This window comes from Pelmatolapia mariae, linkage group LG3_W (genome assembly GCF_036321145.2).
Source record: "Pelmatolapia mariae isolate MD_Pm_ZW linkage group LG3_W, Pm_UMD_F_2, whole genome shotgun sequence".
Classification (NCBI taxonomy): Eukaryota; Metazoa; Chordata; class Actinopteri; order Cichliformes; family Cichlidae; genus Pelmatolapia; species Pelmatolapia mariae.
In genome coordinates, this window is record NC_086229.1 from 65,393,195 (window position 1) to 65,454,142 (window position 60,948).

The 60,948-nt window shown below is 39.0% G+C and overlaps 1 protein-coding gene and 1 long non-coding RNA gene across 2 annotated transcripts in view; both read left to right on the plus strand.

Moving 5' to 3' along the window:
- LOC134617952 (uncharacterized) overlaps positions 1 to 916 on the plus strand; it is a 2,812-nt gene extending 1,896 nt beyond the window's left edge. Inside the window, exon 3 of the long non-coding RNA XR_010091779.1 lies at positions 829 to 916. This is a non-coding gene — a long non-coding RNA (uncharacterized LOC134617952). The remainder of the gene's footprint in view (positions 1 to 828) is intronic.
- A 44,107-nt stretch (positions 917 to 45,023) lies between these two features.
- On the plus strand, positions 45,024 to 48,175 carry LOC134617958 (myelin protein zero-like protein 2). Its single transcript, XM_063463050.1, has 3 exons — positions 45,024 to 45,294; positions 46,188 to 46,538; positions 46,777 to 48,175. The coding sequence occupies exons 1-3, from the start codon at positions 45,225 to 45,227 to the stop codon at positions 46,938 to 46,940; spliced, it is 585 nt and encodes a 194-aa protein (XP_063319120.1). The 5' UTR covers positions 45,024 to 45,224; the 3' UTR covers positions 46,941 to 48,175.
- The last annotated feature ends 12,773 nt before the right edge of the window (positions 48,176 to 60,948 follow it).

The window sequence follows — 60,948 nt, forward strand, 5'->3', positions numbered from 1 at the left end:
GTGACACTCAGAATATTATCAGTGTTGTAATTGAGCGGTAGGACCTTATAGCAGCTCCGATTAGTCTGACATGTATCTGCTGTCTGGTTTTTGGTGCTCATGAATTTATTTTCACTATGAGAAATAAAAGAGGCATGAATGGTCAAGATGTCTTTTTAAAAAGTTCACAATCGTTTATTATTTTGAAGTTCTTCATGTAAAACCATCAGCAGCAACTTCCTGTTGTTGATTACAGTTCATCCATCACAGATGAACTTTCTCACCACAGTTCTTACTGGTTTGTCTAATAACAGTGTTCATGCTGTGAGAATGTGTTTGCTTTGTGCTCTGTGGTGAAGAGTGTCAGTCTGCAGTGGAAGAAGATGGCAGCTTTGTGGTCGTCCACCTGCATCTTTCTCAGAAACACAGTTCTTTGTGGTCACTCAGTGTTTCACAGCAGAGGTGTTAAGACGAGAGAAAAAAAGTGTAAGAAGATGCTTCGGTTTATAAAGCAGAACATCAGTGACATGTAGCTTCTCCTGTTCATGACCCATCACAGTTCTCAGGTTACTGTAACATGTGATGTACAGAAAGAAAGATACACTATGTCCAGTACAGACAATAAATTGCAAGGAAATCTAAAAAGAGTAAACTCCACTGAGAAGTCACAAAAACAGTCGAATAGATTCAAATTAATCTGGTTTTACTAAAACCCGACCTTTGCAATGTCTGGCACAATCATGTAGTTTCATGATGGAAGATTAGAAACAGTAAAATGTTTTGCCATGTTTACCTGCACTGGTGTAGTTGCAGTTTGTTGAAGTTTTTCTTTTTTTTATTTTATTATAGACATTTATTCGACTGTGGTCTACTTAGCAGTGAGAACTGAAGACATCGGTTATGGACAAACAACCATTACAACATGATGACAGAACAGGTACAGCTGCTCTTTATCTTTGCACAGAGACAAGCTAGCTGCTCATGCTGTTTTCATCCATCATGCTAAGCTAAGATGATCAAACCACATCCTGACTGAAGCTCAGAACTCCAGTGTGATGCAGAGAGGTGGAGACTGGAGGTCTTGACTGAACTACAAAGCTTGTAATCATGTGTCCTGTTGTTTGAACTGTGTGTGTTTGTGTTCAGACTTTAAACCAGAGCCAGACGTCGTCTACTCTTCACTGAAGTAGTCCACCAGTCCAACCACTGATGTCCAGCTGCTGGTCTGTAACTGTTCCACCCAGCACCTCAGACTAGAATACAAAATTATAACAAAGATGCAACACTTTTTTTTTTACATAAACCAAATGCCTGAATGACATAAAAGGCTCAAGACTGTCTTTCCAAGCAGGGATCAATGTCTACGCACACTTCTTTAGCAAGGCACACAACTCACATCATGCCTAGACATCCACTGTTGAGCCAGTGTGCAAAGTGGCCTTTGCTGTATGTTAGCTCGACCTCTGTGCTCTGGACCACGTGCTCAATAGTGCAATTGAGCTCTCTCGCCACAAGGGTGCTCTCACACACTGTTAACAACCTTTCCAACAGAAACACATTTTAAATATTTTCACTGTGCTGATGAATAAATATGTTGTTCTTTGGTTTATGTTAGAAGTATTACTGCCCAGTAAAGTAAAGTGAAAATAAAGGAATCTTCATCCACAGTTATATAAAATGCAGCCAATTATAAAACACATCTGATTAATGTGTTCCAGTCAGTAGAGTATGTCTGCACAGCTGTCATTGTCATTGTTCACTTAACCTCATGGTGGCGGTGTTGTTACAATAAAACATGAATATTTAGCTCTCCACAGAACACTTAGCATTTCTTTTAACGTCAGAGTTTGATTGTTTTCACGGTGAAATTATTTAAATCTGATTCAAACCCTGTGCATTAAAGTTAGATATTAGAATCAGATATACATAAATAAAGGAAAAGTTTAATGTTTATTTATTTTTCATTTGTCTTTGAGTTCGAGCGGAGTCTCTACGATCCACTACGGGTGCTTTTCAGCATCTTTCTTCCCACAGCCCTGAATCCAGCACTGTTCCTGTTTTATTTCCAGTGACTAATATCCAGAGTGGTTTCTGACTGCATGATGACCACAGACGGCTTCTTCTCTGGTGGTCAATCACTGTCAGCACAAAGAAAGGAAAAGACTATTTAATGTTGGTCACAGTTTGATCCACATTTCTTCTCTTATGCTTTTTAGTCATGTTTCCTAATGTCTCGTCATATCTCCATCTCTGTCATCATTTCAGTATTTGAATAATAAACATTTACATTCAAGGAAGCTGCAGTTTTCCATTCTGTTTATTTTTTTTTCCTCTTTGACAAGTAAATAAAAAAATGAATAATATATTTTAAATATATTTTCAAATATAATAATAAAATAAATTATATTTAAACTCTGTATATGAGTAGTGTTTGCAAAATATAGTTTTTTAAAGTCAGTAAAATCTAAGTTTGCGTAGATAATAATGTTCCATTCCATGATTTTTTATCGCTGTTAGACAGCCTGAGATGATAACCTTGTTAACATCTAAGCAACTATGTTAGCTCTACGTTTATAAAAAGAATAAAAATGGAGAAGGAAAGAAGCTTTGAGTGTTTTTACTTTTGCTGCACATACCAACAGATCATGTGATATGAAACAAAACAGAGCCCATTTGTATGATCAGCAAACACTCACTGCTGAACCAGTTTGACCAGGATAATGACTCACAAACACACACTCACCTGTTTTATATCAACACAAGACTGTTGAGGACTCGATGAATAATCAGAATATCAAATAATTACTTTGAAGGTGAACCTTTTCAAAGTCTCTCCACAGACACAAAGCTGACTTTACAGATTCCTTCAGATGTTTCAACAGTGAAAACTCACAGTAATCAGTAACTCATCAGCTGTTTTTCCTTTTACTCTAAATTGAAACTGGCTGACCCGCATGGGTCTTCCCCAGTTTCCCCTGTTTTAACCTGCATTTCTTTCTATTCCTCACAGACAATATGATGATAAAGATTTTGTTTTTAGATATTGACAGCTGTAGGTGCAGTAAAATGTATTCATTTAGTTAAAGTGACATGTGTGTTTTAGCCTTGAAGATTTCATATCTTATGAAGTTATGAGGGAACAAAGTGCCAGAGACAGACGACACCAGAATCAAGTTTGGTGGTTTTAAACAGAGTAAGTGTTTTATTTACATTTTGCCTTCATGAACTATTTCTTCATGTTGTTTGAGCGATCAGACCTGCTGGATTTATCATCAATGATTTTTTTAACTTTTCAATTTTAATATATATTTTAAACTTTCATTTTCTCCTATATTCATTGTATTGTGTAAAGGATTAACAAAAAACCTATTTGTTTGTCAAATATCTGTATGTAAAGCAGGAGTGGACAGGAACATGGCTGCTATGGCGTGACAGAGGTGAAGGGCTTGTTGTTTTAAGTGGATCATTTTTCCATCCTGATGATCAGAAGACTGTTTGAGGGTTTCAGAGATCCTTCAGAACAACAGTAAGTGTTAAAAAATGATGTTTTTCAGCCTTTTCTGTAATCTACATCAGTGTCCCGAAGCTTTTTTGTGCCACAGACCGGTTTAATGTCAGATAATATTTTCATGGACCGTCCTTTAAGGTATCCCAGATAAATACAACAAAACAAAATGATACGACCAAGACAAAAACAGTGTTATTTTGTAAATATAATACTAAATCCAAATTCACTGTGTAGTTGTGTAACTTTATTAGCAGCATCCTTCTGAAATGCGCCAACAACACTGAGAGTAACGTCCTCCTCTCTGCCGCTTAATGTTTTTTGCTCGCTATGGTAATGTGTAAATATTTCTTTCAAAAAAAGACACACAACTACAACACAAGAAAAGACCCAGGGAAACGGAGTTAACGAAAAAAAACAACCCTGCAAACCATAGAGTTGCGAGCCTCAACTCTTGCAGCCCGGTACCAAACGACTCACGGACCGTGGCCCGGGGATGGGAACCGCTGATCTACATCATATTAAAATAATTTAATGTGTTTTATCATCTGAAAAACCAAAACCTCTCAGACTTTATCTGACACAATATCAAGAAGAAAATCACCTCAATCACAAAGAGTAAATGTACTCAGTTACTCTCCTGTACTCTGATTACAGTCATGTGATTTCCAGGAAGTGCTGCAGCAGCTGCATGCTCTCTCTCCCTGCAGACTATTTGCTGCTGCTCGTCTTTCCATGTTTTCTCTGTGTGTGTTTCTGCTGCTTCTTTGTCCCTCACTGTAAACAGATGTACTGAGAGACTCCTGCACTGATGTTTCATAGAAACAGCCTCACTGGTTCTCCATAAAGAACAAAGATTTGCTCTCTGTGGCTCCAACACAACTTAAAGACAATCAAAGGTGGACAAAGTTCTCCAGATCAGGCTACAATCATTCACTCATTCACCTCTTTTATTGTGACACATTTATATGTAGTTATAACTTCCTCTTTCTTCAACACTTATGGGAAAGTCAAACAAGCTCAAAGTTACTTATCGTAATCAGTGACTTCATTCAGATCTTGAATTTAATCTTAGTTAGATTTATGAAATTCAGATTCTCAGAGTAGACATACCAACTCCAAACAAAGTAGATTATCACAACCAGATAACAGAGAAATGTCTGCTTTGCTCTGATCAGTGTTGCTTTTTGTCGGTGTGTTTGTGTCTGCACGTGAACTGTTAAAAACCAAACAGTGTTTGTTTCTGTTAAATAGAATCAGCCTGGTTTACAAGTTAATGTTTCTCCAATAAATCACAAATATACATTTTTTGTTTCAAAGGTTTTTCCATCAGAAAGGTGTGGAGGTGCATATGTGATTATAGTCCTTAACATGGACCATAAATTCATACAAAAATGCTTTATTATGAAAGAGTATAAAATGTATACATAATATATACAGGGTATATATTCAATCAATTAGTTGTTTCTTTCATAAATGCCCTGAATTAGAAAACTGTGACATTTTGGGAGCCGCATTGCACATTTATTTATTGCAAATTTATTCATTCAAATACAAAGCAGAGCTCCAAACTCCAAGAAAGTACAAGGAAATATTTTTTTCTCTAAAAAACTTTAAGTCATGCCAAAGAGGATTAAACTCTGTTAGACTGGCACAGCTGACCACAGGTATGTTACTTATGAAGCTTTGAAATGACTTCACATCCAAACAAGACGAGAACAAAACAACAGAAATAAAAATAATGAAGCTCCAAGTTCAAATAGAGCTGATGAATGTGCTGAACACCAAAGAGGAAATCTGATATGAATCACAGAGAGACACATGATTGTACTGCTGAACCAGTCTGACCAGGATACTGAGACACACAATCTTCCATCAATTCCATGAGCACAAAACAAGAAGAGGACAGGAAATAAAAGGTGTTCTTAGAATAAAAGCAGACAGAAACAGTAACAGATGCATCTGATGTTTGTCAGTAAATGTGAGCGACACTCTGACAGGCTGTAACTTGTACTGGACAGTCTCCTGTCCCACATGGTGATACGCTGAATTATCAGAGCACAGATCAAACATCCAGGGCACCTCTGCTTGTTCCTGTTCTCTACATCACAGACATGAACCTGCTGAAGTTTACTCACATTATTATACATCATACTGATCCTCTCACACTGAACAGAAACCACATTCTGTCTTCAGACTGTGACAGGTGGAGTGGGTTTCCAGCCCCCACCCGTGTGCACTTCAAGGACCTGAAAATATTTATTGTATTTCAGGGTTTCATTAAGTTATTTGACAGAAAGATCAGCTGACTGTGAGGGCTCAGAGTCAGCTGTCACTTTGTTTTTGTTTGTCAAATATGTGAACTCACAGCTGATAGGTGGAGGAATGTGGTTGCTAAGGTGATGCTGTGGGTGCTGATGTCACAGATCTGAGGTGTGTCTGTATAAAAACAGCTGACAAGGAAACAGCTCAGTTTGTTCTCTGGATGTTTAGTACAGAGGTCCGTACTTACTTTTATTTATTTAATTTTTTTTGTACCTTTTTTCACTCTTTACATTTTTAAAATATTTATTATTTCTTTTTTTTCATCATGATGATCAGAAAAGACTTTGAGGATTTCAGAGATTCCTTCAGAAGAACAGTAAGTGTTTAAAATTATATTTTAGAGTTTTTAGGACAAAGTTGTCTGTGGTTTTATGGAGGCTACAGCTAAATGCTGCCTCCTCCATAGTACAATATACATTTTTATACAGTGACATCATGTTGAAGTCCTTTGGCTGATGATGGTCTTTAGTATGTAGCTGATGATTGATGATGATGTTATGTTTGTGTTGTTCTGTGGAGATCATTCAAGAACTGAACCTGTTAAACACTCAGCTTTACATTTATGATCGTCCTACAATAATATCTACCAACGTTCACACTAACACAACTTCCTTGAGACACATTGGAAGTGTGGACATGGCACAGAGAGAGATCTTAATTTAATCTTAAATTTAACCCTTTCATACATGAATTGTGACAGCCTCAGACAGATTTTTTTCTATTTTTATTCATCTTTAGGTATGAAAAGATGAATACAAATACTTAAGAAAAAAATCCTGATTGAGGTTGTCATAATTCATGCATGACAGGGTTAAATAACAATAATTACAATGAAGCATACATCATACATCTATAGTAAGATTAAACAATCAGTGTGTGGCAGGGTATGGACACATCAGTGTCCAGTGTAGTGGTTTATGTGCAAGTATACCATCAACACTAACACAAATACAAGAAAACAGCCTTTGAATAGCTGTCCACTGTAGTGACCCTGTATGCGTGAAAGGGTTAATCTCACATAGTCAAGTGTTAAAGTCATGTTCTGTTACTGACTGAAAAAAACCAACAGACTCAGAGATTTAGAACAAAGTAGATCATCACAGGTAGATAACAGACGGATGTCTGATTTACTCTGATCAGTTTTGTGTTTGCAGGAGAGATTTAACTGTTAAAAACCAAACAGTGTTTTTCTCTGTGAAAGAGAACCAAGTTATTATGTCTCAAAGAAATCATTACATTAAATTTCAGGACTTTTCTTATGACGCACTTTATGATCGTCCGACAGTCCAACCTACCTACGTCACTTTAATGCGACCTTCTGAAGACACATCGGAAGTGTGGAATTTGAACGAGTGACTGAAAACCAAAACTTTCAGCACTGTATAAACCTTAAATGTAACCTCGTGTAGTCAAGTGTTAATTTTAACGTCTGGTATTCACTTAAAATACCAACAAATTCAGACATTTAAAACAATCTAAGAGTCAGATCGTCAGAAACAGAAATACGGAAATGTTTCCTGTAACTGCGTCGCTCTGCTCGACTTTGCTGATTGTCGGTGTCTTCGTGTTTGTCTCTGCAGGTGAGGTTTATAAACCAAATGGTGTTTCCCTCTGAGATAAAGAGGAATGCAGGTTACCAAAACTTCCTAAACATTTACTTTCATTTTGATTCAGTTTATCTTTGGGAAGATGTCACGAGGTTGGGTGGAGTCGCTTGGTCAGCGGTGCTGTTTGCAGCACAGAGACAAAGAAGTGTAATGTGTGTGTCAGTGTGATGTGTTGTAGTGTCAGGAGTCAGTATACAGCTACAAAACTTTTTGTTCAGTGTATACAAACAGCCGTAGCTCCATAAAGGCAGCATGCAGAGACTCACAGTGTCTTATAATGAGAGGCTGCTTTCTCTCACACATTATGTTCACTTATTATCAGCACATGTTTTATTGTATAAATGTTTATATAACACTGCTACTGTCATCCACAGTAATCTCCTCATTTACTGTAGATACTTTTAGAGGCAGCATCCCTTCAACCCTCTGAGTTTTCAACTTAAAATTAAATTTACTTTGACCCTGTATTGTCAAAATATAAGATTTGGGAGCTTTAACAAAAAAAGCACAACTCAAGTTCTAGACAGTGAAAATCAGGTTAATAAAAAAATAACAGAACAATTTATTGTATGAAGACATCTTGTTAATATAGAGTGATAATGGTTCTAACTGACTTCTGTGTCAATAATAGATTAAGGTCAGATCTCTTTAGTGGGGTGCAGTGGTACTGTTTGATATTAACAGCATTTACTGTCATAATGATCACGTGTGTACCTTAGCATCAGTAAATTGATTCTTTTTTTATGGATAACATGCAGAGTTGTACTATAATTTAATATATGTGCATATATTCCTCACTCCATCTGGCTGCTGAAGAAATGATCAGTTGCACTTTGACCTTTAACCTCTCTGCTCTGTGTTGTTTCCTCTTTCAGACCAAAGCATCACAGCTGAGTCTGGACAGAACGTCACTCTGCCATGTCGAACTCCAAACAACAACTTCATAGTTGTAGAGTGGAGCAGAGCTGACCTGGGAGATGAATATGTCCTTTTGTACAGAGATGGCCAGTTTGTTCCAGACAACCAGCATCCATCTTTTAAGAACCGGGTGGATCTGCAGGACAGACAGATGAAGGATGGAGACGTGTCTTTGATTCTGAAGGATGTGACGATTAATGATGCTGGAACCTACAGGTGTGGTGTCGTCCTGATAGGAACAGAGCATTTGAAGCTCATCAACACCGCCAACCTTCATGTTGATCCTCCAGGTGAGTGAGTAGAGTTGAGTGTGTGTGTGATCAGAGGTGAAGCTGCTTCCTGGTTGTTGATGTTTGTTTCTAAAGATGTTGTTGATGAGACTTTGTAGAAAGCAGCTGGTCTGAGTGATGTGATCAGAGTGCAGTAGATAATGTCTGACAGCAGTTTGAAGAGGAAATGGATTCTGTTCTGTTCTTCACTCATCACCTACCTGACAGCTGACACCTCACACCTGTTTCTCACCTGCAGGTCAGACAGGACCATCTGCTGGAGTGAGCGTTGGAGTGATCATCGGTCTGTCGGTTTCTGCTGTTATTCTTGTTGCTGCTGTTGTTGGAATTTTGTACTACAGAAAACATGACTAAACTCAGAGTCAGGATTCATACTAGTCTCTTGAAGTGCAGTAGAACTGAAATGTCTCAGAGCGTTTTACATAAGAACGCTTAAAGATAGGGCTGTGCGATATGACCAAAATCTCATATCCCGATAAAGAATTCTATCGTCCTGATAACGATATAAATCACAAAAATGTAACATTTTCTGTAAATTCTGTGAATCTCGGGCAGCTCGACTTGCGGGAAGTGTTTCCAGCTGCGCGTCATGTAGCTGGAGTCGAGTGTTTTAACAGATACATGAAACGATACATTTTTAGATATAAGTTGTAACGGCCGCCGTTTTCTTTGTGAGTATTTATTACACGGCCTGTTGCCTGTTCTAACGTTTGAGTCTAAAGTTTATTTTTTAGCACCTGGCGGCTCTTTTTTACTTCTCATCCGTAGATAATCTGCTCTTTCACATGATACAGTTTATTTTGAAAAGTTTCAACAGGATCTTGAGCTTTATTGTGAAAGGTTTATGTGGAACATAAACAAGCGGACACTCATGGTGTTACCGTCGTTGTTGCTAACCACAAAACATAAAAACAGGCACTTTGTAGTGTGGTTATATTAAATATAAGAGAAAGAGAGAACTTTAAGAAATTAATATACTTCAAGAAATTAATATAGCCACTACAGTGACCATCAAAACGGTGACAAAATATTGCCGTAAACTGTTTATTTTGCGACACCACGAAACAAACGATAGCATAAAATGAAACGATAGACGTTTTTATATCGTCATCCGATATATATCGTTATATCGAACACCCCTACTTAAAGATGGCAGCATCTTTAAGGCAGAAAAGCAAAAGTGAGCCTGACTGAAGAAAGTAAAACAATAGAGTCCAAAAAGAAAACTAAAAGAGTTGCTTGATTTCAAATAGATTCCACAGCAGAGACAATGGTTAAATAAGGAGCTAACAGTTCCTCAAGTAAAAGGGAAAAAAACAATTAAAACAGACATTCAACTGAAGGATCACAGTGAAGGACCAGGAGCAGCAAATCTATCAACTGAAAATTGGAAACCACAATTTAAAAAAAATAATGTTCTCCTGCATCTGTGTGTAATTCCCAGGAAATTAAATTTACATTTTGTAATCTGCAAGGTGAGAAGTTTAGAGAAGATACTGAATAAAGGAGGGTGTTGAAAAAATGTTATTGCCTATACTGTTAGCATTTCATGTTCTTTACATCTATTATTATGAATTTACTGCTGACACTGAGCAAATATGGCTTCTGAGCTATTGTAATATTGCAAATTATTGTTATTATTATTATTATTATTAGTATTCTGTTTTGATGATGTGTGGTTTTAAGCACACACAGGCTTTCATCATTTGATTGTATGTTTGGTCTCAGGCAGCTAAATTAGATTGTAGAGAAAAATTATATGTCAGATTTGTGTTTGTGAGGTTAGCAGCTCTCATGAGTTTAACATGTTCATATTTTCAAACGAAAGTTAGTAAATCCTTCACATTTGTTCCTTTCACAATTTGTTTGAAGCTAAATTTTATTTCCATGGTAGTCAGTAATTTACTCTGTTCATGGTTTGCTTTCTCATCAGTATTCATGAGTTCAGTGAGAGCTCAGGTGTTTCCCTCCATTGCAAAACTCTCTTTAAATTTATCTTTCAGTAAAGGAGACTCTTCTGGATGGTTGTTACTTCAGTTTAAATGTTTCAAGAGCTGGTTACATATTTTTATTTTATTTATTTCAAGCTTTTCATAAACGTTTGCTAATAAAGTTATACTATAAAAAATAGTACTGTATTGTGGCCTTAATAAAGTCTTTGGTCATCTGTTTCTTCTGGCTGTTGAAGCAGATTTTCTCTGAGCAGAAATCAACAAGAGTAAGACTCAAATAATCCTGAGGCTGTCTCTGTCCTGGAGCAGATTGAGAGATCAGAGTCAGATGAGTTTGTAACAAGGATGTTTCACTCTGAAGTAATGAGTCCAACAGAGCAGGAACATGTCAGAAGTATGTAAAAATTGTTTTTTTTGTTTTTTTTTTTTCGGGGGGGGGGGGGGGGGGGGGGGGCTCAGAGAAAGAACGACTCCAGGCTATACCCGATGGTTTTCAACCAGTCCAGGTAAAACACTTCTGAAGAATCCACCTCAGTGATTATAGCTCCTCCTGCAGCTTCCTTGCTCATTCATTTTTATGTCACAGGCAAAGAAGGCAGAAAGTACTTAAGGCAGAAAACAGCTCAATCCTTTTTAAAAGTGCAAGTGTAAAATGCATTTAAATCACTGCAGGTATAACAAAATAACTGTTGAATCATTACAATATCTCAAGTCCAGTTAAAGGTTTCTTCTATAGAACATTTTAAGAAACTAAATCAACAATAAATATAAACCGAGAAAATAAAACAATAAAAAAGGCTGTGATTACATAATAAAAGTCAGGACAGCAGTATGGATAATCATGTGACCTGTAGGCCGTTTCCTGATGAGCGGTCTTAAAAATAAATTCTTTTTCTTGATTACATGTGTGGTCACATTGTTTTTTTCATAATTTCTTGTTATTTTTGTGCCATCCTAAATTGTGCCACAAGGGGGCACCTCCTACCTATTGACCTCACACTACCTGTCAGTGATTCCACCTCATTTGTTTTTTTGTTGTTGTGATCAAATATAACCCGTTGCCAGCTCTCTTTTCAGGGACCTGTTACATAATAATAATAAGTAGAAAAGTAATTCACTTAATCTCAGTATGTTTGTGTGAGGCACGTTTGTATATAATGGGAACCCGAAGATGCTCTCTCTCTTCCCCTTATTTATTCTCCTCTGCTTTATCATCAAAAAAAAAAAAAACTTTCTCACTTGCATCTTTTTGAAGGGTAAAAGATAAGTCACTTAAAAAAGAAAAAAAAGTGCTCAGAGGAAGAGGGCGGGCTTTACTTGGTGTCAGTGAGAGAAATGAAAAAAAAGCTCAAATGAGTGAGAAGGACGATGAAGGAAACATCTGTGCTGTGTCTGCTCTGTAAGTAGAATCTCTGTGTTTGTTTGAATTCTTGTACTTTGACTGTCTGCTCTCCTGATAACTGATGATGGAGGAGAAGACATGAAAAACAAATCAGGCTGAATTCAAGTTCAAAACACCACGAGGACCAACTGCAGGTCTGAACTGACTCTTTATCTTTGCTCAGGAGTCGAGGAAACACAGCAGGCAGTGAAAAGCTCAAATCATTCACTCATTATATCAACACAGCTGCACAGTGGACACATGACTTTACTGGGTTATCTAAATGTAATGGATATTTTGTATATACTCAAAATGTCATTGCTCATAATTATAATGATCACTTTAAGAGTTGTTTTTTATATTAAAAAACAACAGGATGGGTTTGAAATGTCTGAACTCTACTCAGTCAGTCAGTAACAAACATAAAATAAGTCTTCAAGAAATGTTTGGATGCTGTGAAATGATAATAAAAAGCAAAGGTCAGTAAATTATGTCTAACAGTACAGGTGTCACAGAGATGAGGTGGTCAGTGTCTGTAAGTTTCCTCCAAAGACGTGTTTGGTTAACTGGTGATTCTATACTGGCTGTAGGTGTGAATGTTAGTCTGTGATGGACTGATGATCTGCACTCACCTTATAAGAGCACTACAACACTAAATTAGATACATTATTAGGAAACATGGAGAGATCTTCAGCCAAATTATTTTAAACTTGTTGCTGTCATCATGAATAAAATGAGCAGATATATCAGAGAGAGACGAGTCTTTGTGTCTTTGTGTTTTTGTGTGGAGCTGATCTTTATGTTCACCGCAAATCAACCTGAGTGTCGTTTCTCTTTAGTTCTGATCTCACTGCTGAGCTGCACAACAAACCAAGGTCAGTAACCTTCTTCTGTCACAGTTTAAACCTGAGAAATGCTCACTGATATGACCTGATTGGGTTCATGTTTTAATTTTTATGTCAGATGTAAACCTGATGAAATTAAGAACTAATCACCAATTGTTTGGTCAAAACTTTAACAGATCATTAGTTTTTCATTTTAAACCTCACAGCTCGTCTGACTGTGAGTCCCAGCAGCTCTCAGTTCTTTAAGGAAGACTTTGTGTCTCTGAGCTGTGAGGAGGACGACAGCTCTGCTGGATGGACTCTGAGGAGAAACACAAGCAAACAACAGAGGACTCAGTGTGGAGATGGGTGGGGAACAGGGACCCGTTCTTCATGTAACATTAGTACACTATTCACTTTGGACAGTGGAGTTTACTGGTGTGAGTCCAGAGAGGGTCCCATCAGTAACATGGTTAACCTGACAGTCACTGGTAAGCTGAGTGTGTGGAGTTAGTGTTGATGAAGCTGTGTGTAAATGGATGAAATGCTGTAGTTTGTCTCTGTGTTGAGGTGGATCAGTGATCCTGCAGAGTCCTGTCCTCCCTGTGATGGAGGGAGATGACGTCACTCTGCTCTGTAAAACAAAGACCACTCCCTCCAACCTCCCAGCTGCTTTCTATAAAGATGGCTCCCTCATCAGGAAGCAGCCTACAGGTCACATGACCATCCAGCATGTTTCCAGGTCTGATGAAGGCCTCTACAAGTGTGACATCAGCGGTCATGGAGAGTCTCCATCCAGCTGGATCACTGTCACAGGTGACACACTCACCTGTCTGTGTTTCTGCAGCTTTCAACATTCACAATGTGACGAAAACTTAATGACTGTGTTTGCTTTATTTTAGACAAACACACCACCACACCTCCACCTACATCCACACCTCCAACTACATCCTCCTCTCCTCTTGGTTCCACCTCCATCACTCTTCCTACATCACTCTCTCCTCCTGTTCTCTCTGTGTTGTCATTTGTTGGATCAGTCTGTGTTGTGGTTCTACTGATGTTACTGGTTCTGCTGGTGAGACGATGTGTTCACAGGAAACCTGAAGGTGAGACTCAGAAAATTGCATTTCAGATGTGTGGTTATTATAATCGCACCAATTATATATTTATATTTATATACATTCATATTTATTTTTATATATGTTTTTTCTAAATTTCAATTTATCCGTACTCATATTTTCACAAATTACACATGCATTTTTTCTTCACTTTTATTAGAGCCATCTTCCAGTTAAGCTGAGCGTACACTGTGCGGTTTTTTTTTCAGTCACGTTATTCAGCTTCTGCACAAACTGTACGATTGACTCGCAGGGGTGAGAAGTTCGTAGGTCACGATGCAGGGTCTCACACTATACGGCCTGATGCTCTGACCTGAGTGCTCACACTGTACGTCCATAACAAGACGCTTGTAACACAAAACATGTCTCTCCCTCTCTGTCTTTCACTCACACAGACACACACGCACACCACCGCCATCAACTTTGCTAAATTGTTAATGAGAAACATTGACCAGGCAGCTGTGATTGAGCAGCAATGTCCATCCAACTCTTTTCATGGTTGTTGTGGTCGTGATAATTTTGTGAGGCCACATCAAAAAGGCTCAGATGAGTTTGCCGAAGTTCTATAAGTTGTGCCTCCATCGCTTGTGTCCAGATCACACACTGCACTGCTGTGCTGCTCCGTGTTTTCGCTTTCATTTTTGTTTTCGCGTGCGCAGTGTGAGAGGCTGCGGTGACACACTCACGACGGCTGACAGGATTTCAAACAGGTTTGATTTTCTTGCAACCATATAAATATTGATCGGGAGCTGGTCCTGAGATGTTAATCGCTTCTCATTACCCCATGTTTACTACATAATGTACACGATTGAGGCGGAACCCGGGCCGATCCCCAAAGCGGGCACACGATTGAAAAATCGTCTCAAAATGGGCCAGAAATCGCACAGTCTATGCCCAGCTTTAGACTACTTTAAAACATTTTAAAATTTAGAAAATGACGACATGTATAGAGCTGTAAAATATCAAATCCTCAACAACCAAACAGAGGTTATACCAATGGCTTCAACAGTACAAACACAGTTCAGATATCCAGATCAGGGACTCCAGTTATCTTAGGTCAGGGGTGTCCAAACTTTTTTCGCTGAGGGCCACATACATAAAAATATAGGAGGGGCTGGGCCACTTACTAGAAATTAGTTATATAACCTTAACTTTACTGTATTAAAAATCATTTAAAAGTGGTCAAATGTGTTATATTGTTGAATATAATTAAAGACAAAACTGCCTTCATCACAGTTTTCCATAAATGGATCTTTATTGATTTATTCAGAAAAAGCTTTGGTAGCTCATTCTCAGAACAGCAGCCTCAGATTTCTTCTTAGACAGAAGATTTACAGCACAGAGAAAAAGACAAAGGGGAAAATGGGACGGGTACATTTCAAGTTTGTTATTTAAGTTCTTAGACTTAGCAACACAACTATTAACGTTCGTTTGAAACGATTATCAGCATTAACAGACTGAACTGGACTTAATAACAGGAGTGCATATAATTTTAGTAAATTATTCTGGAGTATCAGCTGCGCTGGGCATGTAAATCGGGCCATCCAGCTGCGGTGCTGATCGTACGCCACTCGTGCCAAAAATCCGGACAAATGTCACTTGATCAAGGAGCAAATCTGCATCAGATGAGATCAGCTGACTTTGCGTGTGCGTGCGCTGTGCACAGCGGTGTGTACTCTGTGTGTTAACAAGAAAAACGCATATAAGAAAGTGGTGCGCAAAAGCAGGGTAGTGAAAGAGTTGATGCGCATTATTGATATTTGAAGCACGTGTACCTCCACATTAACACACGGGTACTGTGGAATATATTTTTACTCACCTAAAGTGTCCACTCCTCGCAAAGAAATTAGCAGCTGTGCGTGTCTGTGGCATGGGTGGTTTCATCGCATGCGATGGATTAAAAATCAAAAGCACAGCTTTATCACACAGTTGCAGTTTAATGTTGGCTGACGAGTCTTCAGTGCGTCGCACAACTGTATTTCTGGACACGCTGACGTTGTTGAAGTCCTGCACTTTTTCCGGGCACGTTATTTCGGTGACTTTAACGAGGCCGTGTTTTATGAGGTCTCCATCTGAAAAAGGCTTGCCATGTCTTGCGATGAGTTGGGCGACCTCATAGCTGCTATTGGAGCCTTTTCCTGGACAATTTGAGCACGAAAAAAATACTGTTGCTGACCCTGCAGGAGAGCTACCCTTTGCTTTAATTTCTGCTCTCGCTCAGCACCAGTGTAGGATGCACAGGCCTGATATTTGGTTTCATAACGACATCGTACATTATACTCTTTCATAACTGCCACAGTTTCAGTGCAAATGAAATAGATACACTTCCCCTTGAATTCTTTGAAGAAATATTCACTCTCCCACCGTGTCTGAAATTTTCTGCATTGACTTTCTATCTTTCGCACTTTAGTTCTGCCATGTTTAGTAACTTGGGGGTAAATTTCTTCTGTGATTGTCCTTTTTGGTGGAGCAACTGCCTTGATCAACAGCAGCTCCCCCTGGTGTTAAAACTAAGAAGTGCAATACACTCAAGCAAAAGCTGAAGTGCGGGCCATATTCTATTCAATTTATAAAATTACTTGCGGGCCAATTAAAACTGGACCGCGGGCCGCAATTGGCCCGCGGGCCGGACTTTGAACATGCCTGTCTTAGGTGAAGCCTAGCAAACAGCTAGCAGCTACAGCTGCCTGTGTCAGCATCCACCCATCAGTCAAAGAGGTTACACTGCTAGTAAAGGAAGTATAAGAGTTAATACAGTTCAAACAGGGACAGTGGGACCATAGTGTTGTATTTCATACACTCGCTTGGCAATTGAAAGGTTTATTCGGGTGCAATTCTGCCAAATCAAGCATGCGCAATATAACTTTCTCACAAATTTTAACAGCTTGTGAGCAGCCAACTGTACCTTGTGCTACAACAATTTAAAGGTATATTAGCTCATCTGTTTATTAGTTGTAACAGGAAAACCATTTTATTAATCTGACACTGGACTTTAACCTTGAAATCAGTTTTTAAAGTTTATATGTATACTCAGTTCATTAAACGATATGTTTTTATTTGATTTATTTCTCCAAACTTTAGTAACTCGATCATTTTTTTTAAATTCTGTAAACTTTCACATTGTGCTTATTGAACACTGTTCTTTGCATGCTGACCTCTGTGTTTGTTGTATGTGGTTAACAGAAGCTAACACCTCTGCAGTCATTTCCTGTTTATGATTTTTTTAAAAATCAAATGCAAGTGTTGCTCAAAGAGTTGTTAGGAATAAATAATGATTAAACAACATATTACGCAAACTTCTACTGATTAGTTTTACTCAGCCCACTTTATACAGATTTTATATTTACATGATACAAACATTTTAAATTCCATTCATGTCAGTGATGTTCTTTGTTTTTTCCCTGCAGTCTGCTCATCAGTGAGAACAGAAGACGTCAGTTATGGACAAATTATCATCAAAGACAAGAAAGCAAGGTCAAGGACGAGAGGTACAGCTGCTCTTGTTTGTCTCATGTCTGCTGCCAGTTTTACCCAGTAAGCAGCCTAGCAGCAGCATTTAAGAAAAAAAAAAAAAAAAAAAAAAAAAACCATGCAGGGGATCCAGGGCAGGCTTACTCAGTGAAGAAAGAAAAGAATTATGGAAGCTGATAAATGATTGAGCTAGCTCCTGTTTAGAAACTCAGTTCAATTTAATTTTATTTATATAGCTCCAAATCACGACAACAGTCGCCTCAAGGCGCTTTATATTGTACAGTGTATCATATAATAATAGATACAGAAAAGCCCAACAATCATATGACCCCCTATGAGCAACCACTTTGGCGACAGTGGGAAGGAAAAACTCCCTTTTAACAGGAAGAAACCTCCGGCAGAACCAGGCTCAGGGAGGGGCGGCCATCTGCTGCGACCGGTTGGGGTGAAAGAAGGAAAACAGGATAAAGACATGCTGTGGAAGAGAGACAGAGGTTAATAACAGATATGATTCAATGCAGAGAGGTCTATTAACACATAGTGAGAAAGGTGACTGTAAAGGAAAAACTCAATGCATCATGGGAATCCCCGGCAGCCTATGTCTATTGCAGCATAACTAAGGGAGGATTCAGGGTCACCTGGTCCAGACCTAACTATATGCTTTATCAAAAAAGGAAAGTTTTAAGCCTAATCTTAAAAGTAGAGAGTGTCTGTCTCCTGAATCCAAACTGGAAGCTGGTTCCACAGAAGAGGGGCCTGAAAACTGAAGGCTCTCCCTCCCATTCTACAAAACAGGAGGAATATACTCTCTTTCTAGTCCCCTGTCAGTACTCACACCCTAATTAATATGGGTCAGTGGCGTTGAAATCCACTACACTGTTCTCACAGGAATGCGATGTTTCCCACCTACAAGGGTGCAAATAACTGTAAATCTCTGCCAACAGCCAGAACTCAAGTGGGACATTTTTGTGTAACCTACCATTCTAACAGAAGTTTAGAGGGACCCACATCAAGCTTCCATAGAAAGAAATTAAAAACACCAACTTGCCCAGCTTGGACCGAGCACTCGCAGCTTCAGGTTTGCTGAGGAATATCTAATTGCCCACACCTGAGCTTATGAAAGGGGCAAAGACCAGCTCAGCCCACCAGGGGCGGTTCCCAGACTCAGGTCTCACCTGTCACAGATAGTTAAAGCTGGGTGTCATCAGCATAGCAGTGAAAATGTGTGCTATGTCTTCTAATAATACTGCCATGTATAATGTAAACAGAATTGGTCCTAACACTGAACCCTGTGGAACTCCATAATTGACCTTAGTGTGTGAAGAGGACTCTCCATTTACATGAACAAATTGGAGTCTATTAGATAGGTATGATATAAACCACTGCATTGCAGTACCTGTAATACCTACAGCATGTTCTAATGGCTCTAATAGGATATTATGGTTGGATACAAATCCAGGACTCAAAATGCACAAAGTAAAACTCCAAATCAGCTTTATTGTTGAAGATTTGCAAACATAAAACCTGACACAGGAAGAAACACCCCAAGAAGAAGTATCAGCAGGGAGAATCACAAGAACGAACACACAGTCATCTAGAGGGACACAAGATAGAGGGAAAACATGATGAAGGACAAGAGAGGACTGAGACAATCAACACACAAATGGGATAATGAGGGAAAATCAACAGGTAGGAACAAAGATGAGACAATTAACAGACTAATTACACAAATTAGTCAAACTAACCAGAATGTATCCACTGTGTCAAAATAAGTTAAGAAATGTCAAATGGAAAACACATGACCTTGACCTAGATAGAAGAGCAAACACAGAGACAGGATATGGGAAGAGAAACTCAGACTTGAGAGGAGGACAGAAAGATAAACAAACACAGAGACAAGACTGAACCAGAAACAGAAACACAGGGAGGAAGGAAATGCCAAATTCTGTAATAAGAAGGTGCAAAATCAATACATAAAATTTAAATGAAACAAAGATAATTAAATACACAAAACCAGAATTGACCCCAAAATGCCAAAACACAGAACCTTGGTTATAACGTCCAGGGACTATGACAGATTAATCTTAAAAGTGGACATCGTGACTGTCTCCTGAATCTAAGCTGGAACCTGATTCTAAAGAACAGGGCTCTGCCTCCTATTCTAGTTTCACATTCTCTAGGAACCACAAATAAGCCAAGTTGGGCAGACAGCAGCGCAGATGTGTGTGCTACCTGAGTTTGACCTATGTATAACTTTTTGGCTGGGTGATTGTGTGACAACTGTAAGACAATGGGTCCTTTTGTCTTTTTATAGGTCTCTATGTAAAACTACAGCAGCTACTTCCTGTTGCTGATTGTAGTCTGAAGCTGATGAGACTTTTCACCACAGAGTTCTGGTTTGCCCAATAACAGTGTTCATGTTGTGAGAACCTTCCTGCTTGGTGCTCTGCGGTGAAGTGTGTCAGACTCTGCTGAGAGAAGGCGGCAACTTTGTGGTTGTGCATGTCCTTCTTCACACAAAGAAGTGGGAAAAAAACTGAAAACCACCATTTAATCGCTGCATAATGACAATTAAAAAAATAAAGTTTTACCACAGCTGTAATGATATAGGATAACAGTACTGATACTGTTACAATTGTTGTAATTTGTGTGTGCTTTTTTCTGCAGAAAGTGATCCAGCTGTAATCTACTCAGCAATAAGGGCTGAAGATGTTAGTTATGGACACATAACCATCACACCAAAGATGAAAAGAGGTACAGCTGTTCTTTATATCTGACTTTGGAAACAGAAAAGTGTTTCTGGTTTCCATGCTGAGATCAGTTAACCACATCTGGACTGAAACTACAGATTTCAAACTTCTTGGTATCATTTTAGAAAGAAAATTATTTTTCATATAAACTTGCACTATTCATTTAAAGTACAAAACAAATCCTAAAGCCAGTAATGAATTAAAATTAATTTAAGGTAATTTGACTTAAATTAACTTAAATGTAACTTGAAACACAGGAAATCATGGTTTCATTCAAATGAGTCAAAAGCTGTTCTCAAAATAAGCAGAAGAGCTCTGGTTTAAATGTGGAAATAGCATATCTTGGCACACAGTGAGCGTGAAGGTTTAAGACATATTACTTGGGTGAAGTTAAATTAAAGCTGTTCCTACACTGAAGCATACACAGCAAAATCTCCAGTGTTAAATTAACACTAGAGAATGTCTATATGGCTCCACTCTTCTGAGTGTTAAATATAACACTGTTGAGTGTTAATTGAACACTTTGACAGTATTGCGGCTCCTCCAACCAACAGCCGCGGTAGGCTAAACATGAGGACACAGATGACGCGCAACAATAAACGCATAAAATACACTTCTGTACCATTTGCTCCTTTTATTCCGCATGCAACTGTCCAACATACAAATCAGCACATGAGATTAACAATTACACCAATGCAAGCGCACAGACTGCACAAACAAATGACTGCAACTCACAATGACTGCACTAACTACTATGCCAAACTACAACTTTTCTATGGCATCAATTAGTTCATGAATATACACAAAACCATCAAGTAACAGTCAAACTATTTCAAGCTGCGCTCAACAGAAAGTTTTGCCCCATGCTCACCCTACCTTTCTGCTCATCAACAGCAGGTGCTGTGAACAGGTGAGTGCAACCACATTTATCCTCTACCACACCCATGAGACACGCCCCACACCCGTGCACCAATAGAGTGAATCTATTTAAACCAACCCACTTAGACAGAAAAAGAGCAACTCATATGGCTCCTACAGACAGTGTTATATTTTTTAACAGTAACCTAGTCAGTTTTGAAGATTAACAATGGCTAACACTGAGCAGAGCTGATTTTCTAACACTGGAATATTTCTAATATTTTGAGTTATTTTCCAGTGTTCCAGAGAGTGAGAGTGTGTCATTAAGTGGGCGTTTATCAATATGCGTACTTGTGCGTACTTGCGTTCTCGTGTACTCGTGATACGTCATCAGTCGGAGACCAAGTACTGTTCCAATTCGAAGTACGCATCACACCGAGAACGCGAAAAAGTCCCGGATGTGTTCTCGATCCGCCCATTTTATCGAGCATGCATCGGTGTAGACTTGTGACAGCTATATATCCCAGAATGCATTTCGTCCAAAACTCAACAGCGGACTCCCGGCACATCGCCCCCCCCCCCCCCTCCCCTCCCCTCCCCGCCCGCTCGCGGTCTTCTCACTACTCAAGTTAAAGAAACCCCAGCAGCTGTCTATAGTATTGAGTGTCCACTAGAATAGAAATAAAAGCGTTCTAACATCTCACCTGCTTGTTTTTATTAAGGTATGTACACGTATGTACATGTACACTATTTTTATTAATAGAGGTTTCACTACTGAGGTTAAAAATGATATATAAGTTACTTAGATCACTTCTAAATGCTAATGTTTGGTTTATTTCAGTCTTTTATTTGTTCCTGACTAAACCGGTTTGGCTGTGATTAAAGTTAAGCTTCATAACATGTTACTCACAGTTAAATTAGGAGGGGACGGCAGTAAAAACTCCGGACCTGTGACATCATCACGTACGCTGGTACAAATCACGAGTCCGTGCTCGCGTACTTGAGAATTGAGAAACGGCCGACGAGTCCGTGCTCGCGTTCTCGGCAGGTACGTACTCACCGAGCACGCGAGTACGTACTCGCGTGCTTGGGCATTGATAAACGGCCAGTGTGTTTAGTTTAAGAGCTAATTGTTTCAGCTGTGTAGGTTTTTTTTCAGTATGTAATTAAAGTGCACGCAGTATGAAAGGTCTGTGATTTATGTGAGCTGGTTTAAAGTATGAACTGAACTGGAACTGAGGTGGAGACTGGAGTGAACCTCCAATCCAGAAAGCTTGTAATCATGTTTCCTGTTGTTTGAACTGTGTGTGTCTGTGTTCAGACTTTAAACCAGAGCCAGACGTCGTCTACTCTTCACTGAAGTAGTCCACCAGTCCAACCACTGACATCTAACTGGCCACCCCAGCACCTCAAGAGTACAACTATTCATTAACATATTTTTTTATGTTTTTTTTTTTGTTTCTTTGTTTTTTTCATTCATGTTGACTCATATGATTAAAAAAATGTTAATATATTCCATAGGTACTGTACGTTAATTGTTATTTATAATCCAAATATGAATTCTCAAACTCTCTGCTCTTGTTCTCACAGCAGTAAGTTGGTTTCTCTGCAATATTAATAAACTTTTGTTCTCATGTTTTTCTCACGTGGTTCTGTGGGTTTCACCAAAATGTCACATGGAAAATTTGACTTCTTATGGTTTGGTTGTAGCTAAACGATGCAGTCACTCTTTTAAAAAAGCATTAAACCACAGCAGTAGAAACCTTTCCAGTTGCTGTAAACTTCACCGAAAAACTTTATTATGGAAAAAGTTACCTTGATCTTCACTGGGAAGCCACCCAGCAGCAGGGTGTTCAATTTACAGGAAAAATAATAATAATAACCTGAACATTATTTGGTAGCAGCTTCTTAAATGTCAATCTCTACCATTGGTACTTCTGCTAAACAAAAACAAAGTAGTTCATATGTGTTAAATTGGCTTTCTCTGTGTGGGACAGTCTCACTTCCTGTTCCTGTTACAACACACAGTGTTGTCTTATGTTGCTTATCTGGCTGCTAATTATATTTAAAGTATTCACTCACTTTGCTGCAGCATAGGTCATTACTGTTCCTAAAGATGTTTTAGTTAATTAGTTGGCTAACTTCCCTTCTTGCTACCTTGATCTTGGCCTCTAGTCTCCTTTTGCATGGAAGGTAGCTCTTGTAGTCAAACATGTTTGTGATCACTGCTGCCATAGTGTAGATCAGCTGGATCATAATGCTGCATTCACATCTTTTAGTAGACCTTCAGAGGGTGCTTCACTTAGTCTTGCTAACCAGCTTACTGCCACAAAATAAATGATCTCCTCTGGCTTGGCTAGGAGCATCTTCAGCGGATGTGGAAAACGTTGAGGGAAAAATGATGTCTGTACTACAGTGATATCACAGGATCCTGAAGGTGCTATAGCGCCCTCTGGTGGATAATAGAAGAAACTAACAAAAAGTAAATCTGGGGAATCAGTCAGGGGCCACATTATACCCCCTTTTTTCTTCACTTGTTAAAACAAAAAAAGCTGACGTAGAAACTAATTTTTTTTTTTTAATTTAAAATTTAAAATTTATTTTAAATATGTTCACTGTACTTTCGAATAAATTTGTTGTTCCTCAGTTCATTTTAGAAATATTACTGCCCGATCAGGAAGTAAAGTCACGTTTACACAGTCTGGATCACTGGTGTTCCAGTCGGTCGAGTGTGTCTCTGTACAGCTGCAATTGTAATTTATCACTTTTTCCTCATGGTGGCAGTGTTGTCACACTAAATCATCAATATGTTTCTCTCCACACAACACAGAACACTTTTAATTGTCAGAGTTTTGTGGTTTTTAGCCTAACAGTGAAACTTGTTAGATTTGTTAGATAGAACTGATTCAAAACTTGTTTATTAAAATTAGATGTTAGAATCACATAGTTTAATTTTTATTTCTTTGTTTTTATTTGTCTTTGAGTTCAAACGTAGTCTTTCTCAGCATCTTTTGCCCCACAGTCTTGACTACAGAACAAATTCATGAATCCAGCACTGTTCTTTATTTTCCGTGACTAATATCCAGAGTGGTTTCTGACTGCATGATGACCACAGAGGGCTTCTTCTTTACATTCAAGGAAGCTGCAGTTTTCTATTCTGTTCATTTTGTTTTTCTCTCTTTAAAAGCTGACTATATATTATATTTAAACTCTGTATCACTAGTGAGGGCGACATATATAGTTTGTAAAGTCACTAAAGTCTAAGTTAGTTAGTTAGTTAGTAAGCGTAGAAAGTAATAATAACGTTCCATTTTAAGATTTCTGAACTATGTGGTTTTGTCTCTCTCAACCATCCAGATTAGGAGGGAACTGAGTTGGATTAAAACCAAGAAGGCAGTGGGTCCAGATGGCATCAGCTCAATCAGATCAACTGTGTGGGGTGATGAAGCACAATTCAACCTGAGATTTAACCTGGGGAGAGTTCCACAGCTCTGTAAAATCTTGTGTGGTATCTGTACCAAAGTCTCCATGACCTAACATTAGATATCAGCCATGCAGCTCCTTAAAAAGGTCCAGCTGATGTTGCGATGATGATGATGCGCCGCAGGTTTGCCTGGGATCCCACCACCACTGTCCTGTCTACCTGGGCCGAAAAAGGAAACAAAAACAAAACATTACACGCCCCAGCTCCCAATACTAATTGCCAAAAATCTATTGTTTCACATCATTTATAAAATCTGTATTGCATTTGGTTATAGGTTTATGTTATGTATTTAGTAAAATCAGTTTATAGTTTTGTGGTACTACTTTCTGCGCAAAGTAGAGAACACCAAGTGCGGTGTATGTGCGCATTGATATGCCTGTGCCTTTCATTAGACTGGTTATTAAAGTGAGTTACTAACGACAAAAGGTGTTGTTACTTTACCAGTTAAGTTATAAGAGAAGATATAACAGACTGGCGACGAGGATTAAAACGGATCCCCGATGTGCATTGGACGACAGAGAGGGGGAAATCCTTGTGAAAGTGGTCAAAAAGACACGAAAAAGGTTAGGGCCAAAACAACTAACCCTCTGTGTGGATGCTAACTCACCTGCCTGGCTAAAGCGCTAAACAGAGGACGTGAGTAACATCAATTCTTTTAAGTGAAGGACGCTTATAAAATACCGAGAAAATGTCAGGAGGCGTTGGACATATGGACGTTTTTGATAATGGCACAGAGGATTGGACAACATATGTAGAGAGAGTTGAACAGTATTGTCTGGCTAACAAAGTAGAGGATGAGAGGAAAGTTGCTGTGTTACTGAGTGTGATGGGAGCGAAAACATACAACTTGTTGCGCAGCCTCATCACACCGGCCAAACCAGCTGACAAAAGTTTTAAGGAGATCACAGAAGTGCTCCAAAAACATTTCCAACCGAAGCCACTGGTTATAGCCGAACGTTTCCGATTTCATAAACGAAATCAACTAAAGAATGAGTCCACATCGGAGTACATCGCGGAACTCCGGCGGCTGTCGGAACACTGTCAGTTCGGGGAGGGGCTGTCAGATGCGCTGAGAGACCGTTTCGTCTGCGGCATGAACAATGAGAGCACACAGAAACGACTTCTCACAGAGGATAACCTCACCTTGCACCGTGCATTAGAGATAGCGATATCGATGGAGACAGCAGCAAAAGATGCAGGCGAGCTCCAGGGAAAATGCACGGAGCCGTGTTCTGTAAATAAAATACATCCGCAGCGCAATGATAAATTACCGATGTGCTTCAGATGCGGCAAAAAGTCACATGACGCTGCTAATTGCTGGTTTAAAGAGAAAGAATGCCTGCAATGTAACAAAAAGGGGCATATACAGAAAATGTGCAAATCAAAGCAGTATGATAAAAAGAAAAACAAAATGTGGAAAAGAGACAGAAAGCTGCATGAAGTAAACGAGACAGAGTCAAATGATTCTGAGGAGGATTTGGCATGCCTGGAGCTGTACACAGTGCAAGAGAAAGATAATGATGCAATATGGCTCACACCTAAAATACAAGGGATTGAGTTACAGATGGAACTGGACACTGGGTCTGCTCTCTCACTGATTTCATATGAAGATTACAGAGACAAATTCCCCAATCTGAAACTGAAACACACCTCAGTGAAACTGAAAACGTACACAGGTGAAAGAATAACTCCTCTGGGAAAACTAAAAGTGAAAGTGGAATATGAGAAAAAGAAATGCAACCTGGAACTTTATGTTCTGAAAAATGGAGGTGTGCCATTATTTGGGCGTGACTGGTTGAAACACATCCACCTCAACTGGAAAGAAATAAAGTCAATGAGACTGGAACGAGGCCTGAGTGCACATTCTGTGGATGAAAGACTGAAACAGATACTTAATAACCATGCACAGGTGTTCAAAGATGGAATCGGCACCCTGAAAAATATTAAAGCACAGATCATACTAGAGGACAATGCAAAACCAAGATTCCACAAGGCACGCCCTGTACCTTATGCTTTACGCCCCAAAGTCGAAGCAGAGCTCCAACGCTTGGAAGAGCAAGGAATACTCACCAAGGTGGACTGGTCAGATTGGGCTACACCAATAGTATCAGTAAGCAAGAAAGCAAGTGACAGTGTGCGGATCTGTGGTGATTTTAAGGTTTCAGTGAACCCAGTTCTCCGCATAGATCAGTACCCACTTCCACGGATAGAAGACATATTCACAGCAGTAGCAGGTGGCAAACACTTTTCAAAAATTGACCTTGCCCAGGCTTATCTCCAGATGGAAGTAGAAGAGACATCCAGGAAATATCTGGTAATAAACACTCACAAAGGCCTATATCAGTACAACAGACTGGTATTTGGTATCGCCAGTGCCCCAGCAGTATGGCAACGTGCCATGGATCAGGTCCTACAAGGCATTCCAGGAACACAGTGTTTTCTGGATGAGATAATCGTCACTGGTGTTGATGAGGAGACTCATCTGGCTAACCTAACAGCAGTCCTGGCCAGGCTAGAAAAATATGGACTGAGAGCAAACAGAAACAAATGTGAGTTCTTTAAGGATGCCATTGAGTATTGTGGACACAAGATCGACAGACATGGGCTCCACAAAACCAAGGACAAAGTTGAAGCAGTCCTGAAGGCACCAGAACCTAAAAATGTGAGTCAGCTACGCTCTTTCTTGGGCTTAGTTAATTATTACCACAAGTTTCTACCAAACCTTTCAACAGTCCTGCACCCGCTGAACTCTCTGCTGCAACAAAATGTCAAATGGAAATGGACAAAAAACTGTGAAGAGGCATTTAATGGCGCTAAGCAGCTCATTACATCAGAGGAGGTTCTGACACACTTTGACTCCAATCTACCACTTCGCCTCGCCTGTGATGCCTCACCATATGGTATTGGTGCCGTCCTATCGCACAAAATGCCTGATGGCTCAGAACGCCCAGTTGCCTTTGCTTCAAGGTCCCTAAATGCAGCCGAGCGCAACTATGCGCAGATAGACAGAGAAGCTCTCAGTCTAGTGTGGGGAGTGAAGAAGTTTAATCAGTATTTATATGGACGACACTTCACCCTGATCACAGACCACCGACCGCTGGTGTCCATCTTTAACCCTCAGAAAGGTATTCCAACCATGGCTGCGGCACGCTTGCAGCGATGGGCTTTGTTCCTGGGTGCGCACACTTACACCATTGAGTTCAAAGGGACAAAGCTACATGGAAATGCAGATGGACTTTCACGTCTTCCACACATGCAACCCACTGAAGAAATGACTGATCCAGCCACTGTGTTTCACGTTACACAAATGGAACCCCTACCTGTCACAAGTGTTCAGGTGAAAAGAGAAACGAGCCGAGACACAATCTTGTCCAAAGTATACGATTTCACTGTGAATGGTTGGCCGTCCTGCACTGACACTCAGTTCTCTGCGTACTCCACCCGCAAAGACCAACTATCCGTTTGCCAAGGATGTGTTATGTGGGGAACTCGTGTCATACTGCCACCCAAACTACGTACAAAGGTACTGGACTCACTGCACAATGGACATTTAGGTGTGGTTAAGATGAAATCTCTTGCTAGAAGCTATGTTTGGTGGCCAGGCCTTGACTGTGAAATAGAGACCATAGCTAAATCCTGCAATGGTTGTCAGCAGACGCTGCGTCAGCCTCAAACAGCACCTGTACATGCGTGGGAGTGGCCATCCGCTCCATGGCAATTCATATAGACTATGCTGGCCCATTCATGGACCAAATGTTCCTGGTTGTGGTTGATGCTCACTCAAAATGGCCAGAAATCTTCCTCGTAAAGCAAGCAACGGCTGCCAGCACAATCAATAGCCTTCGGTCACTGTTTGCACGCACAGGTCTGCCACAACAGCTAGTAAGCGACAATGGTCGTCAGTTTACTGGAGAGGAGTTCCAGTGTTTCCTTCGGAGTAACGGCATACGACATATTACTTCAGCTCCCCATCATCCTGCAACAAATGGACAAGCCGAACGGTTCATCCAGTCCTTCAAGCGGTCAATAAAAGCCAGTCGCACAGAGGGGAAGCCGCTACAACAGAAAATAGACAATTTCTTATTGGCTTACAGGAACGCCACTCATGCAACAACTGGACACACACCTGCAATGCTCTTCATGGGACGGAATCTGAGATCACGTCTAGATTTGCTGAAACCAGACATTCGCAAGGATGTCCAAGATAAACAGTCTTCCATGGTGGAAGCAACAAGAAGCAAAACCAGATTCTTCAATGTTGGACAAAAGGTTCTCACCAGGGACTACAGAGACCCAAGTCAGAAATGGCAGACTGGCACGATTCGGTCACAAACCGGACCGCTGACATACACTGTAAATGTTGGAGCCAACTTAGTCTGGCGGAGACATGTTGATCAGATTCTAGATGCGGAAAGTCACATAGTTCCACAGCAACCTGAGAGCACATCTACACCACAAGATTCAGAAGAGTTTGCCCTTGCTTCACCACCTGAGGTTCAGGATTTAAGTGAAACTACCAGTGCTCAAACACCTGAACTTCCCACACAGAGCACTATGGAGTCTGACCAAACAGGCAGACGTTACCCTGAGAGAAATCGCAGAGCACCTCAGAGACTGAACTTATAGGTTTCAAGTTAATTTTGTAGGAAAGCAGTTCAAATGTTTAAGAGTAAACAACCTACCTCCATGTTGTAATTCACTGAGTAGGTGTCATATTTCAGTTCAAGTTAAATTATTGGTTTACAGCATTTACCTGAAAATATTTTGATTGTTTGATACCTATTGTGTTCATCAAAGCTGGATGGGAGGAACTGTTATGTATTTAGTAAAATCAGTTTATAGTTTTGTGGTACTACTTTCTGTGCAAAGTAGAGAACACCAAGTGCGGTGTATGTGCGCATTGATATGCCTGTGCCTTTCATTAGACTGGTTATTAAAGTGAGTTACTAACGACAAAAGGTGTTGTTACTTTACCAGTTAAGTTATAAGAGAAGATATAACAGTTTAAACCAGGCACTCTGTGACTCGTGCCTCCATAGATCTCAGATTAATTAAATTATTCATGTGCTGCCTTTACATGCTCAAACAACTGAATCTCTTTCTCTAATTTGAGTTGAACATCCTTGGTGTTTCCAGAATTTTTCATGAGCTCCTTAAATAATAATAATAATAATAATAATAATAATAATAATAATAATAATAATAATAATAATAGAGTTTATTTAAAAATGGCACCTTTCAATGCACCCAAGGACACTGTACAGCAAATAAAAACACAGAAACTGGAAATATAGACAAAAATAAGAATAACAGATAAAAGTTAAGCGCATACAGAGGTTTAAATATGAGCAATTTTAAACAGATGAGTTTTGAGGGTGGACTTAAAAAGAGGAAAAGAACTAATATTTCTGAGGTCAGGGGGTAATGAATTCCAGAGTCGAGGGGTAGAGCAACTAAAAGCCCTGCCCCCCATTGTAATCAGACGAGCGGTAGGAACAGAGAGAGAAAGAGAAGATGAAGATCTGAGGCACCGGGATGGGAGGTTCATCTGTACTAAATCAGAGAGGTATGGTGGAGAGACAGAATGAATAGCCTTAACTGTATAAAGAATTATTTTAAAATGGATACAAAATTTAACCGGGAGACAGTGTAGCTGCTTCAGGATTGGGGAGATGTGGTGGGTAGAGGAAGTCCTAGTAAAAATACGGGCAGCAGAGTTCTGGACACGTTGGAGCTTGTTAATGGATTTTTGTGTTTGGCCAAATAATAGTGAATTACAGTAATCAGTTCAAGAGATGACAAGATTATGGACGAGAATGGCAGTGGCATGAGGAGTGAGGAAAGGGCGGAGGCGATTGATGTTACGGAGTTGAAAATGTGCTGCACATGTGACATTATTGATATGTGAATTAAAGGATAATGTGCTATCGAGAATGACACCCAAGCTTTTCACAGAGGGAGAGATAGGGACCAACGAATTATTGATAGCGAGAGAAAAATTGTTAATTCTGGATAGCAATCGTTTAGTGCCGACCAGGAGGAGTTCTGATTTATTGCTATTTACTTTAAGGAAGTCGGAGGAGAACCAGGAATTGAGTTCAGCTAAGCAGAGGGTGAGGGAGGGTGGAGGAAGAGTGGAATCGGGTTTGGTAGAGAGGTAAAGCTGGGTGTCATCGGCATAGCAGTGGAACTAAATGTTATATAGGGATGGGTATTGATAAGATTTTCACAATTCCGATTCCATTTTCGATTCTGTTTAACGATTCGATTCTTTATCGATTGTCTTATCGATTCTTTTAAAAAAAGGAGAACACTAAGGTCGAATAGCTTAGAACTTTGTTTTATATCTTCTCTTTGAACAAGATAGAAATTTAGGAGTAACATGGCCTTACAAACCCAACAGTGAGATCTCAAGAGAACCAGCCTTCAATGGGGTGTCACAGGGTCCCCAGGAAAAAAAAAATGTAAATGTAAAATAATAAAATAAATATTCTTCTGTACTATAACATAAATTATTCTGTAGCAATTACACAAGAATATCCAGTAATGCCCCTGCCTACAATTAAACACCTCCACTTACCGAAAATCGGGGGCATCTGCTGTGACAAATGGGTGCAAGGCTTTGACCACAAACTTAGTCACTGCTCGGTGACATTCGTCTATCCTGGCCCGAAAGGAGACGCTACCGGTAGACTGCAGCGAGAACTGCCAGCATCTGAGCCAGCCAGACTCTGTCTCTCTCATCATGGTCACCTAAATGCACAGTAATGGCAGGTTTTGTAATAAGGCAGATCGTTGATTATTTACCTGCCGCATTAACGGGAGAGGACGTGCAAACGTTACCGCTGGTGCGTTGAGATTCACGAGTCCGGAGCGGAATTAAAAACACGACGTTCATTTAAGGTCATCGCGTGTTTTGTGAGCAAATGCTTTTGCATATTCGTAGTGTTTCCTCCCTTAAATGAAATATCTACTTTGCAAGTATTGCAAGTTCCCTGTTGTCATCCGTTCTCGTAAAGTACAACCAAACTTTTGAGCATTTGAGCAGCTTAGGTACCATGTTTCCTGCCAGGTAAATGACGCTTAATCCAACTCAGTTCCCAATTTGTCTCACATTAACTGTCTGGACACAGAGGACATCGAAATGCAGCTGATTGAACTGAAAAGCTCGACTCTGTGGGGGTCAAAGTTAGCAGAACTACGAATGCAGCTGGAATGCACAGCTGTGCGTGTTCATGGAGCTTGCATTTTCACCTGCTGGACATCACTACCTGACAAGTTTAACTGTCTTCAGAACATTGCAGAGGCCTTCTTGATAGTATTTGGCTCTACATATCTGTGTGAGCAGATTTTCTCTCACACAAAAACTGTCCTCAGGTAGACGTCTGGATGCTGGACACTCAGAGATCTGTGTCTCTGAGTGGGAGACCAGAGATCACATTAACATGTGTATCCCTGTATTAACAAACATGCCGTATTGGCCCAGTTTATTTTTCTAATCATTGTTGTGAGCTGATAACTATAACCAACCAAGGATGATCTGATATCGTTGTGTTGGTGTTGTTCCCACATCATCATGAAAATGCTGATCCACGTTCAACATTGTAACATTGCATGTGACCAATCACATGCTAGGGGCGATCGTGGCTCAAGAGTTGGGAGTTCGCCTTGTAATCGGAAGATTGCCGGTTCGAGCCCCGACTTTGACAGTCTCGGTCATTGTGTCCTTGGGCAAGACACCCGTTGCCTACTGGTGGCGCCAGTGTCCGGCAGCCTCGCCTCTGTCAGTGCGCCCCAGAGTGGCTGTGGCTACAACGTAGCTTGCCATCACCAGTGTGTGAATGTGTGTGTGACTGGATATGTAAAGAGCTTTGGGGTCCTTAGGGACTAGTAAAGCGCTATATAAATACAGGGCATTTACCATTTGTGACGTTATTCTTTTGCGCGCCAAGCCATTCGTGCATTTATGACTTTCCAATGTGGCAAGGACAATATCAATTGTGCTTACCGTTTATTAAAGGGTCAAGTTGATCGTCTCTGTCTGCCGTTGATCGGCAGACAGAGGCGGTTTCTCGCAGCTTAAGTACAGTTTTTTGTTTTACGGTGGTTTTTCCCGAAGTCGCAAAAGTATGACGTCACGACATTCTGATTGGTCACTTGCACTGTTGATCCTGGGACAACATTTAGTATGATGATCTGGGAACAAAACCAACACGACGATAGCAGATCGTGCAAGTAACCAACATCTATGAACATATATAATTCTCCAAAGTTGTTCTATATAGTGTGTAACTGTTAATATGGCGCATTATTAAATTTATGCTAATGCAATCATATGGTACATATGAGGAAATTTGAGGCACTCATCATCAGAAAGGTTGCTGACCCTGGTCTAGACGAAAGTTAATACAAGCGTGAACTGCTCTCTCAAACTTGTGTGACTGGAGGTATGTAGGAAAAGAAGCTTGTCTTAGTAATCTCTTGATCATATTACCATGATGGATAGATTTGTATGCTGGTTCCTTATGTTGGAGTTGTCTTTACTAGTATTATTTTTGTTATTGTTGTTGTTATCATTATTATTGGTGTGGCCAGATTTTTAGTTTTTAATATTGCGCTTTTAATGTGTAACTTTGTTAAAATACTAACGGTTGTTTAGTCTTACCTGTTTTTGTTTTTGTTTTTTTGTTGTTTTTTTTTCAAGAAAAAAAGTTAAAGCTACTGGCAGCTCTCTCTGTGGGCATGTTACATAATAATAATATAAATAATAATATGAACAAGTATTCATTACAGTTAATCTCAGTATGTGTTTGTGTGTCTGGCTCATTCACTGTCCCTCAGAGTGAGGCATGTTGTTATGAATGCAGCCAAATATTTCAGCCTCTCTCTCTTTTATTCTCTGCTGTGAAAAGATGCATTGATTTCAGTACCTTGTGGTTAGAGTTCATGTGGCACGCAAAGATAACTTCTGTAGGTATAAGATCTTTATTTGACATCAGATCATTTTTTCCAACTAATGCTCCTGCAGTACTTTCACAAAACAGGTATTTGTTAAGAAATGAACACTGTCAACCCACAGAAAAATGTTATTTATAAAACCAAGGAACTATCAACTAATGATCTGCTTGTAAAGTCCAACATCTACCTCTAGTGGCCATAAGGGGAAGGGAGACATCCACTATATAAAAGGAAATAGAAATGCTCAGAGGAAGAGGGCGGGCTTTACCTGGTGTCAGTGACAGAAATGAAAAAAAGCTCAAATGAGTGAGAAGGACGATGAAGGAAACATCTGTGCTGTGTCTGCTCTGTAAGTAGAATCTCTGTGTTTGTTTGAATTCTTGTACTTTGACTGTCTGCTCTCCTGATAACTGATGATGGAGGAGAAGACATGAAAAACAAATCAGGCTGAATTCAAGTTCAAAACACCACGAGGACCAACTGCAGGTCTGAACTGACTCTTTATCTTTGCTCAGGAGTCGAGGAAACACAGCAGGCAGTGAAAAGCTCAAATCATTCACTCATTATATCAACACAGCTGCACAGTGGACACATGAATTTACTGTGCTTACTGGGTGTCATTTCTCTTTAGTTCTGATCTCACTCCTGAGCTGCACAACAAACCAAGGTCAGTAACCTTCTTCTGTCACAGTTTAAACCTGATAAATGCTCACTGATATGACCTTATTGGGTTTATGGTTCACAATGGAGCTCATTTGATCAGTTTTATATGTGGACGACTAATTACACAAACATTGGTTTTTCATTTTAACCCTCACAGCTCGTCTGACTGTGAGTCCCAGCAGCTCTCAGTTCTTTAAGGAAGACTTTGTGTCTCTGAGCTGTGAGGAGGACGACAGCTCTGCTGGATGGACTCTGAGGAGAAACACAAGCAAACAACAGAGGACTCAGTGTGGAGATGGATGGGGAAGATGGACCCGTTCTTCATGTAACATTAGTACACTATTCACTTTGGACAGTGGAGTTTACTGGTGTGAGTCCAGAGAGGGTCCCATCAGTAACATGGTTAACCTGACAGTCACTGGTAAGCTGAGTGTGTGGAGTTAGTGTTGATGAAGCTGTGTGTAAATGGATGAAATGCTGTAGTTTGTCTCTGTGTTGAGGTGGATCAGTGATCCTGCAGAGTCCTGTCCTCCCTGTGATGGAGGGAGATGACGTCACTCTGCTCTGTAAAACAAAGACCACTCCCTCCAACCTCCCAGCTGCTTTCTATAAAGATGGCTCCCTCATCAGGAAGCAGCCTACAGGTCACATGACCATCCAGCATGTTTCCAGGTCTGATGAAGGCCTCTACAAGTGTGACATCAGCGGTCATGGAGAGTCTCCATCCAGCTGGATCACTGTCACAGGTGACACACTCACCTGTCTGTGTTTCTGCAGCTTTCAACATTCACAATGTGACGACAACTTAATGACTGTGTTTGCTTTATTTTAGGGAAACACACCACCACACCTCCACCTACATCCACCTCTCCTCCTGGATCCACCTCCATCACTCTTCCTCCATCACTCTCTCCTCCCGTTCTCTCTGTGTTGTCATGTGTTGGATCAGTCTGTGTTGTGGTTCTACTGGTGTTACTGGTTCTCCTGGTGAGACGATGTGTTCACAGTAAACCTGAAGGTGAGACTCAGACTTCCTGATCTTTCATGTCTGAGTTTGTTTAGTAAAATAAAGTTCACATTCACTATGATCACAGTAACAACTTTCTTAAATCTTCATTTTGGATCATTTCAGCAGATCAAGAAGAAACTGGAGAAGATGACATCATCACTCTTGTCATGTACAACATCATCAAAACTTCAAATTGTAAAGTACGGCTAATCAGACAAAGCAAAGGTTGTGCTGTTTATATTGTATATCATAACAAAGATGTTAACTTTGCCTCTAGAGGTACTCTGGTTCAGTTTTAGAGTGTGGGAACATATAAAGGAAAAAAAAAACTGAGGGTATGAGGTCATAGGATCATGAGGACTGTTGCTGACTTTCATGGATTATGAGGACATTACATAGCATGGGGGGGGGGGGATGGGTGTAATAAATGTTTGATGTTCAAAATCTTCAATCACAATATTTAATGTTTATATTTGTAATATTTTATTTTATTTGTGTCGTTGATCTAAAATGTGATCATTTCAATCACATGTAACATGTATGTGTTTAACTCTATGTTCAGTGAGTGTTGTTCACTGTGAGCTGGACTGTGTGTTTGTGGTCTGAGGTTAACTGAAGCTAACAGCTCTGCAGTCGTCCAGCATCCTGTTTCTGATAGAAAGAAAACACTTCAGCTGCAGGTGTTTCAGCACAGGACTGTTCATTTTAAACACAGGAAGGAACATGGAGACATCATCTGGAAAAGCATTTCAGTAAAAATCTAATTTTGTAGTTTCTGTAACATCCTGACATGTTGAACATTCATCCCTTTGATGATGATACAGGTTAACTTTAGTTGTAGCCTGAAGCTAGTGAGACTTCTTACTGCAGTCTTTTCCAAATTGACCAATGGCCGAGTTTCTGTTGTGAGAACTTGTTTGCTCTGTGGTTAAAGGTGTTAGATTGCACTGAAAGACGATGGCAGTTTCGTGGTCGTCCACCTCGTTTTTCACATAAACTCCCCCTCAGTTCTTTGTAGTCAATTGGGTTTTACAGCAGAGGTGTTAAGAAGTCTGTGAAAAGGTGTTGTTGTTTATAATGATCATCACAGATTCCCTTCATAATGGAAGATTACATACAATAATCATGTTTTTATATAGCTGTACTGTTGCTGTTTTACCTTGAGTAACTTTAATGTGTTTTATTCTGCAGACGCTGATCGAGCTGCAGTTTCTCCATCTGTGAGAACTGAAGATATCATGAAACAAACCATCAGACCAAGGAGGCCCAGGTACAGCTGCTCTTTATCTTTAACTGTGGAAAGAGAAAGCTAGCTGCTGATCAGTGGAACAATTTTCCTAAAAGTTGCTACTCTGTGCTACAGTTTGTTTCATACACCTTGAAAGCTGTTTGATGAAAACAGTTACAAGTCCAAACAGCTGTGCTGCTGCTGCTTTGTTCACAGACACACTATGTTGTGTTGATCTTATTGGTTCTTCAGCATTAATCATGCACCCTTTACATAACATAGTCATTGCTCTCATACCTGTTATAGAAATATCACCGTAAACTCTTGAGCTCCTCCAGTGGCCAAAACCTGCAATGATTTGTTCCTATATAAATACAGTCCCTTAAAAAAGTAACTGCCCATACTGTCCAATTGTGTATTACAACCAACAAAAAATGAGATAATGACTTTTAAAATCATGTTTCCTGTTGTTTGAACTGTGTGTGTGTGTTTGTGTTTAGATTTTAAATCAGAGCCAGACTCCATCTACGCTTCATTGAAGTAGTCCACCAGTCCAACCACTGACGTCCAGCTGCTGGTCATTTCCTTCTTCCTCTTGTTCTCACTGAATTAAACCTGTATGACTCACGCTGTATTTTAACTTAAGTTTTAAGGGGTTTCCCCCCCCCCCCCTACATTAATATGATTTATGTCCTCAGTAACTTTGTTGTTATGTATAATTTATTCATGTTTGTTGGCTTTTGTTCTTGTTCTTATTCGATCTGTTTAGTTTCTCTGCAGCAGTATTATTCTCACATGTTTTTGTGTGTTGGCTTGGAAAAGATATACAATTTGACTCACTTGGTTGCAGCTAATTGATGTACCTCATTTCAATCATTCAGTAGCTGAAAACAGAATAGCTTCAGTGCAGGATGTATACGTTTGAGAAAAAACAATTTATATTTTCTATACCACCCAGCACTAGCTGACAGTTTTCATGAATTAAAAGCTAACTTTGAGTTTATCCACCAGATGCAGTTTCTGATACAACCCCAAAGGAGATTTGTGTCTCGTTCTGAGACTGAACTGGGGAATTGTGTGTAAGGTGTAAACTAAAACACTTTAAATTCACTTCAAATCTTTTTTTAATTAAATCTCACCTTCTCAGCAAAGTGTCTGATAAACTACGAACACATGAACATGTCACTCAGGCTGACTCATTTTCCCTGACCCCGTACAGAGTACCACGTCTTGGGTTAAACTACTCTGAAGCCTGAGCTAGCCAATTTGACATCTGCTGCCTCCTATTGTTATATCCAGGTATTACAGTTCCACTGTTTGAAATGCTAACCGTCTAACCTTTTCTTCTACTGCTTTAACGGCTAAAGAAAAGACAAACCGTTTGCATCCAAACTTTATAGAAATAAAACAGGAGCTGGTTTGACTTGTTTGTTCTCAGTTTGACTCTCATGTTGTGTTTCAGTTCAGTTTGATAATTAAAAAGTTTTCTCTGAAAACTGTAGTTTGATCAGACTGACCTGAGATTTCATGGCTGTGCATCAAAGAGGATTTCAACACACAAAATAAACTGTATTATTTGCTTACAATTCTGTGTGTTTTATTCAACAGTTTTACACGCTTAGTGGTCCCGGTCAAAAATGAGTGATCATTAGAAATGAACGAGTAAGTTCAGGTTCATCCCTTTTTGTCAGATGGAGATACTTATGCTTATTGTTGTGTTAAAATCAAGTATTCATTCTTGTCTTTGTGTTTGCCTGTTTGTATTCTGGCTTAATATAAACTTTTAACAGTCCCAATGCATTTCTAAAACATTTCTGCTCATCCTGTAAATGTGTCACATGTTTGGGTTGTACAGAAATTTCTCCTTTACACCTGAATTGGGTTTGTTAAAAGATATAATATTCGTACTTCTTACTCCTCTGCTGTAGTCCTATCCATCCCATAATATGAAGAGTGTTTGATAGTTTTATTTTATTTTTTTACCGTCCTCATGCAGCAGATGTTGTGGAAAAGTCACAAAGGGAAATTTTGTCCCCAGGTCAGCTCGGTTCACGTGTGATTTATTTCATATTTCTGAAACCTAGTTTTCTTCTGATTCCCTGTTGAGTGTTTCAGTTTTTGACCAGCACCACGGACAGCTGCAGCTGATCAGAAATCAGGGGAACAGATGCTTTCATTTAGGTTCATGCTTTAAACTCACACCATCTTCTTCAGCCAGACCACCACAAGCCGAAAAAAAAGCCGGATTTTAAACAAATGATGGGGAGTAAGGTGAAGAAGTGCAAGTGTTATATTTCCCAGCATGCCCATCCAGCATCAACGCTTCTCAGAAATGTATGCAAGTGTAAAAGGACTGAGTAAATGTCTGTAGCCTACGATACATTGCTGTCTTAGTTAGTAGAGGTGTCATCAGGTTGACTGTTGGTGCAGCTGTCTGCTCAGTTTTGCCCTTTTTGATGGAATCAGAGACATCCAAAAATGTGTTTTGCTGTTGCTGTTTGCAACAAATTCTGTGACTATACTTTAGTGAGGGACTAACTAAACATAATAAAGCTATGTTTTAAATAAAAACTATAATTTCAATATAAAAAAGTGCTGAAGGAAATTGGGTCAAACCTTTCATTTGCTTTTGGTTTTTATTGCCTCTGTTGCACATCCTCTACCATCCATCAGGTGGTGCTACAACACCATCACTTCTTTCCACAGTCTTCATCAAAAGTGTTTAAACCCCCTGAATCAACACTTTTCCTGTTTACTGACAGCTTGGTGACCAAAACTGTTTGTGTTCACAGTGAGTGAAAAATACAGAGAAAGAAAGTGACTAATTCATGGTTCTCTTCTGTATGGGATTCTTCAGAGTCATACTTATTTCTCAGTAGAAGGATAATGAACAAGAAAACTGTCAAATTCAAAGAAGCTGGAGATATATTTTGCCTTTAAGAATGACTCACATGAAGATGAAGCTAAGTGAAGGAGATGCATCTGTTGGTCAAGAGAGTCTCACATGCTGTAACTTGTAACAACGGTTTCCTACCTAATGACATCATCGAATTATCAGAAGACGTGCAGCTTACTGAAATTATGATGTGTCCCATCATACCGACACTCACACACTGAAGACATATTCTGTCTCTAAACTGTGACAGGTGGAGTGGGTGACTGTGAGGGGGTCAGACTCAGATGCTACTTTACATTTGTGGTATTTGTCAAATAGGTGTACCCACACCTAAGTGTTGCTGTGGGCGATGATGTCAAAGCCCTGAGGTGTGTCTATATAAAACAAAACAACAACAGCTGATAGAGAAATTCAAGTCAGCCTGTTCTATAGCTGTTTAGTGCACAGATTGCTTTTTTCTTTGTCTTTTCTTTTGTTCTGTATATTTTCTTCTTTTTAAAATATTTATCATGATGATCAGTAGAGTCTTTGAAAATTTCAGATTTCCTTCAGATAAACAGTAAGTATTTTAAAATGTACAAAATATATTTGTCTTTTAATCAAAGGTGGACAAAGTTGTCTGTGGTTTTATGGAGGCTACAGCTAAATGCTGCCTCCTCCATAGTACAATATACATTTTTATACAGTGACGTCATTTTGAAGTCCTTTGGCTGATGATGGTCTTTAGTATGTAGCTGATGATTGATGATGACACTCAGACCTGCTTTAGTTATGACACATTTATTTATGATCGTCCTACAGTCCAGCCTACCAACGTTCATGCAAACACAACTTCCTTAAAAGACATCAGTGTTGAATTGAAACAAATGGCTGGGAATCAATCTCTCAGCTTTAATATAACCTTAAATTTAATAGTTTTTCAAGTTTAATGCAATCAAGTGTTAAACTCAAAGTCTGTTATTAACTGAAAATACCAACAGACTCAAACAATCTAAGAGGCAAATTATCAAAGCAGAGAACACGGAAATGTCTGCTGTAACTGCGTCACTCTTATATTTAAACTCTGTATATGAGTAGTGTTTGCAAAATATAGTTTTTTAAAGTCAGTAAAATCTAAGTTTGCTTAGATAATAATGTTCCGTTTCAAGATTTTTTATCGCTGTTAGACAGCCTGAGATGATCACCTTGTTAACATCTAAGCAACTATGTTAGCTCTACTTTTATAAAAAGAATAAACATGGAGAAGAAAAGAAGCTTTGAGTGTTTTTACTTTTGCTGCACATACCAACAGATCATGTGATATGAAACAAAACAGAGCCCATTTGTATGATCAGCAAACACTCACTGCTGAACCAGTTTGACCAGGATAATGACTCACAAACACACACTCACCTGTTTTATATCAAAACAAGACTGTTGAGGACTTGATGAATAATCAGAATATCAAATCGTTTCTTTGAAGGTGAGGACTTTTTAAAGGCTCTCCACAGACACAAAGCTGACTTTACAGATTCCTTCAGACATTTCAACAGTGAAAACTCACAGTAATCAGTAACTCATCAGCTGTTTTTCCTTTTACTCTAAATTAAAACTGGCTGACCCACATGAGTCTTCCCCAGTTTCCCCTGAATGCACTGTTTTAACCTGCATTTAACCTTTTAACCTTTCTATTCCTCACAGACGATATTATGATAAAGATTTTGTTTTTAGATATTGACAGCTGTAGGTGCAGTAAAATGTATTCATTTAGTTAAAGTGACATGTGTGTTTTTAGCCTTGAAGATTTCATATCTTATGAAGTTATGAGGGAACAAAGTGCCAGAGACAGACGACACCAGAATCAAGTTTGGTGGTTTTAAACAGAGTAAGTGTTTTATTTACATTTTGCCTTCATGAACTATTTCTTCATGTTGTTTGAGCGATCAGACCTGCTGGATTTATCATCAATGTTTTTTTAACTTTTCAATTTTAATATATATTTGGAACTTTTATTTTCTCCTATGTTTTTTGTATTGTGTAAAGGATTAACAAAAAACCTATTTGTTTGTCAAATATCTGTATGTAAAGCAGGAGTGGACAGGAACATGGCTGCTATGGCGTGACAGAGGTGAAGGGCTTGTTGTTTTAAGTGGATCATTTTTCCATCCTGATGATCAGAAGAGTATTTGAGGGTTTCAGAGATCCTTCAGAACAACAGTAAGTGTTAAAAAAGATGTTTTTCAGCCTTTTCTGTAATCTACATCAGTGTCCCGAAGCTTTTTTGTGCCACAGACCGGTTTAATGTCAGATAATATTTTCATGGACCGGCTTTTAAAGTATCCCAGATAAATACAACAAAATAAAATGATACGACCAAGACAAAAACAGTGTTATTTTGTAAATATAATACTAAATCCAAATTCACTGTGTAGTTGTGTAACTTTATTAGCAGCATCCTCCTGAAATGCGCCAACAACACTGAGAGTAACGTCCTCTTCTCTGCCGCTTAATGTTTTTTGCTCGCTATGGTAATGTGTAAATATTTCTTTCAAAAAAAGACACACAACTACAACACAAGAAAAGACCCAGGGAAACGGAGTTAACGAAAAAAAACAACCCTGAAAACCATAGAGTTGCGAGCCTCAACTCTTGCAGCCCGGTACCAAACGACTCACGGACCGTGGCCCGGGGATGGGAACCGCTGATCTACATCATATTAAATTAATTTAATGTGTTTTATCATCTGAAAAACCAAAACCTCTCAGACTTTATCTGACACAATATCAAGAAGAAAATCACCTCAATCACAAAGAGTAAATGTACTCAGTTACACTCCTGTACTCTGATTACAGTCATGTGATTTCCAGGAAGTGCTGCAGCAGCTGCATGCTCTCTCTCCCTGCAGACTATTTGCTGCTGCTCTTCTTTCCATGTTTTCTCTGTGTGTGTTTCTGCTGCTTCTTTGTCCTCACTGTAAACAGATGTACTGAGAGACTCCTGCACTCATGTTTCATAGAAACAGCCTCACTGGTTCTCCATAAAGAACAAAGATTCTCTCTCTGTGGCTCCAACACAACTTAAAGACAATCAAAGGTGGACAAAGTTCTCCAGATCAGGCTACAATCATTCACTCATTCACCTCTTTTATTGTGACACATTTATATGTAGTTATTACTTCCTCTTTCTTCAACACTTATGGGAAAGTCAAACAAGCTCAAAGTTACTTATCGTAATCAGTGACTTCATTCGGATCTTGAATTTAATCTTAGTTAGATTTATGAAATTCAGATTCTCAGAGTAGACATACCAACTCCAAACAAAGTAGATTATCACAACCAGATAACAGAGAAATGTCTGCTTTGCTCTGATCAGTGTTGCTTTTTGTCGGTGTGTTTGTGTTTGTGTCTGCAGGTGAACTGTTAAAAACCAAACAGTGTTTGTTTTTGTTAAAAAGAATCAGCCTGGTTTACAAGTTAATGTTTCTCCAATAAATCACAAATATGCTTTTTTTGTTTCAAAAGTTTTTCCATCAGAAAGTTGTGGAGGTGCATATGTGATTATAGTCCTTAACATGGACCATAAATTCATACAAAAATGCTTTATTATGAAAGAGTATAAAATGTATACATAATATATACAGGGTATATATTCAATCAATTAGTTGTTTCATTCATAAATGTCCTGAATTAGAAAACTGGGACATTTTGGGAGCCGCATTGCACATTTATTAATTCAAATACAAACCAGGAGCTCCAAACTCCAAGAAAGTACAAAGAAATATTTTTTTTCTTTAAAAAACTTTAATTCATGCCAAAGAGGATTAAACTCTTTAGACTCTTTCACTCTGTTAGACTGGCACAGCTGACCACAGGTATGTTACTTATGAAGCTTTGAAATGACTTCACATCCAAACAAGACGAGAACAAAACAACAGAAAGAAAAATAATGGAGCTCCAAGTTCAAATAGAGCAGATGAATGTGCTGAACACCAAAGAGGAAATCTGATATGATTCACAGACAGACACATGATTCCACTGCTGAACCAGTCTGACAAGGATACTGACACACAATCTTCCATCAATTCCATGAGCACAAAACAAGAAGAGGACAGGAAATAAAAGGTGGGTTTAGAGTAAAAGCAGACAGAAACAGTAACAGATGCATCTGATGTTTGTCAGTAAATGTGAGCGACACTCTGACAGGCTGTAACTTGTACTGGACAGTCTCCTGTCCCACATGGTGATACGCTGAATTATCAGAGCACAGATCAAACATCCAGGGCACCTCTGCTTGTTCCTGTTCTCTACATCACAGACATGAACCTGCTGAAGTTTACTCACATTATTATACATCATACTGATCCTCACACACTGAACAGAAACCACATTCTGTCTTCAGACTGTGACAGGTGGAGTGGGTTTCCAGCCCCCACCCGTGTGTACTTCAAGGACCTGAAAATATTTATTGTATTTCAGGGTTTCATTAAGTTATTTGTCAGAAAGATCAGCTGACTGTGAGGGCTCAGAGTCAGCTGTGACTTTGTTTTTGTGGTATTTGTTTGTCAAATATGTGAACTCACAGCTGATAGGTGGAGGAATGTGGTTGCTAAGGTGATGCTGTGGGTGCTGATGTCACAGATCTGAGGTGTGTCTGTATAAAAACAGCTGACAAGGAAACAGCTCAGTTTGTTCTCTGGATGTTTAGTACAGAGGTCCGTACTTACTTTTATTTATTTAATTTTTTTGTACCTTTTTTTGCTCTTTACATTTTTAAAATATTTATTATTTCTTTTTTTTCCATCATGATGATCAGAAAAGACTTTGAGGATTTCAGAGATTCCTTCAGAAGAACAGTAAGTGTTTAAAATTATATTTTAGAGTTTTTAGGACAAAGTTGTCTGTGGTTTTATGGAGGCTACAGCTAAATGCTGCCTCCTCCATAGTACAATATACATTTTTATACAGTGACGTCATTTTGAAGTCCTTTGGCTGATGATGGTCTTTAGTATGTAGCTGATGATTGACGATGATGAGATGTTTGTGTTGTTCTGTGGAGATCATTCAAGAACTGAACCTGTTAAAACTCAGCTTTACATTCATGATCGTCCTACAATAATATCTACCAACGTTCATACTAACACAACTTCCTTGAGAGACATCGGAAGTGTGGACGTGGCACAGAGAGAGATCTTAATTTAATCTTAAATTTAACCCTTTCATACATGAATTGTGACAGTCTCAGACAGATTTTTTTTCTATTTGTATTCATCTTTAGGTATAAAAAGATGAATACAAATACTTAAGAAAAAAATCCTGATTGAGGTTGTCATAATTCATGCATGACAGGGTTAAATAACAATTATTATAATGAAACACACATCATACATCTATAGTAAGATTAAACAATCAGTGTGTGGCAGGGTATGGACACATCAGTGTCCAGTGTAGTGGTTTATGTGCAAGTATATCATCAACACTAACACAAATACAAGAAAACAGCCTTTGGATAGCTGTCCTCTGTAGTGACCAGTATGTGTGAAAGGGTTAATCTCACGTAGTCAAATGTTAAAGTCATGTTGTTATTGACTGAAAAAACCAACAGACTCAGAGATTTTAACAAAGTAGATCATCACAGGTAGATAACAGACGAATGTCTGATTTACTCTGATCAGTTTTTGTGTTTAACTGTTAAAAACCAAACAGTGTTTTTCTCTGTGAAAGAGAATCAAGTTATTATGTCTCAAAGAAATCATTACATTAAATTTCAGCACTTTTCTTATGACGCACTTTATGGTCGTCCCACAGTACAACCTACCTACGTCACTTTAATGCGACCTTCTGAAGACACATCGGAAGTGTGGAATTTGAACGAGTGACTGAAAACCAAAACTTTTAGCACTGTATAAACCTTAAATGTAACCTCATGTAGTCAAGTGTTAATTTTAACGTCTGATATTCACTTAAAATACCAACAAAGTCAGACATTTAAAACAATCTAAGAGTCAGATCAGCAGAAACAGAAACACGGAAATGTTTCCTGTAACTGCGTCGCTCTGCTCGACTTTGCTGATTGTCCGTTTCGTCGTGTTTGTCTCTGCAGGTGAGGTTTATAAACCAAAGAGTGTTTCCCTCTGAGATAAAGAGGGATGCATGTTATTAATACTTCCTAAACATTTACTTTCATTTTGATTCAGTTTATTTGTGAGAAGATGTAACGATGTTGGGTGGAGTCACTTGGTTTGCAGCACAGAGACAAAGACGTGTAATGTGTGTGTCAGTGTGATGTGTTGTAGTGTCAGGAGTCAGTAAACGGCTACAAAGCTTTTTGTTCAGTGTATACAAACAGCTGTAGCTCCATAAAGGCAGCATGCAGAGACTCACAGTGTCTTATAATGAGAGGCTGCTTTCTCTCACACATTATGTTCACTTATTATCAGCACATGTTTCACTGTATAAGTGTTTATATAACACACAGCTACTGTCATCCACAGTAATCTCCTCATTTACTGTAGATACTGTTAGAGGCAGCATCCCTTCAACCCTCTGAGTTTCCAACTTAAAATTAAACTAACTTTGACCCTGTACTGTCAAAATATAAGATTTGGGAGCTTTAACAAAAAAAGCACAACTCATGTTCTAGACAGTGAAAATAAGTAGGTTAATAAAAAAATAACAGAACAATTCATTGTATGAAGACATCTTGTTAATATAGAGTCATGATGGTAGTAACTGACTTCTGTGTCAATAATAGATTAAGGTCAGATCTCTTTAGTGGTGCAGTGGTACTGTTTGATATTAACAGCATTTACTGTCATAATGATCACATGTGTACCTTAGCATCAATAAATTGATTCTTTTTTTATTGATAACATGCACAGTTGTACTATAATTTAATATATGTGCATATATTCCTCACTCCACCTGGCTGCTGAAGAAATGATCAGTTGCACTTTGACCTTTAACCTCTCTGCTCTGTGTCGTTTCCTCTTTCAGACCAAAGCATCACAGCTGAGTCTGGACAGAACGTCACTCTAACATGTCGAGCTCCAAACAACAACTTCATAGTTGTAGAGTGGAGCAGAGCTGATCTTGGAGATGAATATGTGCTTTTGTACAGAGATGGCCAGTTTGTTCCAGAGGGTCAGCATCCATCTTTTAAGAACCGGGTGGATCTGCAGGACAGACAGATGAAGGATGGAGACGTGTCTTTGATTCTGAAGGATGTGACGACTAATGATAATGGAACATACGAGTGTCGTGTCAAGACAGGAAATAATCGCAGGAAAAGAGCTAATCTCAGTGGTGACCCCATCAGCAGCATCCACCTTCATGTTGTTCCTCCAGGTGAGTGAGTAGAGTTGAGTGTGTGTGTGATCAGAGGTGAAGCTGCTTCCTGGTTGTTGATGTTTGTTTCTAAAGATGTTGTTGATGAGACTTTGTAGAAAGCAGCTGGTCTGAGTGATGTGATCAGAGTGCAGTAGATAATGTCTGACAGCAGTTTGAAGAGGAAATGGATTCTGTTCTGTTCTTCACTCATCACCTACCTGACAGCTGACACCTCACACCTGTTTCTCACCTGCAGGTCACACAGGAGGAGACACAGAGGATGGATCTGTTGGACTGATTGTTGGTCTGTCAGTTTCTGCTGTGATTCTTGTTGCTGCTGGATTTTTGATCTTTATAAAATATAAACAACGACGGAGTCGGGATTCAATCCAGCATCCTAGTGAAATGCAGCAGCTTTGAAATGCCTCAGAGTTACTACTGGAGTGATCATCAGTCTGATTGTTGCTGCTGGGTTTTTCATCTACAGACATATAAAGAACAGAAAATTAATTTAAACTAGCATCCTGATGATCAACAAGTTTGAAATGTCTCAGAGCTCATCGGTCTGTCGGTTTCTGCTGTTATTCTTGTTGGTGCTGTTGTTGGAATTTTGATCTACAGAAAACACGACTAAACTCAGAGTCAGGATTCATACTAGTCTCTTGAAGTGCAGTAGAACTGAAATGTCTCAGAGCGTTTTACATAAGAACGCTTAAAGATGGCAGGCTGCATCTTTAAGGCAGAAAAGCAAAAGTGAGCCTGACTGAAGAAAGTAAAACAATAGAGTCCAAATAGAAAACTAAAAGAGTTGCTTAATTTCAAATAGATTCCACAGCAGAGACAATGGTTAAATAAGGAGCTAACAGTTCCTCAAGTAAAAGGGAAAAAAAAAACAAAAAAAAAAAACAGACATTCAACTGAAGGATCACAGTGAAGGACCAGGAGCAGCAAATCTATCAACTGAAAATTGGAAACCACAATTTAAAAAAAAACAATAATGTTCTCCTGCATCTGTGTGTAATTCCCAGCAAATTAAATTTACATTTTGTAATCTGCAAGGTGAGAAGTTTAGAGAAGATACTGAATAAAGGAAGGTGTTGAAAAAATATTATCGCCTACACTTTACTGTTCGCATTTCATGTTCTTTACATCTATTATTATCAATTTACTGCTAACACTGAGCAAATATGGCTTCTGATCTATTGTAATATTGTAAATTATTGTTATTTTTATTAGTAGTAGTATTCTGTTTTCATGATGTGTGGTTTTAAGCACACACAGGTTTTCATCATTTGATTGTATGTTTGGTCTCAGGCAGCTAAATTAGATTGTAGAGAAAAATTATATGTCAGATTTGTGTTTGTGAGGTTAGCCGCTCTCATGAGTTTAACATGTTCATATTTTCAAACAGAAGTTAGTAAATCCTTCACATTTGTTCCTTTCACAATTTGTTTGAAGCTAAATTTTATTTCCATGGATGTCAGTAATTTACTCTGTTCATAGTTTGCTTTCTCATCAGTATTCATGAGTTCAGTGAGAGCTCAGGTGTTTCCCTCCATTGCAAAACTCTCTTTAAATTTATCTTTCAGTAAAGGAGACTCTTCTGGATGGTTGTTACTTCAGTTTAAATGTTTCAAGAGCTGGTTACATATTTTTATTTTATTTATTTCAAGCTTTTCATAAACGCTTGCTAATAAAGTTATACTATAAAAAATTAGTACTGTATTGTGGTCTTAATCAAGTCTTTGGTCATCTGTTTCTTCTGGCTGTTGAAGCAGATTTTCTCTGAGCAGAAATCAGTAAGACTCAAATAATCCTGAGGCTGTCTCTGTCCTGGAGCAGATTGAGAGATCAGAGTCAGATGAGTTTGTAACAAGGATGTTTCACTCTGAAGTAATGAGTCCAACAGAGCAGGAACATGTCAGAAGTATGTAATGTATGTAATGATTATAGCTCCTCCTGCAGCTTCCTTGCTCATTCATTTTTATGTCACAGGCAGAGAAGGCAGAAAGTACTTAAGGCAGAAAAGAGCTCGATCCTTTTTAAAAGTGCAAGTGTAAAATGCATTTAAATCACTGCAGGTATAACAAAATAACTGTTGAATCATTACAATATCTCAAGTCCAGTTAAATGTTTCTTCTATAGAACATTTTAAGAAACTAAATCAACAATAAATATAAACTGAGAAAATAAAACAGTAAACGAGGCTTTGATTACATAATAAAAGCCAGGACAGCAGTAAGGATAATCATGTGACCTGTAGGCCGTTTCCTGATGAGCGGTCTTAAAAATTAATTCTTTTTCTTGATTACATGTGTGGTCACATTTTTTTTCATAATTTCTTGTTATTTTTGTGCCATCCTAAATTGTGCCACAAGGGGGCACCTCCTACCTATTGACCTCACACTACCCGTCAGTGATTCCACCTCATCTGTTTTTTTGTTGTTGTGATCAAATATAACTGTTGGCAGCTCTCTTTTCAGGGACCTGTTACATAATAAGAATAAGAAGAAAAATAATTCACTTCAGTTAACCTCAGTATGTTTGTGTGAGGCATGTTTGTATATAATGGGAACCCGAAGATGCTCTCTCTCTTCCCCTTATTTATTCTCCTCTGCTTTATCATCAAAAAAAAAAGTTTCTCACCTGCATCTTTTTGAAGGGTAAAAGATAAGTCACTTAAAAAAGAAAAAAAAGTGCTCAGAGGAAGAGGGCGGGCTTTACTTGGTGTCAGTGAGAGAAATGAAAAAAGCTCAAATGAGTGAGAAGGACGATGAAGGAAACATCTGTGCTGTGTCTGCTCTGTAAGTAGAATCTCTGTGTTTGTTTGAATTCTTGTACTTTGACTGTCTGCTCTCCTGATAACTGATGATGGAGGAGAAGACATGAAAAACAAATCAGGCTGAATTCAAGTTCAAAACACCACGAGGACCAACTGCAGGTCTGAACTGACTCTTTATCTTTGCTCAGGAGTCGAGGAAACACAGCAGGCAGTGAAAAGATCAAATCATTCACTCATTATATCAACACAGCTGCACAGTGGACACATGACTTTACTGTGTTATCTAAATGTGGATATTTTGTATATACTCAAAATGTCATTGCTCATAATTATAATGATCACTTTAAGAGTTGTTTTTTATATTAAAAAACAACAGGATGGGTTTGAAATGTCTGAACTCTACTCAGTCAGTCAGTAACAAACATAAAATAAGTCTTCAAGAAATGTTTGGATGCTGTGAAATGATAATAAAAAGCAAAGGTCAGTAAATTATGTCTAACAGTACAGGTGTCACAGAGATGAGGTGGTCAGTGTCTGTAAGTTTCCTCCAAAGACGTGTTTGGTTAACTGGTGATTCTATACTGGCTGTAGGTGTGAATGTTAGTCTGTGATGGACTGATGATCTGCACTCACCTTATAAGAGCACTACAACACTAAATTAGATACATTATTAGGAAACATGGAGAGATCTTCAGCCAAATTATTTTAAACTTGTTGCTGTCATCATGAATAAAATGAGCAGATATATCAGAGAGAGACGAGTCTTTGTGTCTTTGTGTTTTTGTGTGGAGCTGATCTTTATGTTCACCGCAAATCAACCTGAGTGTCGTTTCTCTTTAGTTCTGATCTCACTGCTGAGCTGCACAACAAACCAAGGTCAGTAACCTTCTTCTGTCACAGTTTAAACCTGAGAAATGCTCACTGATATGACCTGATTGGGTTCATGTTTTAATTTTTATGTCAGATGTAAACCTGATGAAATTAAGAACTAATCACCAATTGTTTGGTCAAAACTTTAACAGATCATTAGTTTTTCATTTTAAACCTCACAGCTCGTCTGACTGTGAGTCCCAGCAGCTCTCAGTTCTTTAAGGAAGACTTTGTGTCTCTGAGCTGTGAGGAGGACGACAGCTCTGCTGGATGGACTCTGAGGAGAAACACAAGCAAACAACAGAGGACTCAGTGTGGAGATGGGTGGGGAACAGGGACCCGTTCTTCATGTAACATTAGTACACTATTCACTTTGGACAGTGGAGTTTACTGGTGTGAGTCCAGAGAGGGTCCCATCAGTAACATGGTTAACCTGACAGTCACTGGTAAGCTGAGTGTGTGGAGTTAGTGTTGATGAAGCTGTGTGTAAATGGATGAAATGCTGTAGTTTGTCTCTGTGTTGAGGTGGATCAGTGATCCTGCAGAGTCCTGTCCTCCCTGTGATGGAGGGAGATGACGTCACTCTGCTCTGTAAAACAAAGACCACTCCCTCCAACCTCCCAGCTGCTTTCTATAAAGATGGCTCCCTCATCAGGAAGCAGCCTACAGGTCACATGACCATCCAGCATGTTTCCAGGTCTGATGAAGGCCTCTACAAGTGTGACATCAGCGGTCATGGAGAGTCTCCATCCAGCTGGATCACTGTCACAGGTGACACACTCACCTGTCTGTGTTTCTGCAGCTTTCAACATTCACAATGTGACGAAAACTTAATGACTGTGTTTGCTTTATTTTAGACAAACACACCACCACACCTCCACCTACATCCACACCTCCAACTACATCCTCCTCTCCTCTTGGTTCCACCTCCATCACTCTTCCTACATCACTCTCTCCTCCTGTTCTCTCTGTGTTGTCATTTGTTGGATCAGTCTGTGTTGTGGTTCTACTGATGTTACTGGTTCTGCTGGTGAGACGATGTGTTCACAGGAAACCTGAAGGTGAGACTCAGAAAATTGCATTTCAGATGTGTGGTTATTATAATCGCACCAATTATATATTTATATTTATATACATTCATATTTATTTTTATATATGTTTTTTCTAAATTTCAATTTATCCGTACTCATATTTTCACAAATTACACATGCATTTTGTTTTTCACTTTTATTAGAGCCATCTTCCAGTTAAGCTGGGCATACATGGTGCGTTTCTTTTTTTTTTTTTCAGTCACTTTATTCAGCTTCTGCACAAACTGTACGATTGACTCGCAGTGGTGAGAAGTTTGTAGATCACGATGCAGGGTCTCACACTATACGGCCTGATGCTCTGACCTAAGTGCTCACACTGTGCGTCCATAACAAGACGCTTGTAACACAAAACATGTCTCTCCCTCTCTGTCTTTCACTCACACAGACACACACACACCACCATCAACTTTGCTAAATTGCTAATGAGAAACATTGACCAGGCAGCTGTGATTGAGCAGCAATGTCCATCCAACTCTTTTCACGGTTGTTGTGGTCGTGATAATTTTGTGAGGCCACATCAAAAAGGCTCAGATGAGTTTGCCAAAGTTCTATAAGTTGTGCCTCCATCACTTGTGTCCAGATCACACGCTGCACTGCTGTGCTGCTCCGTGTTTTCGCTTTCATTTTTGTTTGCGTGTGCGCAGTGTGAGTGGCTGGAGTGACACACTCTTGAGGGCCAACAGGATTTCAAACAGGTTTGATTTTCTTGCAACCATATGATTGTTGATCGGGAGCTGGTCCTGAGGTGTTAATCGCTTCTCATTACCCCATGTTTACTACATAATGTACACGATTGAGGCGGAACCCGGGCCGATCCCCAAAGCGGGCACACGATTGAAAAATCGTCTCAAAATGGGCCAGAAATCGCACAGTCTATGCCCAGCTTTAGACTCCTTACTTTAAAACATTTTACTGTTAAATTTAAAGCATTTTACCAGATCAGGATTAAAATGAAGAAAATGACAACATGTATAGAGCTGTAAAATATCAAATCCTTAACAACCAAACAGAGGTTATACCTGTGGCTTCAACAGTACACAGTTCAGATGTCCAGATCAGGGACTCCAGTTATCTTAGGTGAAGCCTAGCAAACAGCTAGCAGCTACAGCTGCCTGTGTCAGCATCCACCCATCAGTCAAAGAGGTTACACTGCTAGTAAAGGAAGTATGCGAGTTCATACAGTTCAAACAGGGAGAGTGGGACCATAGTGTTGTATTTCATACATTCACTTGGCAATTGAAAAGTTTATTCAGGTGCAATTCTGCCAAATCAAGCATGCGCAATATAACTTTCTTACAAGTTTTAACAGCTTGTGAGCAGCCAACTGTACCTTGTTCTACAACAGTTTAAAGGTATATTAGCTCATCTGTTTATTAGTTAAAATAGAAAAACAAACATTTTATTAATCTGACACTGGACTTTAACCCTGAAATCATTTTTTAAAGTTTATAGGTATACTCAATTCATTAAACGATATGTTTTTATTTGATTTATTTCTTCAAACTTTAGTAACTCGATAATCTTAATCAAGTTTTTTTAATTCTGTAAACTTTCACATTGTGCTTATTGAGCTCTGTTCTTTGCATGCTGACATCTGTGTTTGTTGTCTGTGGTTAACAGAAGCTAACACCTCTGCAGTCATTTCCTGTTTATGATTTTTTTAAAAATCAAATGCAAGTGTTGCTCAAAGAGCTGTTAGGAATAAATAATGATTAAACAACATATTACGCGAATTTATACTGATTAGTTTTACTCAGCCAACTTTTTAACCAACTTTACTGTTTTATATTTACATGATACCAATGTTTTAAATTCCATTCATGTCAGTGATGTTCTTTGTTTTTTCCCTGCAGTCTGCTCATCAGTGAGAACAGAAGACGTCAGTTATGGACAAATTATCATCAAAGACAAGAAACCAAGGTCAAGGATAAGAGGTACAGCTGCTCTTGTCTGTTTCGTGTCTGCTGACTGTTTTACCCAGTAAGCATCCTAGCAGCAGCATTTTAAAAACATGCAGGGGATTCAGGGCAGGTTTACTCAGTGAAGAAAAACAAAGAATTGCAGAAGCTGATAAATGATTGAGTTAGCTCTTGTTTAGAAAGCTCAGTTCAATTCAATTTTATTTATATAGTGCCAAATCACGACAACAGTCGCCTCAAGGCGCTTTATATTGTACAGTGTATCATATAATAATAGATACAGAGAAAACCACAACAATCATATGACCCCCTATGAGCAACCACTTTGGCGACAGTGGGAAGGAAAAACTCCCTTTTAACAGGAAGAAACCTCCGACAGAACCAGGCTCAGGGAGGGGCGGCCATCTGATGCGACCGGTTGGGGTGAGAGAAGGAAAACAGGATAAAGACATTCTGTGGAAGAGAGACAGAGATTAATAACAGATATGATTCAATGCAGAGAGGTCTATTAACACATAGTGAGTGAGAAGGTGACTGGAAAGGAAAAACTCAATGCATCATGGGAATCCCAGCAACCTACGTCTATTGCAGCATAACTAAGGGAGGATTCAGGGTCACCTGGTCCAGCCCTAACTATATGCTTTAGCAAAAAGGAAAGTTTTAAGCCTAATCTTGAAAGTAGAGATAGTGTCTGTGTCTCGAATCCAAACTGGAAGCTGGTTCCACAGAAGAGGGGCCTGAAAACTGAAGGCTCTCCCTCCCATTCTACAAATCAGGAGAAATATACTCTCTTTCTAGTCCCCTGTCAGTACTCACACCCTAATAAATGTGGGTCAGTGGCGTTGAAATCCACTACACTGGTCACACAGGAATGCAATGTTTCCCACCTACAAGGGTGCAAATAACTGTAAATCTCTGCCAACAGCCAGAACTCAAGTGGTACATTTTTGTGTAACCTACCGTTCTAACAGAAGTTTAGGGGGACCCACATCATTTCATAGAAAGAAATTAAAAAAAACAACTTGCCCAGCTTGGACCGAGCACGCGCAGCTTCAGGTTTGCTGAGGAATATCTAATTGCCCACACCTGAGCTTATGAAAGGGGCAAAGACCAGCTCAGCCCACCAGGGGCGGTTCCCAGACTCAGGTCTCACCTGTCACAGATAGTTAAAGCTGGGTGTCATCAGCATAGCAGTGAAAATGTATGCTATGTCTTCTAATGATACTGCCTTTTGGAAGCATGTATAATGTAAACAGAATTGGTCCTAGCACTGAACCCTGTGGAACACCATAATTGACCTTAGTGGGTGAGGAAGACTCTCCATTTACATGCACAAATTGGAGTCTATTAGATAGATATGATACAAACCACTGCAGGGCAGTACCTGAAATACCTACAACGTGCTCTAATCGCTCTAATAGGATATTATGGTTGGATACAAATCCAGGACTCAAAATGCACAAAGAAAAATTCCAAATCATCTTTATTGCTGAAGATTTGCAAACATAACAAAACCTGACACAGGAAGAAACACCCTAAGAAGACGCATGACAAGACTGAACCACACAGAGAAACACAGGGAGGAAGGAAATGCCAAATTCTGTAACAAGAAGGTACAAAATCAATACATAAAATTTAAATGAAACAAAGATAATCAAAAACACAAAACCAGAATTGACCCCAAAATGCCAAAACACAGAACCTTGGATATTACCTCCAGGGACTATGACAGATTAATCTTAAAAGTGGACATCGTGACTGTCTCCTGAATCTAAACTGGAACCTGATTCTAAAGAACAAGGGTCTGCCTCCTATTTTAGTTTCACATTCTCTAGGAACCACAAATAAGCCAAGTTGGGCAGACAGCAGTGCAGATGTGTGTGCTACCTGAGTTTGACCTATGTACAACTTATTGGCTGGGTGATTGTGTGACAACTGTAAGACAATGGGTCCTTTTGTCTTTTTATAGGTCTGTAGGTAAAACCACAGCAGCTACTTCCTGTTGTTGATTGTAGTCTGAAGCTGATGTGACTTTTCACCACAGAGTTCTGGTTTGCCCAATAACAGTGTTCATGTTGTGAGAACCTTCCTGCTTGGTGCTCTGCGGTGAAGTGTGTCAGACTCTGCTGAGAAAGGGTGGCATCTTTGTGGTTGTGCATGTCCTTCTTCACACAAAGAAGTGGAAAAAAAACTGAAAACCACTATTTAATCGCTGCATAATGACAATTAAAAAAGAAAAAAGTTTTACCACAGATGTAATTATATAGGATAACAGTGCTGATACTGTTGCAATTGTTGTAATTTGTGTGTGCTTTTTTCTGCAGAAAGTGATCCAGCTGTAGTCTACTCAGCAATAAGGGCTGAAGATGTTAGTTATGGACACATAACCATCACACCAAAGATGAAAAGAGGTACATCTGCTCTTTATATCTGATTTTGGAAACAGAAAATTGTTTCTGGTTTCCATGCTGAGATCAGTTAACCACATCTTGACTAAAACTACAGATTTCAAACTTCTTGGTATCATTTTGGAAAGAAAATTATTTTTCCTATAAACTTGCACTATTCATTTAAAGTACAAAACAAATCCCGAAGCCTTAAAACAAAAGCCGTTCTCAAAATAAGCAGAACACTGAGCAGAGCTGATTTTCTAACACTGGAATATTTCTAAAATTTTGAGTTATTTTCCAGTGTTCCAGAGAGTGAGAGCGTGTCATTAAGTATGTTTAGTTTAAGAGCTAATTGTCTCACCTATGTGGGTTCCAGTTTTGAGGATTTTTTTCAGTATGTAATCAAAGTGCACGCAGTATGAAAGGTCTGTGATTTATGTGAGCTGGTTTAAAGTATAAACTGAACTGGAACTGAGGTGGAGACTGGAGTGAACCTCTAATCCAGAAATCTTGTAATCATGTTTCCTGTTGTTTGAACTGTGTGTGTTTGTGTTCAGACTTTAAACCAGAGCCAGACGTCGTCTACTCTTCACTGAAGTAGTCCACCAGTCCAACCACTGATGTCTAACTGGCCACCCCAGCACCTCAAGAGTACAACTATTCATTAACATATTTTTTTTTATGTTTTGTTTCTTTGTTTCTTTGTATTTTTTCATTCATGTAGACTCATATGATTTAAAAAAAATGTTAATATACTCCATAGGTACTGTAAGTTAATTGTTGTTTATAATACAAATATGAATTCTCAAACTCTTTGCTCTTGTTCTCACAGCAGTAAGTTGGTTTCTCTGCAATATTAATAAAGTTTTGTTCTCATGTTTTTCTCACGTGGTTCTGTGGGTTTCACCAAGATGGAAAATTTGACTTCTTATGGTTTGGTTGTAGCTAATTGATGCAGTCACTCTTTTAAAAAAGCATTAAACCACAGCAGTAGAAACCTTTCCAGTTGCTGTAAACTACTAAACTTCATCGAACAACTTCAGTATGGAAAAAGTTACCTTGATCTTCACTGGGACGCCACCCAGCAGTAGGGTGTTCAATTTACAGGAAAAATAATAATAATAACCTGAAAATTGTAGCTTATCTGGCTGCTAATTATATTCAAAGTATTCACTCACTTTGCTGCAGCATAGGTCATTACTGTTCCTAAAGATGTTTTAGTTAATTAGTTGGCTAACTTCCCTTCTTGCTACCTTGATCTTGGCCTCTGGTCTCCTTTTGCATGGAAGGTACCTCTTGTAGTCAAACATGTTTGTGATCACTGCTGCCATAGTGTAGATCAGCTGGTTCATAATGCTGCATTCACATCTTTTAGTACACCTTCAGAAAGTACTTCATTTAATCTTGCTAACCAGCTACAGAGGGTACAGGTTTCCAGCTTTGCCATGATCCTATCTTTCAGGTCAGCTGCCATTGCACTGAATGCTTCTTCTGTCATATTTGGGGCTTGGTACCTAGTCTCTGGTGCTGGTTATGATATCTCCCTCTTGACCTGACGTGCTTGCCATAGCATTTGTGTTGTGATTGCAGTTCCTTCTTCCCAATGTTAGAGCACTTAACTACAAAACCTGTAATCATGTTTCCTGTTGTTTGAACTGTGTGTGTCTGTGTTCAGACTTTAAACCAGAGCCAGACATCGTCTACTCTTCACTGAAGTAGTCCACCAGTCCAACCACTGACCAGCTGCTAACCATAACTGTTTACCACTGCACTGGAAAACAGGAGTGCATTGTAATTATTATGCATTTGAGAAAAAAATTAGCAATGACACATCCATACAAATCAATCAAAATACAAACAGAAACTAGTGGATGTGCTTTTGGGTTAAATCTCATATACAGGGATAGAAGAGAACCTAAGACTAAATTTAAACATTTCACTCATGATCTGGTGAATGTTCTGTGGTTACTGCCACAAAATAAAGGATCTCCTCTGGCTTGGCTAGGAGCATCTTCAGAGGATGTGGAAAACGTTGAGGGAAAAATGATGTCTGTACTACAGTGATATCACAGGATCCTGAAGGTGCTATAGCACCCTCTGGTGGATAATAGAAGACACTAACAAAAAGTAAATCTGGGGAATCAGTCAGGGGCCACATTGTACCCCCTTTTTTCTTCACTAGTTAAAACAAAAAAAGATAAAAAAAAATATTTTTTAAAAAAAGATAAAAATATATTTAATTGATTAGCCCGTCTTGCAGGCGCCTGCAACTTTGAAAGTGGGTTTTTTTTCATGTTATTCAATCCAACAGCTGACATAGAAGAAACTAAAATGTATTTTAAATATGTTCACTGTACTTTTGATTAAATTTGTTGTTTCTCAGTTCATTTGAGAAGTATCACTGCCCAATGAAGAAGTAAAGTCACGTTTACACAGTCTGGATCAGTCGGGCGAGTGTGTCTCTGTACAGCTGCAATTGTAATTTATCACTTTTTCCTCATGGTGGCAGTGTTGTCACACTAAATCATCAATTGCTCTCCACACAACACAGAACACTTTTAAGTGTCAGAGTTTTGTGGTTTTTAACCTAACAGTGAAACTTGATAGATTTGTTATAGAACTGATTCAAAACCTGTTTATTAAAATTAGATATTAGAATAACATAGTTTAATTTTATTTCCTTGTTTTTATTTGTCTTTGAGTTCAAACGTAGCCTTTCTCAGCATCTCTTGCTCCACAGCCTTGACTACAGAACAAATTCATGAATCAGCACTGTTCTTTATTTCCCGTGACTAATATCCAGAGTGGTTTCTGACTGCATGATGACCACAGACGGCTTCTTCTCTGGTGGTCATCACTGTCAGCTCAAAGAAAGGAAATGACTATTTAATGGTTCCCCATTTAATGGTCCCAGTTTGATCCAACTCCTTTCTCTTATGCTTTTTATGTCTTTAAGTCATACCTCTGTCTCTGTCATCACCTCAGTAGTAGAGTAATAAACATTTACATCCAAGGAAGCTGCAGTTTTCTATTCTGTTCATTTTGTTTTTCTCTCTTAAAAGCTGACTATATATTATATTTAAACTCTGTATGTCTAGTGCGGGCAACATATATAGTTTGTAAAGTCACTAAAGACTAAGTTACCGTAGATAATAATAAAAATGTTCCATTTTAAGATTTCTGAACTATGTGGTTTTGTGTCTCTCAACCATCCAGATTAGGAGGGAACTAAGTTGGATTAAAACCAAGAAGGTAGTGGGTCCAGATGGCATCAGCTCAATCAGATCAACTGTGTGGGGTGATGAAGCACAATTCAACCTGAGATTTAACCTCGGGAGTTCCACAGCTCTGAAAGATCTTGTGTGGTATATGTGCCAAAGTCTCCATGACCTAACCTTAGATATCAGCCATGCAGCTCCTTAAAAAGGTCAAGCTGATGTTGCCTGATGTGTCACAGGTTTGCCGGGGATCCCATCGATCACTGCCCTGTCTACCTGGGCTGAAAAAGGAAACAAAAACAAAACATTACACGCCCCAGCTCCTAATACTAATTACCAAAAATCTATTGTTTCACATCATTTATAAAATCTGTATTGCATTTGGTTATAGGTTTAAACCAGGCACTCTGTGACTCTCGTGCCTCCATAGATCTCAGATTAATTAAATCATTCATGTGCTGCCTTTGCATGCTCAAAGAACTGAATCTGTTTCTCTAATTTGAGTTGAACATCCTTGGTGTTTCCAGAATTTTTCATGAGCTCCTTAATTTCATATGTTAGTCTTTTCTTTTCACACTTGAATGGCATTTTTATAAAAGGCTCTGAGATATTATGTTCCTACAATATTGTTTCGATTGAGGGAACAGGAAATGACACAGGCATAAGTTTGTATGTGTCATGTTTCAGCTGTGTGCAGGCAGGAGAAGGACCCAAATGCAAAACTCACCATACAGGAATTATACTGAAAAAGCTGCTTTATTGCAGAACGGCACAAAAAAATATAACAAAACTAAACTGGGACATGGCTCACTAACACACAGGGAAACACAGCCATGAGGGAGACTACGACACTGACAAAGAGAAACACAGGGCTTAACCCTTTAAAGCCGGTCGGAGCTGGCACACTCCGTTTTGTGTAACTATTTTTAAATCCCTGTAGAACCGGAACCACGTAAGCTGGAGCACTAATTTCTTTTTGCATATGAAACCAAACGAGTTGTACTTACATCTTATGCCATAAGCTTGTCCTACATCACGGTTTCCTTCCACATAAAGCTTTGCAAAAATTGCATAAAAAGCGGTTGCAGGAACAAAAACATAATATTCCAGAAAGACGCTTTGCCGATCCGATCAGCTGGTCATAACACTTCCTACATTGAAATAGACATCAGTGCGAACTATTGCATGTCCGCCATTACCTCCCCGAAACCAGAAGTGACATCATTTTTGTGGAAAATGTAGTTTTTTACTTGTAGGCCTTATAAGCCTTTACTGGTGTTTTTATAAGTCAGTGTTTAACTCTATGCTTTTCTGAATAGTTTCTGGGATGCTTATAACTCAGATTGCACTGCTTTAAATAGTTAAATTTTTTATGCACATGCTGTTTTCTCTGCAATTTGCATTATAGGATTGTTTTTCGTTTTTTTCTGCAGTATATACAAATTGGTGTATCTCAAAAATAAAACTATGAAGACACTCAAACTAAATTTCCTGTTGTTGTGAACTATTTTTTGCAACTTTTTGTATTTAAAGTTTTGAGGGATAAGCCTCTTAAATTTCTCTAAGTAGAAATATATGTAAAAAAAACCAAAAACGATTTTCAGAATTCGTTTTGTAGTTTATTGCACTTTTTTGCAATTTATGTAGTTACTATGGACTTAATGCATAGATATTATTAGAATTTGGGCTATAACAGTTGTATTGATGTATAGCAACTTGAAATGGCACTACAGCGTGAAAAAATATAAAGTAAGCTCTGGCATTCTTGGTTCTATGGTAGGTCTTAAAGGATTAAATACACAGAGGGATAACGAGGGAATTAGACACAGAAGGAGAGCACAGCTGGGAGTAATCAGGCTGGACGAGACAAGGGAAGAAAATTAGAATCACTAACATGAGACACTGACCTTTAAAGTAAAACAGGAAACACTGACTGAACTCTAGACAGGCAAACTTAACAGCAACCGAGGAGACAGAATGTCAATAGAATGTCAATATAATGCCTCTGTCAGTGCGCCCCAGGGCAGCTGTGGCTACAATGTAGCTTGCTATCGCCAGTGTGTGAATGTGTGCGTGAATGGGTGAATGACTGAATGTAGTGTAAAGCGCTTTGGGGTCCTATGGACTAGAAAAGCGCTATACAAATGCAGGACATTTA

Coding starts and splice junctions, on each gene's coding strand:
- LOC134617958 (XM_063463050.1), top strand. CDS start 45,225: ATGTTTCCTGTAACTGCGTCGCTCTGCTCGACTTTGCTGATTGTCCGT. Junction 45,295..46,187: donor CGTCGTGTTTGTCTCTGCAG/GTGAGGTTTATA, acceptor TTCCTCTTTCAG/ACCAAAGCATCACAGCTGAG. Junction 46,539..46,776: donor CCTTCATGTTGTTCCTCCAG/GTGAGTGAGTAG, acceptor TCTCACCTGCAG/GTCACACAGGAGGAGACACA.